The sequence below is a fragment of the Ochlerotatus camptorhynchus genome, unplaced genomic scaffold, assembly GCF_037179485.1.
Source record: "Ochlerotatus camptorhynchus isolate MF236.1 unplaced genomic scaffold, CSIRO-AGI_Acam_v1.1 ptg000319l, whole genome shotgun sequence".
NCBI classification, from domain to species: domain Eukaryota; kingdom Metazoa; phylum Arthropoda; class Insecta; order Diptera; family Culicidae; genus Ochlerotatus; species Ochlerotatus camptorhynchus.
In genome coordinates, this window is record NW_027040807.1 from 1,559,285 (window position 1) to 1,631,373 (window position 72,089).

The 72,089-nt window shown below is 40.9% G+C and overlaps 5 protein-coding genes across 9 annotated transcripts; 1 reads left to right on the forward strand and 4 right to left on the reverse strand.

The window, feature by feature from the left end:
• Positions 1-7,788: 7,788 nt before the first annotated feature.
• Positions 7,789-32,188, reverse strand: LOC135707790 (mucin-2-like). Of its 5 annotated transcripts, none has more exons than XM_065229675.1 (7): positions 30,874-32,188; positions 23,572-23,967; positions 22,867-23,295; positions 8,584-10,965; positions 8,259-8,522; positions 8,097-8,188; positions 7,789-8,028 (listed from the first exon to the last, which is right to left on the reverse strand). In XM_065229675.1, exons 1-7 carry the CDS (start codon positions 32,119-32,121, stop codon positions 7,923-7,925), a joined length of 4,917 nt encoding a protein of 1,638 aa, XP_065085747.1. In that variant the 5' UTR covers positions 32,122-32,188; the 3' UTR covers positions 7,789-7,922. The 5 variants fall into 5 exon arrangements, with proteins under 5 accessions (XP_065085747.1, XP_065085746.1, XP_065085745.1 ...); XM_065229674.1 differs by having other exon boundaries at positions 22,867-23,301; XM_065229673.1 differs by having other exon boundaries at positions 22,867-23,301; positions 23,566-23,967.
• LOC135707794 (uncharacterized) lies at positions 26,400-28,984 on the reverse strand. The gene is made up of 2 exons (XM_065229686.1): positions 26,820-28,984; positions 26,400-26,766 (listed from the first exon to the last, which is right to left on the reverse strand). Exons 1-2 carry the CDS (start codon positions 28,682-28,684, stop codon positions 26,505-26,507), a joined length of 2,127 nt encoding a protein of 708 aa, XP_065085758.1. The 5' UTR covers positions 28,685-28,984; the 3' UTR covers positions 26,400-26,504.
• LOC135707817 (AT-rich interactive domain-containing protein 2-like) lies at positions 32,155-33,502 on the reverse strand (the record flags this gene model as incomplete). The annotated part of the gene is made up of 2 exons (XM_065229715.1): positions 33,183-33,502; positions 32,155-33,076 (listed from the first exon to the last, which is right to left on the reverse strand). Coding segments are annotated over exons 1-2 (1,122 nt in total), but the record flags the coding sequence as incomplete, so codon positions are not given.
• A 12,298-nt stretch (positions 33,503-45,800) lies between these two features.
• Nrk (Neurospecific receptor kinase) lies at positions 45,801-48,902 on the forward strand. The gene is made up of 4 exons (XM_065229687.1): positions 45,801-46,468; positions 46,538-46,817; positions 46,888-47,130; positions 47,202-48,902. The coding sequence occupies exons 1-4, from the start codon at positions 46,130-46,132 to the stop codon at positions 48,371-48,373; spliced, it is 2,034 nt and encodes a 677-aa protein (XP_065085759.1). The 5' UTR covers positions 45,801-46,129; the 3' UTR covers positions 48,374-48,902.
• Positions 48,903-49,523: 621 nt separating this feature from the next.
• Positions 49,524-50,865, reverse strand: LOC135707818 (uncharacterized). The gene is made up of 3 exons (XM_065229716.1): positions 50,399-50,865; positions 50,108-50,340; positions 49,524-49,753 (listed from the first exon to the last, which is right to left on the reverse strand). Exons 1-3 carry the CDS (start codon positions 50,863-50,865, stop codon positions 49,524-49,526), a joined length of 930 nt encoding a protein of 309 aa, XP_065085788.1.
• Positions 50,866-72,089: the final 21,224 nt, after the last annotated feature.

A 72,089-nucleotide genomic window follows, 5' to 3' on the forward strand; every position in this document is an offset into this window, starting at 1 on the left:
ACGCATAGTCATGTGAAGATTGCCGGATCCGTGACCACTCATGATAAAGCACACAAGGCTCTCAACATTAAATACATTGCACGGGTTGGGTCGCACAGAGGGTTGATAAGATGACCATTTCTTTGAAACACCCGCATGAACGATAACCATAAGGAGTGCCTTACAACCTATTCCAGTTATCATCCCAACAATATGTGGTATGGTGGCACGATTTGTGGTATCGTTCATGTATGGTGTTCCCCCCACTTTTTATTAGGGTCGCTGACGCTCATTGCACGCTCTTTCGTTCTCCGGCTGATTGAAAGGATGACGGAGTTTGACGTCACACTCCTTCAGACGTTTAGGCGGCCGGCGGGAGGACGAGAGAGATGGCTGTTCAGTACAGGGAGATAATTTTACAAATGTAGCTCTAATAGGTAACAGTTTAAAACTCACTAATAATCTCTTTCGATCTCTTTTAATTTCTTTTTCATTGACGGTGTGATGTAATCGAGGTCATTTTTCAACGATACGATAATAACTTATTCGCTTTTCATACAAAACCTACCCAACCCTTTCCTTTCTACAATCCCTGAGCAGCTGGTTTACCATAAGTATACCTCGCAGAACTTTTTTAACCCCCATGGGTAAAGATGCTGTGTTGCTCACTCCTCTCCCCTTCCCTGGTGTATTATGGATGGTGTGAATATTCACATCGGTGACATGGCCCCTGACCCCCTTGCACATCATAAAATGAAAATGAAATGAAAATGAAGAGCAAATGAAAACAAAATTTGGTATCAAATTTGTCAATTGCGTAAACTGAAATCAAATTATGATTTCAGTTTGATGTTGATATCAAAACTTGATTCCATTTTGCTGTCATTTTGATGCTGGACTTTGCGAGCAAAGCTGAAGATCAAATTGAAATCAAAATTTGCTGTTATGATGTAACTTATTTTGAATACTCCAGTTGATCTCATTTTGGTTGACTTAACGGTTAACACAGCAAAAATGAGAGCAAAATTTTACACTGTTGAAGCAAAAGGAAAACTAATCCTGCTTTCAATGAAATCAATTTGATTACTGATTTTGCATTCATAATGTTTAACTGAATACGGGCCTAGAGTAAATGGTTACCATTCATGTTTCTCAAGCTGAAAGACTTAGGCTCCAATCTCACCGTGGGCAAGTCACGAATGACCTAAAATGTGTTAAACAAATCAGATAAACGATAATCATTAGTTCAACGACAGATGAATTTCAATTAAATTTTAAACAAGACGTAAACAGCAGAACTTCAAGTTAAGTTGCTTTCATTTAAAACGTCTTGACTGCATAATGAAAGCACAATATGATATCAGACTTATGTCGCAACATTTGAAATCAAAATGAGTTTTCATTATGATAGGAACTGCACACTTTAATATCGATTTGCTTTCATTTTGTTAACCGACTTTGCTCGGGTAGAGCGCTGAACTGGGTAATTTTTAAGATTTGAGAGGAGGAGATATTACCGTATGCCCAGTCTACAAAAAGGGCGACAAGTTAGATTGCTGCAACTACCGCGCCATCACACTGCTGAGCGCCGCCTACAAGGTACTCTCCCAAATTCAATGCCGCCGCCTGTCACCATGTGCAAAAGAGTTCGTGGGGCAATACCAGGCGGGATTAATGGGTGCCCGCGCTACCACGGACCAAATTTTCGCGATTCGGTAGGTTCTGCAGAAGTGCCGCAAATACAACGTGCCCACACATCATTTGTTCATCAATTTCAAATCCGCATACGACACAATCGATCGAGATCAGCTATGGCAGATTATGCACGAGTACGGATTTCCGGATAAACTAACGCGATTGGATAAGGCGCCGATGGATCGAATGATGTGCGTTCTTCGAGTATCGGGGACACTCTCGAGTCTCTTTGGCACTCTCGATACCGAATAAATCTTTAAAGTATGTAGTTTCAAATGTCAATATTCGAAATTCGTTAATAAATGGCTAAGCTGTGATTTTTCAAATATTGCAAGTTTTCCGTTACACATTTTACCGGAGGTATCGTGTTCGGAGTGTTAATTGTTCAGCAGCGCAATCGAGCAGGTGTTGTGAAAAAAACCATATCCGATTAACCGATCCCTAACTTGCGTTGCGTTTGTAACGGAGTAATTCTGATTGCTTAAGGAAAACTATTTGGGAATGAATAGTTCTCCAATCAAAGATCAGAACAAGAAAAGCATGACAATTACCATTGCCGGCCACGTCCATAAGGAAGGAAATTGTTAGTGTAACATCTACTAAAAGAGAGGGCAGCGACTCATCGACGCCGCCATAGATGCTACGGAGTTGCATAGATTAAAGCACTCTAGTAAAAGTATGGACGACTGTCACCACAAAACTGAAAAAAAAATTGTTCCAACCGAGCAAAGCAGTGCATTTTGACAGACGTCCATACTTTTACTTATGTCGTTTTCGTTTTTGCAATACTACACCGGTGTAGTGTAACCAGCAATAAGCGCGAGTCATTGACAGCTCATCATCATTTGTATGTAAGCAAAGGTGCAACCGATAGATACACCCTGAATTGTTTCGGTATTCGGCGGTGTAGCACCGGTGTAGCTACACCGCAAAAACAAAAACGACATTAGAGGTTAGGATATATGTGTAAATGATGGGTCAGGATTCGCTTAAACAGGCGATGCGACCATAGTAATTGTTTGGTTTTGGAAGAGCTTGGGAGTTGGCCCACGATCTTCTACTCAGTAAGCAAAAGCGGCAGCCGCCAAGCTAGTCGATTTAAATTCCAATCCTGTTTAAAATAAAATCAAACAGACAAAAAGGAAGGGTCTCACCCGAATTACTCCAGCCATGTATGGTAAAAAAGGATATGCACTTACCTAGGGGGTCAACGACGGCCGATAATCGCGAAGATTAATTCGCACTCGCGACGTTTTATATCCTTCTGCTGTTAATGGGGTGTTTATATCTGTGCGGATTTGCTAGCGCTAGTGTACTCGACAACTAGCACGAATTTCAGTTGCCTATTTATTTATTTATTTATTTGTCAGACTCGATATGGTCCCAATGATGGTTTAACTTAAAATTAAAATTAAAATCATAAGTTAAAACTACAAAACATTAAAACATGATCAATGACTGTTTCCATTTCTGGAGAAGAATGAAGAGAAACGTCTCCGAAGTGTTAGTCGTGGCAGGTGAAAATCGAATACTGATGAAACTCGGTTAAATCCGGAGAACTTTGAGCTTTGGGCGTAATTGCTTTTGTAAACAAACACTTTAATCACCGACTGCTGGCGAATAAAAGCTCAATCTTGCAAACGAACTATACTAAATGATAGAGGAGTCATTCCTCTACCTGCGTGTGTTGCTAGTTTTCGAGATTGAGCTTTAATTAGCGACAAATCAGTGATTGCCGTGTTTGTTTACAAAAGCAATTACGCCCTAATCTCGAAGTTCTCCGGAATACTCGCTGCAGTCCGCCATTGCACCGTTGATTGCATAGTTTGTCCTACGTAGTGACATTCTCAGCATAACATTGTTACGAAGCATTCGGGGTTGGACGTTAATGTTTACTTGCTCGAAGATTGCCATGCAATCAATTCTGCCGCGACAAGCAGGGCTTTTGAAGTATCTCTTCTGGTGCGAAGAGGCTCCAAGTCGATCAGCTGGCAGCGACTTTCATAGCTGAGCAAATGAAACGAGTCTCTCCAAGGTAACATTCTCAACGCGTATCGCAGGTGTTGAACGGACTCGACTCTCTCAGTACGATTGTTGTAGTTCGTACTCCAAACCACAGAACAATATTCTAGAATGGAACGTACCAGGGAACAATACAGTGACTTGAGGAAATGGATGTCGGAGAAATCCTTAGCTGTTCTGAAGACAAAGCCCATTGTCCTTGACGACTTGTCGACGACGTACGAGATGTGTTGCTTATATGTAAGTTGAGAGTCCAGGATGACATCTAGATCTTTTACATGGCTAACACGTTCAATAATGGTGTCCCGGAGAGCATAGTGAAAAATAACTGGCTCTTTCTTTCGGGTAAAAGTGATGACTGAACACTTCGCAGGATTTACTGTCATTCGGTTCAAATGGCACCAGGTGGCAAACGCTTCAAACTGACGTAGGAGGAATTGACAATCATCGATCGAGCAGATCCGTAAGTAGATTTTGAGATCGTCTGCATACGATAGTCGTTGACCTTCGATAACTAAATTCACGTCATTGAAGTAGAGTAAGAAAATCAACGGTCCCAGATGACTTTCTTGAGGTATTCCTGACGTAGCTGCGAAAATGTTGGACTGGCAGTCACCATGGGCTACCACCAACTGACGATCGGCGAGGTATGAGCAAAACCATCTCAAGAGATTTCCGCTAATCCCAAGTCTATCCAATTTGGCCAACGCGATGGCGTGATTTATCTTATCGAAGGCAGCAGACAAGTCAGTGTAGATGACGTCTGTTTGTGACCTTTCAACCATACTTTGCGTGATGTACGATGTCAGACACAGTAGATTCGTGATAGTAGATCGACCAGAGGTGAAGCCATGTTGATCTTCACTTAGATACTGCTTGCAATGGGAGAGCAGAGGCTCTATGATGATTAACTCGAATAACTTCGAAATTGCGCACAACGATGTAATTCCACGATAATTATCCACGTTCCGTTTACTACCCTTTTTATACACAGGGAACATATGCGCAAATTTCCAGTTCGATGGAAAAATGCCACACGATATGGACAATCGGAACAGATGTTGTAGCGGTGACAGTAAGTTAGCGATATGCTTCTTCAGAAAGACTGAAGGGACACCATCCGGTCCAGGGTTGATAGAAGGCTTTAGTTTTAGTGCGGCAGTTGTTATAACTTCAGCGTTGACAACAATTCCACCCAGAGCTTGACCGGAAAGTGGAACGTTGCTTGCTGCTAGAGTCACGTATTCGTTGGTTAAGCTCTCGTCAGAGAAGACACTTGCAAACTTGTTGGAGAACAAGCGGCAGACTTCCTGTGGAGTGGAAGCGACTTCGCCGTTCAATATCATGGATGATGGTAGACCGGACTTTCTGCGCTGCTCCTTCACGTACTTCCAGAAAGACTTCGGGTGCGACTTAAATTTCCTTTGAATCCCTCGCAGATAATGCAAGTAGCATTGACGGCTGACTCGCTTGAACTGATAATTGAGCTTAACGTAGTGACGTTTCAGTGACATCGTTTGATATTTACAGGGCTATTCTGCGCGGCGTGTGAGGTGAAGTGACAGTGAAGTGATGGTGAAGTGACAATTGTCACCTCGGGTGAGGTGACTCTCCATTTGATTTGCACGGAGAGTCACCTCACCCGAGGTGACAATTGTCACTTCACAAGTGAGAGCGTGTCACCTCACCTCACACGCCGCGCAGAATTGGCCTGTTAGTGAATTTCCTCAACGCGGCTCTCTTGATCGATTTCAGCTTCTTCAATTCGTTCGTCTGCCAAGGGAGGTGCGATGCAATCTGGTGAACGCTCTTAGGTACGTGTCTGTCAATGACATAAGCCAAGACATGTGAAAAAGTTTGAGCAGCGGTTTCGACGTTATCAGAATCGAGTATGTTTTCCCAATCAATGCTTGACAGCACATCGGCAATGCTGGTAATCTCATGCTGGTAGACGCTGATGCCCTGTTTACATTATACTAGTGAACTTTTTTGCTAGCAGCTAGCTCATTAGCGCTAGTGAAATAGCATAAGTGTAAACACCTCATAAGAGTTATACCTAATTATCTTAAAGATAAATCGTCTAACTCAAACCTTAAGGGGTGTAAGTAAGGGGTGCGACCATAATCGTCGTCATCAGATAAAATACTAAATCAATCATGACTTTGTGACTATGGCATGACAAGACACTCCCGGTAACTAGCTCAGTAGCATGAGACCCCTGAACTGTGTCGCAGGGCCGGCATGTTACTGGGTATTCGGAGGGGCTACGCGGACAAAGTATGAAACACAGGAATATTCTCATTTTATAACACATTTATTTGCCCTATTCTGTGGCGTGTGGGTGTGGGTTTTCACATATATGTGGCGTGTATGCGAGGGTTTAAAAATTTGCACTGTACTCACTGCTGCAGCGGGATCTCCTACGGCGTCGCGACGCTAGCGTTGGCCGACACGGCTACTCCTGCACAAGTTTCCTGGCCGGAAACTTGCGGCGCGGGCTGCAGACAGTGTTGTTGCAGCTTTGGGAGAATGGCGAATCTGGCGACGTTCATCAGCCACATACGGTTCAGCAGGCGTTGCTGGCTCGTTTGGCTGGCAGGCGTCTTCCGTCGTTGACTGCATCGGCTGACCGTGGCATGGCCACCTTGGTCGAGCCGAGACGGGACCCTCCTTGGCAATTAAGGCCACTGGTCTGAGAGAATCGTCCCTGACGGACGATCGAGGATCATTTACTATTAGACTCGGAAGCCACCTTGACTTCCGAGCCGAGCCGTGTAAGACCGTTTTATTTACGGTACGAGGTGTACGAAATGTACCAAAAGCACAAGAGGACCTGAACGGAGGTAGGCTTTCCAGCCCAAACCCCACAAGGGGGGGTTAATTGTATATGCACTACACTTAACACTCAACTGGTCTACACGGACGCCTGGTTACTTCTCCAATTAGAAGGTTTTTTCTTTCACAACATGGCCACTCGCATGCCTCTTAAGAGATGAACTAGCCTATGGCTAAAAATCTCTATAATAAAGAAAAAAAAAAAAAAAAAAAACTCGCGTGCCTTTTGCCGATCATTCTCCATTTTTAGCCTCCCTTTAGTATCGTTCGAGTGTTTTTGCAGCGGTACTAACCCTCTCGCTGCTGTGTGTTGCCTTCTGTCTTTTAAATTAAAATACGTGAATTTTCCAAACAACAACAACTCATACAAACGAAAATCCACGGATTGTAACCAACTGGTTACAACTTGAACAGTATCCCACGTAAATACACATGTCTATACATATTCATAATTTCCAATCCATTTTTATATATATCAGATAGTCTAAGATTGCTATTAAATTCTTTTGAAAATTAATAAAAATTCTAAGAGAATAGTAGAATGACATCCATGAGTTCTTCCATAATACTTTAAAGATATCTCACAGTATTACAAACAGACAAATAGACGTAACTCAAAATAGGACCTCAGTAACGACATCTCTCGAGCTTCTCGCGGAAAACAAGCTCAAACAATTGCAATTGCTCTCTATGTCGCAAACTATGTTGCATGCAAGATAAACAGAATACATGAAACATCAAACTGATCCGATGCTGCGGTGAGCAGTTCGCGGAAATTATAATGTTCAAATCAATCGTTAAAGGCGTGATTGATGATTTAGAATGAAGAGGTACGTCTGTTTGTCTGTGATATTATGACGAAAATGATTAGAGAATACCAGAGAGAATCCCAAACTAATTCAGGGGAAGTCTGAAAAGTGTGTTGAGGAGAATCAAGGATAATTTAAAGAAAATTATAGAAACAAAATCTAGTGAAGATTTCCAAGGGATCTCAGACATTGCAAAAATGACGATCTGGTTTTAGAGGTTTCAGTGAGAATTGTTCCGGACCAGTCAAGGTCTAATTTTAGTTCAAATGACAACCAATTCTCTTACCTTGTAGTACCGGTTCAACACCTCTCTGAAGAATTTGGCTTTCTTTTCTTGTGCTATCAAGATTACCGTTCGTCTGAAAATATAAATTTGGAAATAACGAAAGAATGTGATAGCAGTTATTTGAAACATTTATGAAATTTGCTTTTGACAAGTGCTTTATTGGAAAAAATGTATGTGGTTTAGTAACACTTTAAAAACTGCCAATTCTGATAGGCTTAAACTTTTACAACTGAACTTAAAATACCTACAATATAGATTTTCACTTTTTGTAACATACAGTATCCCTTACATAAAAATTAGGTCGTGTCATTCATTTCGAATAATACCTGGGAGATGGTGCGACTTGATTCGACATTGTTCATTGCAACTGCAGCCAGGTGAGGCTCGTACGCCCGTAGAGCCCTAAAAGTAGCAACAATAACAAAACAAAATAGGAAAAGTGCTTTCAAGCTATCATACGAGTTTCTTACCTTCGAGCGCTACTATTGTAGACAACTAAATTTCTTAAAATCAAAGCCGACGTCAGCCGAATACTTTTCGTCACCGGTCCTTCGATGTCATCCTGTGAAAAGTATATCGTTAAATGGGTTAAGTGATGCTGCTTGAAGTGGAAATTATTTCGCAATCGTTACCTGGAATTCTTTAGCATTGATCCAATCGATCGCGTGCCTTTTGATGGCATGTAGCGCCGCGGGTCCAGCAGAGGATAGATGTCCTGGACCTTGTGGCAGCGTAGATGAACTGCTGGACGTTTCAGACGTTGTCGATGATGCTGATGAACCAGGAGTAGGAGTCCCTGCCGATTGCCGCACCAGAGTCACCGGATATGCTTGCACCGGCTGTTGGGCGATGGTTGAGGCGTTCGATATACGGCGCTGAACTGCCGTCTTGAAGGACTGTAGGAATATATGGATTGTAACTTGATTATGTTTGACGCTATGCCAGTAGCTATCTTACCTCGCTGGTGCAGTGCCGATCGAAAATGTGCGTCATTAAAGAGAAACGTTTCCGGGGTAAATTGTCGCATAGGTTGGGACCGGGACCCCACTGACAGTAAATATCGGCCGAAGATTCGATTGCTTCCGGACAGTGAACAGCGCAGGCATGGATGTACACCTCGTTAGCGGAAGCATATTTCTTCCGAGGGCACCCACGCCAATCACACACCCACGGCCAACTCGGATCGACATCTTCGTCGATTGCTTTCGATGGGTCCATTGCCGGTATCATTTGAATGGTACTGCTGGAACCGGACACGGGTATTGTTGCCGTTGGCTGAGTAATCGCTGTTGAAGTAGTGGTCGGAGCGGTGTTTGATGATGTGAATGTAGAGATTGCGGAAGCTGTAGCGGTAGTTGAAACAGAAGTGAAACCTGCCGAAGGTGGCACTATGGAGGCAATTGTAGCTGTAGTTTCAGTTGAAGCAGCAATACTCATCAAGGTAGATGTGGTTGAATAAGCTGTTGAAGTAGCTGTACTCATGCTTGCTGAAGTAGTAGTGTACCCAACGGAGGGTTGTACTTGCGGAATAGATGCCTTCGCAGGAAGTTGCGATTGCATGGCGGTCTTTTGTACAACAGTTGGTTGTGATGCAGAAGATGCAATCTTTTGCTGAACAACTTGAATTATTTGTTTCTGAGGTGTTCCTCCAACCGTGGGTTGCTGTTGGACTATGATCGTTTTGGTAGGAAGTTGGCCAACCTGTTGAGACGATCCGGTAGCCGTTTGTTTTGTGACTGTTATTGTCGCGGGGCTATGGGAAATGCTTGATGCTATAGACATCGGCTGCTTCTGCATCGTTATGATCTGCTGCTGCTGCTGCTGTTGCTGTGGTGCTTGTACAAGTTTTTGCTGAATGATTTTTTGTACGATCTGCGGCTGTTGTTGCGGTGCGGGTTGAATTATTTGCTGAGATATGATCTGCGGTTGAAGTTGTTGCGTTTGTTGTTGCTGTTGTGATGATTGTTGTTGAGATCCTTGCTGTTGAATCATAATTTGCTGTGTTGGTTGAGATTGTGTCTGTTGCTGTGGTTGTTGAATGAATTGGAATGTTTGAGAACCTCCTTGTTGAATGATTTGTTGTATCTGCTGACTGGTAGTTTGTTGATGTTGATGGTGCTGCTGGCCAAGATGCGTCTGAATTATCTGTGTCGGTTGTTGATTACTTTTCATCATTTGTTGCGAAGGTCCTTCGATGCTGATTGCTTGTCCTTGTTGGTTGGTAGTAATGTATATTGGTTTCTTCTCAACGATCTGAGTCTGATGCTGCATTTGGCGGGGTACTTGGGTCATAATTATTTGCTGGCCCTGCTGGTTGACAAACACTTTCTGCGGAGTGTGCTGTTGAGATTGTACAATTTGGTGGGTCTGCATTTGGGAATTGTTACCCTGCGTAGGTTGTTGTTGCAGAATAATGATGGTTTTCTGTGGAGTTCCAGTTTGAGAGTTCTGTGTTAGTAGAACGGTTTGTTGCATCTGGTTCTGTGGTTGCGGTTGCTGAGCTACAACGTATGTCTGCCCCTGTTGGTTCGTTGCCAGAATGTATTGTGTAGTTTGTTGAGGATTTGAAATGACGGTGGGAGTCATGACAGGGGAAGATTTTTGTATTTGAATTTGATTTTGATTGTGTTGCAGAATGACCGGCACTGTTTGATAGCCGGTATCAGTTTTGATAGTAGCTGTCGTCTGAGCAGTCAAGTGCTGTCCAGAACTACCGGGTGATAGCATCATCGATTGTGGGTTATTAGGGGCCATAATTATCTGCCGTTGCATTGGGACTGCCATGTTGATGACCTGCTGAGCTGGGGCTGGTTGTACTTTCATTTTCGGTTGCTCCTCTTTCGGTTTCATTTCAATATCTTCCATGTCTTCACCTTCTAGAATGGACCCAGCCAATTCCGCGTACAAATCAGCGGCCTTTGAAGTAACTTTCATTTCTTCTGTGTTAATCATCTTAGCTGGCGGTTCTGCAGCATCGGCATCACTCTTGCGTTTCACGGTAGTCTCCCCGATCGCAAAGACGGGTGGATCATTAGTTTTCTTGTCCAACAAATCTACCAACATCTTATTGGTTGTTAAGGGCTTAATCATACCGCCTGGCATCTGACTCAACGGCGCCAATGGTGGTGGATTCATCTCGTGAGGATTCGTTGCCGTTATCACCGTATTCGTTGGAAGGGTACCAGGTTTGATGGAGATTGTTGAATTACCAACTTTTATGTTTGTCAAATTGTTTGGATTATTCGATGTTACCACCACCGAGCTATTGGGAGATTGACCTGTCCCGGCTGCCGAAGAATTCATTTGTTTTTGCTTAAGCATTTGCTGCCGTTGAGCGACCTATAAAAGAAAGTGTGGTTAATTAATACACATTTCATGCTCAGTCGATCGATAGCATTTGCTGCGTACAGTCGCATTTGTTCGCTTTCTAGTTCTCGCGGTATAGCGTAGAGCGCTACTTCGTCGTAATCGCCCCTTTCCGTTCTAACGAGCAGAAAACATCGATAATATCAATGATTTCACCGTGCACAAATCAATAATACGCGTTAGTTCATAAGCTACAACAGAAAGCGTATTAGAGCGCATAGTATGAATATTTACACCCATTGTTCTCAAAAACTAAAGAAGCACTCCTAGCGATTCATTTTTTTTCTGCCTTCATCTGTAGGACGAAGAAAATCTAATGGCGTTTCAATGCGTTTGGACGGAATTGAAACTTGTAGGAATAATTTGGAATCAAGAAGCAATGTTCGATTCAATTGTGAACAACAATTTGTGACTCCATATCAAATCCAACAGTACCGTATGGAAAGGTAAATAAATTTAAAGGTCATCAATAGTAGAATCATTCAATGTTTTGTTCATACCCGTAAAGGACGGGTTATGCTTAGTTGGACGTAAATGAGATCAAAACCCTACCTAGAGATTATTTCGCTTACTACAATGATCGATAGGGTGTCTACTTATTTTGCTAAATAAAATTCCCAGAGTTTTCCAGGTTTTAGATATTAGTTTACCCGAAATAGCATATTTTCTAACGATTTAACGTGCCACAAACGTTTTTTTTTCCTTAGTGTAAATGCGCCTGAAAGCTGATACGAAGTTTTCGCTGGTAACACTTGAATGTCCTATGTCGCCAGTGGAGATTTTGACGTCGGCAGTCTCAACTTATAGCGAATTCGTTTATTATCGGGGTTGGAACCAGTTCCAACCCAGTGCGAAACCGAACTTTTTGTCAGTACGAACCTCAACCTGAGCTAGGTTTTAAAAACAAACAAGCAAACTGACGGTTGTCAGAAAACAAGCAGACCCAATCTTGATTATAGTCGCTATATTCATAGTCTGGCGGATAGAATCTCGGGAACCAATTGAGCTGTCATATAGCGGAACCAATCGAGCAAATCACGACCAACAACAGAAAAGTGCACATCAGCTTTGGCGAACTAAATTTCGTAATTCGTTTTCTCGTGACTCAAGGCTCGCCTACACAAACTAACACTATCTTTTGGTTGTGGAAAGTTTCCTCTATCCGATGATGCTGGTAATTTACCTTCCATTGGCGAGGAAATAATAATCAACGTTTTGTTTATAAAAGATGATAGTACCTTTTCAATTGTTGGTCTACAATATATTGAATTTGTTCCGCTTTTTGATAGACCGAAATTCTATCCGCCAGACTATGAATATAGCGACTATAATCTTGATACCCGATCCAGGTTGGAACTGAATAATAAACGAATTCGCTATTAGACTCACGAACTTCAGTTCAGTGGACTGCCCATAAAAACATATCAGTCCCATCTAGAAAAACAGCAAGCCGAGAAAAACAATGCTGAAAATGTATTTCTCCGTAGAATCTTATGCCGGTACCATAGTGAGAGCGAAGAGGCGCGCGAAGCGTGAAATTAAATGTAAGGAATAATATCAATAATAGGAATTATTTTGTATTAGGTTCTGCAGCGTGACGTCACGAATGAAATCAGTGTTAATAGGCTGAACCTTTTTGACAGTTCAGTGGTACTGTTTACAAGCACTTAGTCGTTTTTTCGAAATTAAATATTCTAAAATTACCGAACTTTAACTTGAAAATTGTCGAGGACCAGCGCGATGAAAGGATGTTGCTCGTGGACAATGCAGAAGTGTGGTTTACATCTCACTGCAGTCTGAAAAATTATCGAGAAAATCTACCCAAGAAAAAAAACGACTAAGTCCTCGTAAACAGTACCACTGAACTGTCATCAGATTGAGGTTAATCCCGACGGTGCAAAACCTAATAGAACGCTTAGCGCGCCTCTTCGCTCCCATCATGGCAACGGCCTTATTGATGGGACAACCTAGTTTTGATACTTTTTACGATATTTCTTGAACCGAAACGTTATGGTTATCGTATAGTAGGAAGGAGAGGGTTAACGTTATTTTTATAATTTAAATACCTATATTTTATAAGTTTGGAAAAGAACAAATAGGAATAGTTGCAAACAACAAAACAAAAATTAGATCTTGCTCGGATAACAGCCTTTCAAAACACAAAACATATGTAACAGAACCATTGTTAAAGGAAGACCGAATATCCGATTCAATGCTCCCAGATACAGAGAATGCTCGTTCCGAATTTACTGAAGGCGACCGAACCATTTTTAGTGCATTAAATACAAGTAACAAATTCTTTCCCAGCTGCCCTTTGTCCTCATAAAACTAAATTCAATTGGTTTAGTTCCACTATACGAAATGCGTTTGTGATTGCCGTGTGATCTAATGTAAAGTTTGGTACTGGTCGACAACTAATTAAAGGAAAGGAAATGGTTAGCCATCAGAAATCGCTACTGTTCCTTGTGGCGACATCTGTCAGAAATTACGCATAAACTGCTTTTAGTTAGTTGTTAACAGAGGACAGTGCAGTCAGTCAACAATCCTAGAAATCCCCTTCATAGACTACAAAATAGAGTATCTGATATTGCACCTCTATATATGCATTTAGATCAAAATTCGAAGTCCCTTATTTTTTGCATACTCGGCGCAAACATACTTTCTAAGCCCCACCCCTAACAAGATTTCCCGTCGTTTTTAGGAATGGGACGGGGCTTAGAAAGTATGTTTTATTTCGAGTGTGTAAAAAAGGAGGAGCTTTAAATGTTAATCTAAGTGCATAAATAAGGGTACCAACAAAGGGGCAAGTCAATCAGCACAGTGTGCCGAAAGTAGATTCGGCACAGCTTGTGCACATCCATCGGCAAACCTTCGGCACAATCTTGTAATGGGGTTGTACGAACAGTTGACGTAGGACTTGCTCACAAGGGACAGCCCTATGGGTCAAAAAATACTCTTTAACAAATTTATGGTGGTCTTGAAAAGGACCGTCTTGTCATGATGGTTGAGTAATGCAGAGCTATTAAGGTGTTCAACATAGATGAGGCTGGCGAGCTGTATGTTGTTTGGAATGAGGGTGACGCACTTGGCTTAGATGACCCACAGCGACTCACGAAGAGCTACTGATTCGGATAATGAGCGGTGCGGCTTCTTCCTCCTTCTATGGATGCTCATGTGGGCTGCAGCTCGCTTATTGCAGGTAGCCTTTCGTTGTGTACTGGAGAACAATGTTCAACGCCACTCGCCGAAAGCACTGCTGCTGCTGCTAATGCCGACGACCGGACACCACCACACACGGTGATTGGAACTGAATCCGATCAGCGGTTGAGAACACCACCACTCACCACGCGGCGATTGAATAAACACCGTTTGGTGAGACCGGATGGAATTCAACTTTGAAATCTGTGCTAGGGAAATCGCTTTTCGCAAGCAATCGGTGATAATTTTAATTATCATAGCAACAGTTGAACATTCGTGCAATTTTCAATAGTGACATTTTGAAAAATTATATAGTCTTAATTTTAGCGAATGCGTAGAAATATTTCTGATCGATTGGTGATAAAATTATTGAAATTGGTCCAGAGGCAGCTGAGTTACTAACGTTCAAAATCTTTCATAATTTCGCTACATGTTCCATTAGACTGATGCAAAATTTGACTTTTTCGCTCCACAGTGCTTAAATGGTTTCAAATCGGGTCGTGATTAGCCTCCAAAAGTTACAACTCATTTGGTTAGAAACAGACTTCGCACAAACCATTTGAAGTTTACATGTAAATTACTATGGGAAATCTCAACTTTTTGTTCATTGCCTTCTAGTCTTTTTCCATATTGAGCTGCAAAACACTTCGATAGCGATTCTTATAGAAAATTTTCTCAGCTACAACTTTGCTGAAGATTGTTTCTATGTAAAACGAGACAGGAAATAGTTATTAATTATTTAAGAGATTGGTAAACTTATGACATGATCAAGCAGCTGCTCTGTAGGCAACACTGTATTTTGCAGTGTGACATAGTAGCCATAATTTTTGTGTCCTATTCAACGCCCCAGAAACACCAATGTTGCCTGCTGAGCAGTTGATTGAGCATGATCATAGGACATCAGTGCATTGAACCATTAATAACTTTCGATCCTTGCATTTAATCAAAAAGTGGTCTTCAGCAAAGTTGTAGCTGGGAAAATATCCTACAAGTAAAGTTGAAAGCTTTTGAAGCAGACCGATATGGTAAATTATTAGATAGACGTGAACAAAAATCTTGGTTTTACCATAGTAATTCTCATACAAACTTCAAATGGTTTGTGCCATCTCAGTTTCTCACCAAATGGGTTCAAATTTTGAGAGGTTAGTCAGGATTCGATTTGGAATCGTTTAAGTATTGTGGAGCGAAAATTTCAAATTTTGCATCACTCTAATGTTCCATTTTCGGTTTTCACAAAGTGTACCCCCATATAGAAATCACAGACGTAGTCCTACGTCAAAACAAAATGGTTTGGTTCCAATATTCAACAACAACTATGACGAAGGAATGTCCTTGCATAACCGCTGATTTTAAATTTGAGACTGTACAACATTACGTTATGGACTAAACATTCTTCACTGAAATTGTATGTCATTTGGTATAATAGATAAAGCTTTTAAGCATAGCTGCCCCATTCATTAAAACAGCTAGCTGAGAAAAACGCTTTTGAAGATTGTTTTCTCAGTGGGCTCTTATGGATAGGACAACATAGTTTTGGTATTTTTCGTGACATTTTCTTAACAAAGTAAGACTTTTTTCGTGTAAATTGTAAAATGATGGTACTTGACAATTTGTTACAAGGAATAAATCATTTTCAACAAAAATGATAATGGGACTGTTATGGCACATAGGGCAGATTATTTTCCACGAATAACCCCTTTACTCTAAAAGTTCTCTATAGAACGTTCTTTGATAGACCCTGCAATTCTCATAAAATTCTTAACAATTCTCGCTGTATTACCTTTAATGAATTCTCCTGAAAATATTTCTCCACAGTATTCACTAAATAATCTTCTGAAATTTATATAGACGAATCTTCGGAGTTTCCTTTATATTCCGCTAAGAATTCTCTTGGAGTGGTTCCGTAAATTCCTTGAAATGGCCTTCTGCATTCCCTAGAATCTCTTTTTTGAGTTCTCTAAAGATGATTACTGGAACATCCTTGAAACTCTCCATAGTATTCCTTGACTTCGTTAGAAGCTTCCTTGAAACTTTCCTAAAAACTTCTTTAAAATACTCCTAAGTCTACTTTTGAAATTAACCTTACAATTTTCATTGAAACCTATTCAGAATTCAATTTCGATTCTCCTTCTTCTCTTGGTCTCCTTTAAAAGTACGGTTGCACGGTTAGTCAAAACTCTCATTTGAATTGCCTTGGAATGATCCACAGAATTGTCTTGTATATTTACTCCGAATCCTACTCAGGATTCCCTTGGAATTCTACTCAGAAATACCTTGGAATTCTCTTTACGTTTCAACTTGAATCTGGAGTTTTTTAGAATTAATTTGAAATGAATCTTCAGCTTATGCTTTCTTAAAAATTAATCCTCTGATATTTTCCTCTGAATTCTCTTGAAATTATTTCCAGAGATCCTTGAAAATTCTCATCAAATTAATTCAGTTCATAAGCTTTGAAGCTTTTACAAGGCCCTTAATTGAATTGAAATCTGGGTTCTTGAAATTTATTCTATGTCCGTAGTCTTGAATATTTATTTTCATTCCAGATTCTTGACAGTTTCTCCAAGTTTGATTTCATTAGGTCCAAGATTTCAAAACATAGTCTAAATTTAAAATCTATAGAAATCATCCATGTTCCAGAATTTCAAAAAAACACAATTCTCGCGTAATTTTTGAAAAGGGCATATGATCAAAATGTACACAAATCGTTTTTGGATACTATTCTATAGCACCGCTAAATATCTAAATATAGGAATTTTCCGCATTATCGATAAAAATCATTAAAAAATAACGGTCGATCACCAAGATTTTTCGAAATCATTAATAGGCCCCCACATGCTAAAACGGCCTAACATATATTTTCTGTTCTATTAGGTTCCATCTATAAGTCTAATGACGTAGAAGGGCCGATGATTAAAAATATTCAAATCAAAGCTAGGCCCTACCGCTTGAGGCAGTGCCGATGATTTGTTTTACATTTACTTGACATTAGGAAAAGGCTTAGCAAAGGGCCTATCACTTCAATCGACGATTTGTCTTAACTACTAACTCACCCACGCAAATAAACGCCATCGTCAGGTAGGGGAATCTTTCCCCTACTAGTTGGTGTTGTTAGTTTCTGTGAGTGAGCTAACAGTTGCCACAAATCGTCGATTGAAGTGATTTTTTACAAAATCAGATACGTCTATTTGAATAGGTCTAAAATACTTCAATTTTCTTATATATGAATTATATAGTGGCGGAAAAATTACTAATTAATTTTGTATTGCTTATACATTTTGGATATAGGTCCTTTTAAAATGTTACGAGAGAATTCAAGCCTAAGAATTTATATTGTTACTGAAGATAAATCCACTCCAGAATTATTATGTCCAAAGAGTAAGAGTAACTAACGAAGAAGATAAAGTTGGTTGTATTATGAGATATTTAAAAATTCCTGAGGAGGTTCTCTAGCGTACTTCAATATATTATATTCTTAAAAATTTGCTCGATAAAGGCAATGGACATTTCCCTGAAAATTCCAGGTTTTTTAAGGTAAAATAAAATTTCCTGAAGATTCCAGGTTTCCAGGTAGTAGACATCCTGTCTGTTCTCTTTATCAATTTTCTCTTTTGCTAATAACTCGGCTGAATTAACATTATTCTCTCGATGCGTTTCCTAATGGATCTGCTAGCCAAAACGACCTTTTACAGCACTATATTGGAAATATTTCGGAAAATCAACTGTAGTAATACAAAGAGCAAATCAATCATCACAGTTAGGCCTAATAATTCTGAACGCTAGAATGATTCCCTAGGTTTTTGGGATCGATTCGGAACAATCCGGGTAGCGTTCCAACGCGTTTCATTCAGGCTTGCTGAAACTCCTCAAACTCACTGGAGGTTTTAAAACACTCTTGTCCTGCGAGTTTAGCTAGCCCTCACCTCAAATGAGTGGCGGCAGGAATATGGAAGAAGTAAACAGTAACTTCTCGAGATACAGGGAGAGTGAAATTCACCGAGAGAATGATTTGACGTGAGGTGCGCTTTTCGAGACTCTGGATGACTTTTTTGTTCGACGCAAGGAGCTCAGAGTTCACCCTGAGTGAGAGTAAAGCTGGGTTTAGACTAGGCAAGTCAAATGATCAACTCAGTTGAATTCAATTGGCTTGAAAAGTTGAGCCTGGTTCAACTTTTTTCAATTCATGTGAGTTGATCAAGTCAGTTGAATGGCATGGTTTACACGTTCAATTCGCGTTCAAGTCAGCTGAATTCAACTGACTTGATCAATTGACTTACCCTGTCTAAACCCAGCTTAAGAGCGTGTGATACACCGAAAATAGTTTTCATGCAGCTTCCATTGGAAACGCAAATGATTTTCAACCATAAAAAAATAATGGAATTCATCTCAATTTAATGCGATAACGTTAATTTTATATGATTTTTCATATGAATTTCATCGTCCTCATAATATTCATGTGATTTTGTGGTGGAATTTTTAGCTATGTGATCACATGAAAGTTACGTGAAATTCACATGGTTTTCATGCATATGTGATAAATTTTTTGAGTGATTTTATCCCCCTTCGTTCACAAGCTCTGAAGCTCAGTGGAATGATTTAGCAGTAGGCATTCTACTCATCAGAAAAATGCTACGCTCGGCTCATTTCAAACTCGCGTGCAATAAAAAATAGAATCTAGTGTCCGATTGGACCGAAAAAGATATAGGGGAAATGGATGTTATGTCGGCCTAAATGCCCCTAATTTGGGCCCATACATAAATTCAGCAATCGACTAAATTTTCAATAGCGACCAAAAATATTCATTAGTACCGCCCTAATGACGCGTTCATCTAGATAAAATTGATGAATATATAGCATATTTTTAGCGATAGACCCAATCTTAGATCCATAGGCCAACATTAGAGCCATTGGAGTTATTCGGTATGAAACAAAAGAAAAACAACTAGGGGAAATGTTGGCTCCGGCAATACCTTAACCTATTATCGTCAGGGGGTAAAAAACGTTATTGAGAGCTCAATTTTAGCATGTGGATACATTATGTTACGATAATAGGTTAAGGTATTGCCGAAGCCAAAGTTTCCCCTACCTCCGTTGGCATTCGTTGATTGAATGTTATCCCTCGTGGCGAAAATAAGAACTATCGAAATTATGATGGTTTCAAAATTCCTTCACGATGAGGATAGAGAATTTTTTAAATGTTTGTATTTTATTACCTAAGCATTTTAATTAAATGTGGTTTTTGTTACAGGGATAAAAAAAAGTTAAAATCTATCTATCCATGCGAAAATGGAAGAAAACAAATTATGCGTCTATCGGGTAGCCCTTGGAGTTTTTCCCCCGTAGTAACAACCAAATTTAACTCAAATGCTTAGTATTTTTTTCCTGTGGAAAACCTCAAAAGTCTGTCGGAAAATGAGGAAAATTTACGAAAATTTTACTCAGTCTAGGAATAGTACCAATAGACTGAAAGAATCCAATCTTTACTTTTTTCATATTCGTAGGACTACGTCTTTAATTTCTATACTGGGGGTCACATTAAAAAAAAAATCAAAATTCAGACATGTAACGAAAAATCCCAAACACGGACGCAACGATAGAGCGCAAATCGAACAAACGACACATTGCGCATGTTCACATGAGCGAGCTCAATGCTCGGTTGATCGCTCACCATTTCACCAATCAACAGAAAGGGAGGAGAAAAGGAGCGATAGTAAAATCGCTTGCCAAAACGTTTTTTTTCGTCATTTGCTTTAGAGCAACGGACGGATACGCGTCGAACACGACGTATGAGTGGAACAGCACGCATCGTACCAATACGAAGACGACGCAGTGTTGCAACATTATTTTCAATTACAATCTGTATTTACACCGTAAAAATCGTTTTAATCTGATCGTCGTAAATATACTTTGAGTTCATTTGAAGTTCAGAAATAGTTTGTTCATATTTAGTTTAGAATCTTGAAGAATTACTTCAGTTTGCTTTCTAAAGAACTAATCTATTCAAAAGACCTCGAAATCCTGAATTTTAATTTTTTTTTTGTGATTTGTATCTTTTCTAAAAGTCTAAAAATACAAAAAAAATCAAGTCCCAGTAATGAGAGACAAACCTGAAAAAAAATAATAAAGAAACAATCACGTTTTCGTTAAATTTGATTTTTTTATGTCCGAGGTTACGAAAATCTTTGTCAGGTCATTTGTTTTTTTTTTACCCAACAATTTTAAAAATGAAAAATAAGCATTAAAATTTTATGAAGTATTATTTGTTGCTCGACGTTTCATTTTCTCAAATTCTTCTTATCAAACCAAATTTTAACTTCATGTACTGTTGCTCGAACCTCAGCATTTTTTGTGATACGCTTTGGGATGGTTTCATCTGTATTTCTCTACTTGCAATCGTGTTCATACGTTTTGTCAACTTTATTGTATTTTGTCACAACACATAACTTTTATTTGGATGTTTAGTAGAACTGATATTGTTTTAGTTCGACTCACAAACTGTAAACCAGCTTGTGGGTTGTTAAAAGGGCTTGTTTACCGAATCGACAAATCAAAAACAAATCATAGTACCTGTCGCTATATGATATGGTTTAATTAACAATTAGAATGAAAAACTAACATCCCTTCTAACGAGCAATCAGAAATCAGAACATCTGAGCAAAATCCGTTCAAAATTAACGAAGATAATAAAATAAAAAGTGAAAATTGGGATTTGGTTCGGTGCTCGTACTTACTCAAAAGGAAGAAAGGATTATTTATGGATATTAAAAATATAATCCAGAGCTAAACATTCCACTTATTTGAAAAATATGTTATATGTGACATCACTGAGACGACGACGAAAGCACTCACATCGACTGGAGGAAAGGCTTCCCGAAATAGGCAGCACGACTAGGCCGCCATCATCCGGTTGGCATCGATTTGCGCTGGTGTGGCCACCATTTGAAAAACAACCGGCCCTTTTCAGGGCCACCAATTCAAAAACAGAAAGAGTTAAGAACTAAATGATCAACATTTTTGTTCCGTCCACTAGCGGTCCTACGTCAAGCTTCCATTCGTGCCCATAGGCACAGACCCTTCTACTTTTTTTTTCTGGAAAAACATAAGGCAAATTTACTCATCGCTGAGTATCTGTGTGTAAACTAAAAATTTGGGTTGATCCCATTGGCCGTGAACTTCTCTGATTTCTTTTCCGAAATTCACATACTGTGAAAATCCATAACTCGTGCATCGTAGAAAAACACTTTTTAGCAAAATATCTCAGGAAATTTTCACGGTAGAGGCAAATTGAAAAGAAAATCAGGGAAAACCATTTTCCTAGTGATGATTTTTTTTTTCATGTAATTTCGATTACGATTATGGTAGTCACTGAAAAAGTTTTCATATAGTTTCCATTTGGAACGCACATGATATTTTTCCAATAACAAAATTAATTATTTTTACTTGAAATTCACATAACATTCATATGATCACATGAATTCTATGTGATAAATCACATAAACTTCATTGGACACATAAGGTTTATGTGATTCCGTGGTGCGATTCCCAATTATGAGATCACATGAAAGTTATGTGACATTCTAATGTATATTTTCCATCGGAAATGTGATTTATTTTTTGAGTGTACTAACCTGATGATGAATAACGCAAGTATACCGGACATTTTGATTTATGGAACTTAATACTCTTTACGGCGCCTCTTTAAATAGCCTAAGGCTGAGAGCAAATATATCATATTAACAATATGATCCAATCATGCTTTTTTTCCAAATATTGCAATGGCGACCCGCAAAATATTGCTGCACGCACCATCTAGCGTTGAAAAAGGTCAGCAACAATCATTCAATTACAATCGAGGGGTGCGAATATAGCATTTATTACAAAAGTTAGAGTCACATTATTTTCATAAATTACATTGTGTATATTACTTTAAAATTTGTCAGACATGTCACTGTGGTCATCAAATAAAATAAATGCTGAAAAACATTCATTTGAAATATTAAACAAATTTTCATTTGGTTTACCCCTCGTGACGATAAACAAATATATTGGTAGCCTTTTTGGCCACAGAGGTGCTTTCATCGGTAAAAATTTGGTTCGCCAGCTAAGCGAAAGAGTGGATCATATTGTTAATATAATATATTTGCTGAGAGTCTATAGTAAAGCCATACAAAAAAAAACAAACATTCCATGCATTGGTATGCTCGAAAGCACAATCTTGCGTTCGATATTAAGTCACCAAAAACAAAAAAACATCATGCGATAATCAAATCTTATGCACTTTGACCATTCATGTTCACATTGCACAGTTGGCCAGGAATGCAACCCTGTTGGGAAAAATTAATTACTCCGAAACGAAGCATTTTTGGCTTGGTGTCTTCGGCGAAATGTTTCATTAGGTGATGAGTCATTAGACTAAACGCCATTGGGCCGAATTTTTCACTTTTGGGATTTTTAATTGTTCCGGTTTAAGAAAATAATGAGCTCCAAAAAAGAAGGTGCTTCCCACATATAAAAATTATAATATAAATATTCAGTTGAGGGTTATTACAAACACGGACAGTTAATATTTGTTAGCGATTATTTCACAGAGGGGATTATTGGCGCACTCACACAAAATCACACACACGTTTATATTATTTGTTTCATTGAACTGTTAAATCTACGTGTTGTCATTGTTACCTGATGCACGTTAACATTCGATGCAATCAAACATTGGCTAGTTGCAGGAGTAGAAGGATTGATACTAGTGTTGCTAGTGCTAGTAGACGAAAAACTACTGGTAGCAGTAGAGGTAGACGAAACGACGATGCCGCCGGAGGTGCTGGTAGCAGCGGATTCGCTACTCGTCACCGTTGTTACCTTGTTCGCCAATAGGCTCTTGATCAACGCCGACGGGTTGGTCGTAGTGGACGAAATCGTCCCAGACTGGTTCATAATGGTGGTGGTACCGGTAGCCTGTTGGGGCGGCTGAGGAGGTTGAGCTACCGTGCCTAGCGGTTGCGGCGAAATGGTGGTTTGGTTAACCACGATAACGTTGCTTTTCGGATCGCTCGCAGAGTTCGGATTCATCACCTGATGCAAGATTTGGCCAGGTTGGCTATGGGATGCCTGTTGCTGTAAGGGATATAAAGTTGATCATTGTAATGCTTCTTTATTGGTTTTTAGAGTCAGCGAATTTTAACCACTGTATTTGACGACATTTCAGCTAAAAAATAAAATATAACCATGGTTAAAAACCGCTACTCTAGATGAGCCAATGGAAATTTAAGAAAGAATAATCAGTGTACAAACAAAGATATAATGTTAAAACATTAATTTTGACAAACAAAGATCTAGCAAATGCTACACGGTTATTAGTAAAGCAATGACAAATCTTACACTAACATTCGCAGGATTTGTGGCCGCACTCTTGCCGGCCACTTGTGTCGTATAGAGTGGTCCGCTCGTACCAGCGCCCTTGCCCGATACCATCCCTGGTCCTCCACCGGCTAGTTTGGGTTGCACGAGCGTTTTATCAGGTGGTTGCTGCTGTTGCAGCGGACTGAGTGGAACAGACGAGGTGGGTTTTTGAATTACGGAATGCGGTTTAGCTAGCGGCTGTTGATGTTGTTTGGCTAGGGATGTTGGAGTTGATTTTGTCATCATGATTGGTTTGCCATCAACAGCTGTGTTCTGACCCGAGCTTATCGATTTGTTTTCACCGTGATTGTCTGTACTAATGTTTGTATTGCTATTATTGTTGTTGGTGGTGTTATTGTGTGTGTTCTCTACAGGTGAACTCTACCAAACGAGGGTTGCGTGTGACGGTTCAAGAATATAGTTAGCATTCAAACGGAAAATGAAAAGGAAAGTTTAGTATGACATATTAAATAAATTCAGTATCTATAGCTATGTCAACCCATTTATGGCGGGAATGAAATATTTTATTTGAAACATTCTAGAGATGCCGTAGCATCAGTCGCCAAAAATGGGTTTACAATTACAAGGAGCAAGCATATCCCTGAGGGGGGTGTGGGGGTGGTTTAGAATGTGTACGGCTCATACAGAAATACACAATTGCGTACGACAAACTAGAATGTTTTTTCAGGACAGAAAAATCCAATCATATTTGACTATATTGTGGTTCCTAGTCTAAAATATTTTAAACTTTGACTCAAGGGACCACAATATACTCAAATATGGTTGAAATTTTCTGTATATTTATGCTTATGCCCTAACACGTCACGTTTTTAGTTACCGTCAAACGGGATGACTCGCAACACTTTGCCATAGATTTAATGAGTGCCCAAATAAAAAATAGTATTGATATCAGTGGCGTTTCCTTAACCTCAATCTACCTGTGCACCAACTTTCAAAACATAAAAAAAATCCAAATATTGCTTGCAATGGATAGATATCGAGTAAACTAGAAGATTAAGTGTATGTTTCAACCGATTCGAGTATAAATATGGCATTAAATCTGATTTTGAAAGTTGGTGCACCGGTAAAAACTGAGGTTACGGGACGCCACTGATTGATATACAATAAAACTTACTGTTACAGTAACACAGAATACAATTGAATGGTCTTAAATTTTATTGTCAAATTTCCAGTACAAATAACATAAAAGATATGTTTATATATTTTTCTTTGACTCCTTATCGTTCCAAATTCAAATCAATGTACATTCATGTTTTAACCTTGGTGCTACTACAGTCAGAGCTAGTAAATATCACGGCTATCACTTGACGATGAGAAAACAGGTCCTCTCACTATCACGAGACGACACTACCTATCATTAGTTTTCTTGTCATTTTTCAATGAACCAGCAGTCATGAGAATAATTCTTATGCGGTTTTGACATCTACATTTCTAACTGATTTAGATGAATTTAAGCAAACTACCGTATGTAATCGGTAGAGTGGATATATCAGTGCTAACATTTGAAAACGGCGCAAAAGCCATTTGTAAACAAATGGTTTGTGGGCCCTTTACTCGCTACCCGAAGAACGCCCACGCAATCCAACAGCATCGTCAGGAAGGGGAAAATTTCCCCTACCCGATGTTGCTGTTGTATCGCGTGGGTGTACTTCAAGTTGTGAGTAAAGGGCCCACAAACCATTTGTTTACAAATGGCTTTTGTGCCGTTTTCAAATGTTAGCACTGATATTATTAAAATTTCCTCGGCACTACAAACTTTAATAGTATTAAATGAGCTAGTAATAACGATGATCACAACACTGTCACGTTCTGTCATGACAAAAAATTCGATGAGATTTTGAAGAAAATCTCTATCATCGTTTTCTCATCCAATGATAGTGACAGAAGTATCTCTGTAAATATCGCGTGAGATCTTTCATTGAAAATGACATTTGCCAGCCCTGACTACAGTAACTTGAGAGGGCATTTGAAACCTTTACACGTTTCAGCCAAAACGCGGCATTCACCTCAACGGCCAATTTGAAGTGAAAATTTGAATTCATTAACGAAATTCATAAAAGTAGTCTAATTTTACCTGGATGATGGATCATTCTCATCATCCGTGAGCATATCAAATTGATTGCTCAAAAGATTTTCATGATAAGGGGATCAAGAGATTGCCCTTTTCTTTTGCGTTTAGGTGCCAAGCCGGCAGAATAAGCTTCTCCAAATCGACTTCCAACCAGATTACTATAAGAGTCCGAAGGATTGAAGAGGAATTTTCCAACTCGATATACAAGCCGGATTACCCAAAGGGTCCAAAAAAGGATCGAAGAGGAATAAGAATCGAACAAGATTGAAAATTTGTAGGTAATAGGGGAAATGTATGTAATGTCGGCCTAAGTGTCCCTAATTTGGGCCCATACATAAATTCAGCAATCGACTAAATTTTCAATAGCAACCAAAAATATCCATTAGTACCGTCCCAATGACGTATTCAACTAGATACAATGGATAAATAGCAGATTATTAGCGATGGGGCCAATCTTAGATTCATAGGCCAACATTAGAGCCATTTCCCCTATTCAGCACTAAGAAGTGCTGTTTAAATTTGACGTAGTTTTGGGTAGTATGCGGCAAGAGAGCACGATGCGGACTGAAATGTTGTACAGTTAACTCACCCTAATGTGTAATTTAGCTGGTTCTTGTCAATCACGAATGATCAACTACAATCTGCTTTATCAAAGTTTGTTCAGTTTGTACCGAAATTTGTTTGGGCTATAGCTTGTTAGACATAGAACAGTTGAGTCGCAGAGAAAGTGAGCAAAAGGAAGTAATCAATTGTGCATCGTAAATTTGCTGTACTGTCAACTCAAATTTATTTGATGGTTATTTTGCCGTGCTTTACAATAATGCATTCAAATCGTAGACGATGCTGCCGAAGATTGCATCTGCCTAAACGCAGTCAACAGTGTAGTGCTGGGTGACTTCATTGCCTTTACCAGTCCTGGTGCACCGGGAAATATGCTGTAGAATCCTGGAAACCATGACGGAATCGATGAGCCTTGCAGTTGTATGTAATTCTTTCGTTTAGGTTGCCCTAGTTTCAGGTCAATTTCATACATCGGATCCAACTGCTGCGGAATCGATTTAATTGTTGCTGTGGCCATTTCCTGTAAACTGTTGGCAAATGTATGGCAATTGTTAGAGGACAATAAACGTCAATTTGTTACCTGGCCTCCAAAACCTTCTTGGTGACACCTTCTGCAGGAACTGGTACTAAACTGGCTTTGAGAGCAATTTCAGCAGTGCTTCGATCCAAACTGTTGATGGTATTAATTTCTTCGGTCGGAATATTCCTTGGTATCGGAATATCTCCTACGATACTAGTGATTTGTGCCGAGGGTGCAGCTCCAGGGAATAAAGTTGCAACTGTCCTCTCCGGATCGGCTACCAACGAAAGGCCTGCTTCTTCCAATTCCATTATTTCCGCCATCTTCAAAGCATTATCGAGCTCTTCCTCTGTTGGTGCAGTGTAGGTCCATTCTTGTGCTTCCTGATATCGTCGTCTAATATCGTCCCGTTCCTCCTTAGAATATGGTCTTCTACTGGCAATGTTGCTTTTTCGTTCCTCCAATATTCGTCGATATTCCTTATCAGCCTCTTTTCGTTGTTGATATGCATCTACTCTTTCTTGTCTAGCCTGTTCAAGAACCGAACGTTGCTGTGCATCTTGAGGCGATTCACCAGGGAATTCCGCTAAACCTTGAAGCGTTTGCACTAGCTTCGGTCTTGCCTTAAGCTCGAAAGGTTGTGCCTTTGCCAATCCCTCCGCAAGCTCTCGTTTTTCCAAGATGACACGATTCCATTCGCCTGCCACTTCTAGAAGTTGTCGCATCTTTGGACTTTGTGTAATCCCATACTTTGTCCGAAATTCTTCCATGTCGAGAGACGCATTTTCTTCTTGTTTATGCCGATCGTTCATTGATTTGACTTTAGACATGATAGCGGCTTTTCTTTGCTTCAGTTCTGACATGTCAGCACCCATACTCCGAAACCGCTGCAGATCGGCATTTATTTGGTACGCAAATTCCTTTGCCGCAGCTACCGAAGGTTCGTCGGGAAATTCGTAAACCTTTCGAGTTTTCGCTTCTTGTAGTGCTCGCATGGCATCAACTACTGGCGGAGGTAATGTTGGGCCCTCGGGGCTGTCCCCAGGATTTATTGCTGCCACTGATCTGACAAAGCCTTTTGCAATTCGAGCCTTACCCGGGTGCGCAACCGGTCTCTTTACAGATTTAGGTGCTGGTTGAGTTTCTGGAGAAGGAGCCCAATCTACAAACTGTATGTCACGCCCAGCTATATGAAAAACTTCGGCATCGGAATCTTCAGTGACTAAGCGCTGTTTAGCTGCAGTTCGTGGAAGTTGCGTAGGTGGTCTTCGTGCTGGAGTTTTGGGTAGCACTCCGCTCGCCGATGCTGGAGTGGTAGGAGCTGTGCTTGGTCGCGGAGTTATTGGAGCTGATTTTGGAGGACTTTGCCATGGAGGAGAAACTTGGCGTTGAGGAGTTGTTCTAACTGTCCGAGGTGGGAGTCTAGATGGGGGCGCTATTTTAGAAATTGGCGTTTTTCCTGACCGCATGAAACATGGCTTAGGAAGTAGAGAAGTAGATACTACACGAACTGGTGCGGAAATCCTTGATAAACCGATAGGAGCGTCTGGTCGTCTTGAGGGTCTAGGAATCGATGCTAGTACACTAGAAGACCCGGGAAGGGGAATTACTTTCTCCATGCTTGGAGAAGCATGTATTGGAGTACTTCGAACCGGGGGTTGAAACGGCTTCAAACTCGAGTGTGCGTGTGGATGGAAGTCAACCGGAGCACGAAGCTGACTTCCTGGTGTTTTGAACAGATTTAGAGGTTGCTGCTTGAGCCCTGCTTGCGGAGGTGGAATCCGGCCGGAAGGATTGAAACCACCTGGTGGACGAAGTCCTCTCGATTGACTAGGAATTTGCGATCGTGGCTGCAAGCCGCTGTCCCGAATGGGACTCTGCCGAAGTTGTCTTGGCGAAACAATTTCTTGAAATTGAGGATTCATTATGGTGGTATAAAATAGAAGAAGGCAGGTGTACGAGAGATTTCAAGCGTTCGGCACTGTCAAACTTTTCAAACTGATTGATCAAAAATCAAAAAACAGTTATGGCAGCCTACTACCAGTACCGGTGTTGTATTATAAAAGGGCAGCCACTTATTTAAAAGAAGAAAAATCACGTTTTTCTCAGTTTTTCCCGGTCGGCCGATATTTGTTATTTTTATGGAAAATAATTCGACGCAACTGACAGCCACAGCATGCTTTTAAAGCTGATAATCTGGCGCCAAATGCCATTTTTTCTCTGAATTGGCAATAGTTTTTCCAGTTTAATAGAAATAACTAATAGCATGTTCAGCTAGGGGTATTCCTTGGAGTATGCAGTATTAATATTCCTCGTAAATTAAATACTTGCTTGCCACACAATATACAAACTCATATTGGATGGCAGAAAGCTCTTAATTAATCTGTAGTTGAGGATCCCTCGTTTATCGCCTTTTGTGAACACTGGAGAAACGAATGACTTTTTCCATATATTCGGGAAAGATCCGGATGAAAGAGAACGGTTGAAAGCCAATGCCAACTGGTCATTATGTCAAATTAGGTGGAGCCATGAAAAACGACTTTTTATGCAAAATGGGCTTCCCCCCAGATAATACGTTATGTCTAAAGGGAAATCGAGAACATTTCCAACCTGAATAGTTCTTGAACCCTGCCGGAAATTGAATTCGCTGCCTTCCAGACAAACAGACATAGATAAAAGAGATGGTGGTGATAGCGTTTGTGAACGATGTTTGATAATCAAAATTGCACAGTTTTATGTCCGTTTGTCTGTGCTAAAACTGCGAGAAAACGGGGCAGTTTGCAGCCAAATGTCCCAATGCCAAGAAGTCATTTTTGAAGACAAGCAGGTAAAAAGGGCTGTGCTGTATTTTTACTATTGAAGATGTAAGAACCGATGAGTGGTTTCTTGATTCCGGTGCCACCAACCACATGGCACGTTCGAATCAACCTTTCGATAACGCGAATTCCATGGACCACAACGTCGGAACAGCAAACAACAGCAACATGAAGGCCATTGCAATGGGAATGGTTTCGATGAAAACTAAAGAAGGAAACGTGGAAGTTGTTAATGTGTTGAAAATTCCGAACCTAGCAACCAACCTGCTATCGGTAAGCACCATCTGTAAGCGGTGAGCTTGTCATTACCGGAGTTGAAGAATCATGTCAATCAACCGGAAAAATCGTTTCTGGTCAACAGCATCGAACTGTGGCACAGACGTCTTGGCCATTTGAATGAAGGAAGCTTGAAGAAACTCAAGTAAGTGGCTAGTGGGATCGAGTTCACGAATGAACCACTCGCCGATTGTGTCTCACAGGCAAGAAGGCACGATTTTTGTTTCCTACCAGTGGTTCAAGAGCGAAGGAACTACTAGAGCTGGTGCACTCCGACCTGCGTGGCCCTGTGGAGGTGCCATCGTTTGGAGGAAGTAGCTATAATTTTATCTTGAACGAAGCCATCATCGTCATTACATACTCACATCTGGAAAAATAAAGCTAACTATCACTTTCTCTCTCATTCAGCATCCGAAGGCTTTCTGCTCTTACAACTGAGTCAACTCGTTGAATTGTCCGCATTCACAAAAAACGAAGCCATCTTCTCATTAAATCGTCGTTAAACACTCAAACAAACATAAAACAAAAGCTACCCAAATCTTAAGTTTTTTTTTTAATTTTCATTACGGAAATCGAATGGCTATTAAGTAGCTTCCATTATATTTTATTTCGAAAATGCAGAATAATAATTATTGTAACTTTACTTTAATAATGTAATTTAATTTATAAAAAAAAAAACAAATTAACAAAAGCCCGAATCGGGAAAGCGACAAAGTGGACCGGTGCGAGCGCGCGCGATTGCACCGATCCACTTTGTCGCTTTTCCGAGCTTTTTCGGCCTTTTCTGTGATTCGGCCTTTCGTAGTAGTCCCGTCTACAAAAGTTCGAATTTAAATTCACCACATTACAAAACCCTCTTGCTCCTTGGAAATATTGCTATTTACTGTTATTGGATGTATTACGAACGCACGCTGCACTAACGACACGCACGCGTAGCACCAACCAATGCGCATTCATCATCCAACATTCGGTTAGTATTCAAACCTACTGGATTTAAAGGGAATTACTGCATCACTACTTACCGTTGACAATACCTTCTGGGAGGAAGCAGCTGCTCCGGGTGCCGGTTTCGGTCGTAGCTTGATACCTTCGTAGAAGTAGTTGTTACCCTCGATTCCGTTGCGTTCCGTTTTGATGAGCGTAGGCCCAACAGTTCCACCGAAGACAGTTCGCATGCATCGTGGAAAGTGGATCTGAGGAACAACGGCCTTCCGGCCGATCTTCCCATTAGCCGACAGATATAGCTTGTACACTTCGGCTTGTTCGATTTTGTTCGCCAGCGATGGGGTCGTTTCGAAGGTAGCTTTCAGCCAAGCGTATGCAAACTGTTCATTCTCCTGCGATTGCTGCTGCTGTGCATGTTTTGCTGCAACTGTGATTGGACCAGCTGTCGGGGATGGTGCTGGCGCTAATGAGGAGGAAATGGATTGAGCTGAAGCTAAAGTTGCCGGGAGGGATTTCTGGGGCGTTGCTGGGTCGTTGCGGCTAATTATGTTGATCGGTATTTGCGGAGATTGAGCACCGGGTGGACGAGTTACGCTGGTGACCTGGATATTGGACAGGATTGTAGATGTGGGAGCTGGCATGGTTGTTGGGTTTGGTTGCGAAATCGGTGGGGACGATGCAGATTTAGTGGGAAGAGGAATCTTCGGAATCTCCGGAATGGTTGGAATGCTCGGCACCGGAATTGAAGGTTGTTCTTTGTTATGCACTGTTAGTTGGGCCATGGTAGGTGCTTGAGGATGGAGAATCGGACCAGCATTTTGAAAGTGATTACCTGGATAGTAGCCTGCCATGTTTCCAGGAATGGTTTCAACGACTCTCATCAGAATGCATGCGTCTGGGCCGTAGCTTTGGGCTTCGACTGTTACGAGCGATACCAGGCTGTCAATGATACCCGTCACGTGCATCATGGCGTTGCACGGTTTTTCACCAATCGATGTTAGCGAGTAAATGCACTCCAAAGTGTAGATCAGCAGCATGATATCATTGAGCGAAAGAAAAAGACTTATTTGATTGTAAACCGACTGATTCAAACATAGGCTAAGATTATCTTCGTTACTTTCTTTCTGTGCGATTTTACTCAGCACTTCCAGGCAACTAATTATAACACCACGATCGGCCCCTTCCAATCCTTCCGACAGTGTCGACACTAGACATCTGGTCACTTCATCCATTTGAGGATCATTGATTTCGATTTCGTTTGCCACATTTCCTAGCATATCCAATCCCATATGGCACAAATTTCCCCAACGACTATTTGTGCACATTATCAGGAATCTTAGAAATTGTCTGTTGCAACCCAGGGCTGGTGTGTTTTCCTCATTAAAGCTGAGATTCCTGAATATGGAAGCGATCTGCAAAACCCTCTGACCGATATAGTCATTCGTACCCAGGCCGGGTCCAAGGCTGAGGAAAGACCTCAAGGTCGCCATATTGAGCATTCCGCACTCATCGTCGTCATCGATGCTTTTATTAAGATCTGGACTGTAAATACTCTTAATCAGCTCTGTTGGATCTCTTTCAACCTTTTGGAAGTAATCCTGATACGACAGCTCCAAAACCTGTGGTTTTTCAAACAACGAATCCCTCCAGAAACGATGCAAAGAATTTTTTCTTATATTGCCATAATACTCATCAAACATGTCACGAAGCGAGTAATGGTTGAAAACTCCACCATGAGCTAGTAATACGTCGATCATCTTCGGACAATTGTCCACCTTCAAGGTATGCTTGCTCTCATTCGACATCAGTGTGCAAACATTAATAGCAAAATCCTGCTCATTGGGCAGCGGGGACAACAGAGACAAAATCAGCTTATCGTATTCAGTTGGCTTGTACAAATCGCAGGACAAATTCAACGATCCCCGCATTGCCTCCGGCACTGTATGTTGGGCATGATTGTAAGATGCTGGAACTGCATGCAGCATCCTTGCCGACCACCTCCTATTGTGCCGCTTCTCATCGTCCTCTTCCTCCGTGGGATCTTTTTCCTCTCCGTGGAAGTTAACCCTCTCATATTTATCCAGATACCGAATATAAATTTGCTTGACTGCAATCTCATTATTCACACACCGTTTCGGTAGATTCAGCTCCTCAATAACTTCATCCCAATCTTCACGGGAATTTACCTTCAACCAGCCACCTCGTGCAATCACCACCGAATAGAGCCGATGCAGATCTACATCCCGACCGCCGATTTTCGGAGGACGCAGGAACGGAGTGCTGTAAAAATAAATATTTACTTTTTAACTCTAACCCAGCTGCCTGATCCCGGCAGTGATGGCTTCATCAACAAACAAGCTTTTCTCCGCTTGATTCCAAAACTCACCTATTTTTCTCGTGAAACATGTGCAGATCCTGCCAGAAGCTGGTTCGGTCCTTCTCGTACAGCAGCTTTCCCCGTGTGCGGGTTTTTCCACCGGTTTCCCTGCCCGGAGTGCCGCTGTTGCTGTTCTGATTCGAAAACGAATCGTCTTCATCCTGGCTGCGGCGTTCACTTTTAATTTTACTCTCTCCGTCGGCAGTCATCCCGATGGTCACCGAATTGCACACGGAACGATACGGGAATTGAGTATTTTCCCGGAAAATTGGCCGAAATAGAAGCCAATTCTATTTTTCTACAAGCGCGGCGTTCTTTTTTCCGAAATGTCGTCCCGAATGTGGTTCGGTACAGTGCTGCCATGAGAATATTATGTTATATGGTTGATGTGGCTGGATTGGAATTCAAATTTAGTTTAATGTGATATATTAAAAAAAAAACCTATTACCAAACTTTGTGTTCTATGTGATTTATGATATCCATACAACCTTACAAGAGATATTATTGAGACAAACGAAGTTATCGTAGACAATAATTAAGCAACATATTAATCATCTTTTCGCAGCATCATACGATTTGGCTGCACTGAAAATACGTTCCCGACACTCACGCATACATATCCAAAGTGCAACTAGCGGCTGACATGTTGTTTTGCTCAAAATGCATGTGAGTACCCATTTGTTTACATCCACGAACATACTGAGTTCTATGAAATCAGGATCTCACTTTCGAATTGAGCTCCAAGTTAAAATCGGTCACCGTGGCGCTGCAGTCTTAGCAGTGGTCTAAGACAAGACAGGACAACTGGTTTGCTTATATTCTTCTTTGCAGGTTCTACATTCGCTCCTGCAGCCCCTATTTGTTTGTTTATTTGGTTGTACTTCAACAGACCAGGTTTAGTCCAAATGATGGATTAAGCAATACTAGGAAACACTCAAGAAGTAACAAGCTGCACAGACCGTGAAGTCCAACATAATTCCTAATTCCTAATTCTTAAAAATATATCACGGAATCTCTGACGCAGCGCCTCGCGTGCCAAGGGAAAATCAAATAAGGAAGCAACTTGCTTGAAACCCAACCCAGTGGCAGGCACGTAGGCAACATGTTATACGGTGACAGTGGGCCCAGCACAGCAAAATAAATGATTTGAGCCCGGAACATTCTGCCTACTGTCAAACACTGCTGTTGGTATAGGCCTTATCACTGGCTTGTTGAAACCCCTTTGTAACCCATTGATAGCACCATACAAACTATAGTTTGTACGACGAAAAGGTATCCTCAGCATTGCGTTGTTACGGAGTGCTCGTGGTTGAACGTTAACGTCGATTTGTTGTAGAATAGAAGGACAATCGATTCTGCCCTGTAGAATGTCTACCACATACAGGGCCCTTGTCGTAACTCTTTGACTCCACAAAGGATCCAGGTGAATAAACTTGCACCGACTTACGTAGCTTGGAAGGCGATGAGGATCCCTATAAGGCAATCGTCTAAGGGCAAACCTGATGAATCGTCGTTGAATAGACTCTACTCTTTGTACACTGTTTTGGTAATTGGGATCCTATACAGGGCAGCAGTATTCTATCACCGACCGGACAAGGGAGCAGTAAAGCGACTTAAATCAGTAGATGTCCGTGAAAATTTTAGCTATCCTGAAAATGAAGCCGAGCGTTCTGGATACCTTGTCGATCACGTACGAGATATGCTGACTTAGAGTTGACAATCTAAGATGACTTCCAGATCTTTAATGTGATTCACACGATGTACGTCAACGCCTTCTAGGATATAACTGAATGTAATTGGATGTTTCTTCCGTGAGAACGTGATTAATGAACATTTTGTTGGATATACAACCATGCGGTTCAGTTGGCACCAATTAGAAAAAGTGTTGAGTTGGAGTTGGAGAAGGTGGAAGTCAGCGATGGCTCGGATTCGGAGATAGATTTTCATGTCGTCTGTGAGCGACAGTTGTGGACCGTCGAGAATGAAATTGACGTCGTTGAAATACACAAGAAATATCAACGGGTCGAGGTGGCTACCTTGCGGAATACCCGAAGTGGCAGGGAACGAAGGAGATCGGCAGTCGTCGATTGCAACTTCTGTGAATTTCCACCTGGTTCAAAGGGGAATCCCCCAACGCTGTAGCTTGCAGCTAAATTATTACTTACCTATTGGAGCTCCTGGGAATGTGAGGCCAGGAGTCCTGGGTTGTCAAATATACGAAGCATAGACTACTTTGATTTTGTCGACTTAGAGTGTACGTCGACTTTAGTTCCGTATACATTTCTACCGAAGCATTAATACAGCTCATTTCACACTTTCTTAAGTTCATGACTGTATACCGCACATCTCCCCTCTACTCTGAGAAAAAATATTTCAGTTTATTTAAAGGCGTTTAAATTAGTAAGTATAATGTAATTAGAGATAATTCAAAATGTGAGGTACTTTGCTTTGCCGTGCGCTTTTATTCGTTCATATTTTTTTCCAGGGTGACGATGTTTCACCGTGGTTGCCACACATTATTTTCCCCGGGTGCTAACTTAAAAGTGTATGGAATTTCACCGTATACTCTTTAGAGGTAAATTCATATTTATATGGTCATTCTTATCTGCTTTCATGAACTTATGAATAAATAAGTCGAGATTTATAATTTAATTTTTCATGCATTATTTTCAGAATGAGAACCTTTTACTGAACAAAATGAAGTGATTTCATGTGTTCGCAACGTATTTACACTGTACAAGTCGCGTTATTCAACTTCACATTAGCAATGACGTCATTAGTCGTCGTTACATCTATAGTATTTTACCGTGTTTATGCACATACCTTTTTTTTGTGAATAATAATGACTGTGGGACGTACAAATTTCTTCAAAAAAAGTACACTCCGTCTCGCGTTCCGGCATTCCGTCTCGCGTGCGGACACTCCGTCTCATAGGATAATATAATTTTTGCGGACGTCCCGTCTCGCTTAAAATCTTGGTCATTCTAACTTTGATTTTTTTTTTCTTGCGGACATCCTGTCTCGCTATAGCCAACTTGAGCCTCTTCGTTAACTATCTTTTGCGGACATCCCGTCTCGCTATTACGATATTTCATTTTATTTATTTTTTTGCTGACTTTTGTTTCGTATTTTCCATGAAATTCAACTTTGCGGACATCCCGTCTCGCTGCCGGCATTTCAAAAGCGGACATCCTGTCTGGCTGCCGGTATTTCAAAGGCGGACATCCCGTCTCGCTGCCGGTATTTCAAAGGCGGACATCCTGTCTCGCTGTCATCGTTTCGGTAGCCTAGGGCCACTTTATGCTCTTTCAGAGCATGCCATCTTGATCTACAACCAAGCCTTGATGGCACGTTACCCCAAACTACTTGTATCACATACGTTTTCCTGGGGGATTCCCTTTGTTTTTTTTTTGATAGCCGAACGTTCTGAAATTTTAAAGAAAAAAATTTAAAATCTTAAACCTTTTTAATTAAAAACGACCTGGCAGGATCACCAATGTGAATTTCCACCTGGTTCAAAGGGGAATCCCCCAACGCTGTAGCTTGCAGCTAAATTATTACTTACCTATTGGAGCTCCTGGGAATGTGAGGCCAGGAGTCCTGGGTTGTCAAATATACGAAGCATAGACTACTTTGATTTTGTCGACTTAGAGTGTACGTCGACTTTAGTTCCGTATACATTTCTACCGAAGCATTAATACAGCTCATTTCACACTTTCTTAAGTTCATGACTGTATACCGCACAACTTCCAACTGACGATCAGATAGATAGGATGCGAGCCATCGTAGGAGACTGCCGTTTATACCGAGCCTATCCAGTTTGGCGATCGCTATAGGATGGTTCAACTTGTCGAAGGCGACTGATAGGTCAGTGTAGATGACATCTGTTTGCATATGGTCTGTCATACTCTCCGTAATGTACGAGGTGATACACGGAAGGTTGGAAGTAGTCGACCGCCCTGCACACTAATCCAGGCCTCCGTCGTTCGGTAAGTTTTGAACTACAGAACTTTTCGGTAAAAGTTTAAAAATCAGTGAAAAGTCCAATGTTTAATAAATTTAATCCGAGCTTGTACAGAATTTGTTCAGTTTGCTCCATTTATTCATGAAAAATAAAATTTATTCATTTTCTTGATTTCTCATGGGAAACGGTCATTGGAAAATTTTACCGACTTGTTCTGCTGTTCAAAAACCCGGTAAAATCCTACCTACTTCGGTGATCTGATTTAAGTGTGTGCCAAGAAACCATACTGGTCTTCGTTCAAGTGCTGCTGAAGTGAGAGACTAATGGTTCCATAACGACCAACTCAAACAGTTTAGATATGACACACAACGATGTGATGCTGCGACAGTTGTCGATGTTTATTTTGCATCCCTTCTAATGCACTGGAAACATCTCAGCTGATTTCCTGAAGGAAGGAAACACCCCACTGGATAGGGACATTTCAAACACGGTATAATAAATTACTCATTAATTAGTAGTGCCACTTTTATTGACAATGGGTTAACTTTAACTCATAAATAGGTGTTTGATTCTTACCGTGTACATGACAGTATACGCTAGTGTGTGTAAAATTATATTATTAGTGTAGTGTTCGTGAGATCCGGCTTGGAGAACTCAAAAGGAAGCGGAACACTTAGGGTTGATGCATATATTATGTCACGCTCTAAGCGGGAAAGGGGGTCCTCGGGGGGGTCTAATAATTTGTGACAAGCAATGCATTAGGTATAGGAAAAACGTGACGATAGGGGGACGGTGAGGGGTTGAATTTTTCCTCGATTTACACAGAAAAAAAAGTTGTTGAGTATTACATCCAAACTGTTGTGAAATATAACGTTTTAGGTACGATGTACATCGATTTTGCGAACAAAATTACATCCATTGATGTAATATTGTATCTGCTTTTTTCTATTACATCATCATTTCATTACATCATTATATTTCATTACATTGATCGATATTACATTTTTTTTTTGCTGTGTAGTGTGACTTATTCACTTTTCCTGATAAACTGATTCATCATGGATGCTCTGAAAAAGAATCATCCTAACCATCTCTAGACAACATGCTCGACAACATGTGCACTCTTGCTCTTACATTCTTCGAAGTCTTCACAATAATTCTCTTCCTCCGGCACCAAAATTAGCGTGAAAATGACATCCACCGACGCAAATTTTGACTGACAGCTCAAGCAGCTAAAACTATATGCCTTATTACCTTTGAGATAAAAATATGACTTTAGATAAGCTTGCCAAGAGATATTTTTTACAGTTGAACAATTTTCGATTCAATAATGTTTTTTAAAAATCCAAGTCAATTACAAAAAAAAAACACACTCAAACCACAGAAAAAAAAAACTTTCAACCTTTTCGCAGTAAAATCTAGCACACATACACACTTAATTTTTTTCGCAGAGATTCCAACAGCCGAGTAATTCTGCAATTTATTTTGCTGAGATTCAGTCAAACAACTGCCGAGACTCAGCTAACAAATAAAATGTTGCTGAGATATCAGCTAACAAACAGATATTTTGCAGAGATATCAGCAAAAGTGAATGCCGAAGTAATCGGCTGTTGGAGATTTTACCGAGCTAGATTAAGTGTGTACACACACAAAATAAAAATTGTTTTAGTAAAAATATCACATTTTTAAGTTGAAATTTTCCCGAATATCGTGATATTAACTACGAAAATATTCACCGCAAATGTTGTTCTTTTGGTTTAAAAGATGATCTTTCACATTCTACTTGCTATTTTTAAAAGTGTGATCTTTCAAAAGAAAAGTTGTTGTACTGTCAAAATAACCTCTGTATGTTTTCTTTCATCCGACAGTTTCGCGCCAAAATTAACTTTGTATGACATTTCTATATTTGATTTGCTCCAAGCGGTATTATCATAGAGGTAACTCTAAGACTAGTAGGTCCCGAAGAAATGTGCTCAACTTTTTGGCTCAGCTCTGGTACTATCTTCGGTCCCAAGCTAATCGATTCACCCCTCGAAACATAGGAAAAACCAATAACCCCTCATTTTATCTGTCAAACTTTCATAGCGAATCAAAACAAACATTGCGTAGCACTAGAATTTCGACTAGAATGGGGTACGTTAATCGTTTGCTTGGGACCAATAGGCTAGTCAAGTAGTGAGCCAATTTAAAATCGTTAGTTTCGTATTGATTGTTGGTATTATCATTGGATTAGAATTCGTTCAAGCTTGTCTTAATATATGATTTTGGATGATGGAGTGATACTACCCGACTCTGTTCAAACATTTGACAGAGCTCTTAAGCAGGGGCAGTTAATAAGATTATAGGTAAATCAAGTGTTAAATGGAATCTGTACTTCATCCGAGTGTGCAGAAGTTGTCATTGCCTCTCGTGAGATGGTGAAATATACCCAGCTTTTCCGTTATATACGAACGCCCAACGTTACCAAGGGACCACGAGCCTATAATGTACCCGGATTCAACCATTACAGTAAGTGTTAAGACCTCCAAATCGAAATGAAAGTAAACACCACAGCACCAACCATACAAATATGCTTTCTGCTTCTAGGTCTGCACCGTGAGGATGACGATGCGAAGATGAGGAAACCCAAAGGATGAGCTCAGTTTTCACATCACCCGGGAATGCTAATGAACATTCCATCGTTTATTCCTAGTTAATTTCAAGATAGGTTTCTGAATATTTTGATAGTACTAAAATACTAAATTCACTATAATTATTCACTTCCAAGTACGACGAATATAAGCATATTCAAAAAATAATATCATAGCACTGGCACTACGTATACGCTTGGAATATTCTATTTTGAAGGCGCAGATTGCTCCCCTTTGTACAACGCCCGGGCATCGTCAGGTCGACCACCTGCTAGGATTTCCATAATGCACAGGTTCTCTCTGCGGGAGTACTTTCTTGCTGTTCTGTTCCGACCAAAAAGGGTTTTTTCGGGATGACGACCGTCTTCGGTGCTTCCTCCTTTGTTTTTTGCTAACTAACCATGTCAAGAAATTCAACCGTGCCGCTGCCGAGAACGACAGAAACTGCTCAACTCAAATGTCGTGGGTGACGGATGTTATTTGGCCGGAGCGGAAACCCATTCCATTTCCAGAGATAATCCGCCGACGTTGACTCTCTGACTCTTACTGGCAGACAGCTCTGGAGTAGCATCATAGCATAGCTACGATATAAAATGTAAAACAACAACTAATGATGTTAATAAACATGTTTATGTACCTTTCAAACTGTTGTTTTTTTTTTGACGTAGAACTACGTCTTTGTCGACTATACTGGGGTGCAAATCAAAAAATATGTGTGGTGAAAGGGTGTTAGGTTTTGAACGCATGTAACTTTGTCATTTATAGATGAAATTAAAATCCAAATACGCCAATCGATAGGATATTACATTACGAACCTGTTGAAATAAATATTTTTCCAATTTTTCTGTAAATAAACTTTTGAAAATGTACCTGAAATAAGCCTATTTCCCAAACCCAGTCATCACAAACGAATACCACTTGGTTGCACATCATTCTGCTTGAACCTGAAAAGACATAAATCAGCGCTGCTCTCATGCCTCTGCTCATTATCGCTTCGGACGGCGTGGCACTAGGTCCTGCATCAAGCAGGACTCGGTCAGCGGCTAAAGGTGGATCACGGCGTGTCCACCACAATGAGGGATGAAACTTGAAAAAACGTGTATGTAAAACCCCCTCCCCCTCCCCCTTAACAATAACCCGAAAAAGACATGGACTTTAACGATCATTTTTTTCGGGAAATAAATTTTAAGCAAACCCTAATAATGTATAAACAATTAATTTTTTACATGCAGATCCAACATTTTCAAAAAAAAAAATATTGCTTAATAGGAGACATACACTGGATGAATAACCAACAACTGACTGTAAAACATATCTGGTGCCTCTATATATGCAATTACAGGGTGATTCAGAATAAATGTCACCGAGTTCACAAATATTCAATTATCAAGCCTGGTACGCAGCTGAAAAGTAATGACGTTTTTACGTGCTACGGGATAGGACACGGAATGCTAAAGAAATTTCTTTTAATTAGCATTTCTTGACCCAGTACGCAGTTCAAAAGAAATCGGTAAAGGAAAGATCGATTACATTAGTATCGTGATCGATATGAAGGTGGCGCATTCTGAATGCAATTTCATTTTCCTTGCGGAATAATGGTCTGACCAATTATTCCGTTAGGTAATTTTAACGTTTGTTGTAAAAATGGTGTTTTGGATGCATTTTAACAACATAAAAATTGATAATTGTTGATTTTAAAATTAGACGACACCTACCTATGATCTCAAAATTTAGCAAAAGACACCTCCCTATAGCTGTCAAATTTACTTTTGGGAATATTCCTCAAAAATTACTTTTCCGTTTTCTTTTCAGCTGCGTACCAGGCTTCAATGGGTAAAATGGGTATATGTTCAAGTATTTTTGTTTTAAATGTGTACAAATATCAGCTAGTATTGATAGTAGGCTTTGAAATTTCATTCGTTTGTGATTTCAAGCAGCCATTGACGTCATAATGAAGCATGGCATAAATCTGTAAAAAAATCGTGTGTTATCTTTTAGAAACTGAAATCTCTTCGAAAGAATGTTACATTTATTTTTGCATCATTATAGAGGTACAAAGGAACCATGCTTGGAAAATCCGTTCAATGTCAGAGCTTAAACGCATCACCAGGACTCAAAAAGTGCTGGAACTAAAGCGTGCGTGCCAGCTGTGGCTAATTTTCATGACAAATGTGGCTGGTAATTAAGGTAAAGAGAGAGAGATCTGAAATAAACTATGCTTAGTTGAAGGTTATATATGTAGAATATCTGGAATATAATGATATCAAAAATTCATGCAAGCGTTCAATCGTTATGACCATTTCTAAAAGGGACAGCTATTCCAAATCACCCTGTATATTAACATCCAAAGTTCATCCTATTTGACATATTCTGCACAAAAGAAACTTTCTGTTCCGCCCTATTCATAAAAAACTGCGGGAAATCCTATCAGGTTCTGAACCGGAAAAGATATAAAACAGCGCTGCTGTCATGCTTTTGCTCATTGTCGCTTCGGACGGCGTGGCACTTGGTCCTGCAGTAAGCAGGACCAAATCAGCGGCTAAAGATGGATCACGGCGTGACCACAATGAGGAAATGTAATGATGTAAACCCCCTCCTCCTTTCACAACAACATCTCTCCCTCCCCTTTCACAACAATCTCCCCTCTCCTAACCTCTCCTAACCAATTATCAATGACAATTATCCACGACCCATACAAATTTTAAAATTTTTATATGGACAATTGTCTACGCATGGGGAGGGTGGGTCAAGCGTACCGAAAAGCTGTCTACATAGTTAGTGAACAGCCCCTAAAATAACACTGTTATCAACAGCGACCACCAACGCTCGACCAAAACAATCTGTGGGCAGTATTGCGATATATCGTTCAAAAAAAGTTGATGTATTGTCCAATACTCATATTGTTCGTTTAACTCGTATAACTTAAATTATACACTCATAATGCTTAAAAACAAACAAATAATGTTGAAAACATAAAAGACCTATGTAACTGTCATTATTACAAAACGTCCTATATAAAATCAGTGCTAACATTTGAAAACGGCACAAAAGCCATTTGTAAACAAATGGTTTGTGGGCCCTTTACTCACTACTTGAAGTACACCCACGCGACACAACAGCAACATCGGGTAGGGGAAATTTTCCCCTTCCTGACGATGCTGTTGGTTTGCGTGGGCGTTCTTCGGGTAGCGAGTAAAGGGCCCACAAACCATTTGTTTACAAATGGCTTTTGCGCCGTTTTCAAATGTTAGCACTGAAATATCCAATGTACACCTGACAAGAGCAAAATGTCCTATGTAACATTTTTCACGTTTTCATTGAAAAAAATGTATGAAACCGGTAGATTATAATTTCAATTTCAATTTTACTATCGCATTTTACTATTAAAGGTCTTAAAAATGTCAAAAGTTGATTTGCTTTAAAATAGTATCAAAAAAGATTTTGTCAATCTTCAACCTCGTTTTTCTCGAAAAGATTGAAATGTTAGATAGGACCTTTTGAAATGTTAGGCGAGATTTCATCTCTATCAAAGGGGCAGCAAAACCTCAAAATTACCTTGAATACGGGGGGTATTCATTGGATAAAAGGGACCGTGAAAAAGGACACTAAAATAGAAAGTTTTTCTTCCGACAGTTTCATCTTAGTATTCATCTATGTGTGTACTTCTGAGTAGATTCTGTTTATGTGTAGTCAAATGAAAATCATGTGGAATTTCACATGGATATTTGTCAAGAAAAATGTGTAAATTGTTTTGAGTCAACCATAACCGAAACATTGAAATACTTGAAAATTTTAAGATAAAGTATAATAGTCAAAAATGCATGAACAACATCAATTTTGTGTGGTTCTACGTCATACCATAGAGGTAACTCTAAGACTAGAAGGTCCTGAAATAACGTGCTCAACTTTTTGGCTCAGCTCTGGTACTCTCTTCGGTCCCAAGCTAATCGATTCACCCCTCGAAACATAGGAAAAACTAATAACCCCTCATTTTATCTGTCAAACTTTCATAGCGAATCAAAACAAACATTGCGTAGTACTAGAATTTCGACTAGAATAGGGTACGTTAATCGTTTGCTTGGGACCAATAGGCTACTAAAGTGGTGAGCCAATTTAAAATCGTTAGTTTCGTATTGATTGTTGGTCATACTGCGGTCGTGTCTAGGACACAACCCTTTAATTTTTTTTTTAAATCTTTATTAAGGAGACTTTCAGCCGTTGGCTGGCTCGTCTCTGCTCAATCTGTTGTTAAAAACTTTCAAGAAATATTTAAAGGCATATAAAATCGAGTATAAAATGAAAATGGAAGCTTTAATATTAAACATACTTGTTTTTGAATTAAAATCGTTCAAGTATCACCTCGACAGTCCTACATTTTTAGTTTGACATTTCTACAATTCGGTTTAAAAGTTCCGACTTTTAAAAACATGAATAAGTGACGTTTTTGATTTAAGAACGTGGAAGCTTTTACTTTAAAATGTTTCTGCTTTCTACCAAAAAGAACCAATGCAAACTTTTAATTTTGCCAACGACTTTTTTAATTTAGCTAATAAATTTTCTTTGTTTGTATCAATAAGATATATCAATTATACAGATATGTGGCATGTAGGCAAGGGTTTAGGGAATGTAGTACTAACTCAATGCTGCAGTGGGATCACCTATGGCGTCACGACGCTAGCGTTGGCCCACACGCCTGCTTCTGCTTCGTTCTGCACTACAGTGTTGCCGGAAACTCGGCCGAAAAATGCAGTGCGAGCTGCAAACAGTGCTGCATTGGGAGAATGGCGGATATCCTCAACCATGAACGACCCAGGTTTCCACGTTTGGTTGGCAGGCGTCTTTCCTCGTTGGCGGGAATCGGCTGACCGTGGCATGGCCACATTGGTCGAGCCGAGTAGGGATCCTCCTTGACGATTAACCTGAGTGAGTCAACCTTTGAGGATGACAAAGGTTCTTTTGCAATTAGGATCGGAAGCCATCTTGACTTACGAGCTACTGTGTGAGACCGTTTATCAATACGGTAGGAGGTGTACAAGATGTACAAGAGTTCCTATTGGAAGTAAAACATTTCCATCAGGTTGGCTGATAGTGATATTTTCAAACCTATTTACTTCCACGGAGGCACAAGATGTGGGTGCCAATTAATTATATGATTTGAGTTGTAGCTATATTGAAGATCCGAGAGATGCCGCCCCTTCAGTGGTAGGAAAATCATTTTTGCAGTATGGGAGAATATCAGAAAATCCACGTTTTGTGACTAAACATGCTTTTACAGAAGGAAACAAATAAACGAGTGTTTACCTTATCACCATAGTAATGTACTCGTGCAATTTTTGTGCATCTAAAACTACCCATAAAGACGATAATGAATAAAAACTGAAAATTTTCATGCATTTCCAAATGGTTTCCTACCATTCCCATACATTCTAAGTGACTGGCCCTCTGAATGTGGATGATGTAAAAACAACAAAACACGATTAATTCTCTTTTCAGCATATGCGCATCCGCTTAAGACTTTGATTTTCCTTCCTGCACCTACTATTGATGTTCAGCAAACAAAAAGAACTCAGCCATTAATCAGTATACCGATATCCTCAATGATCTTAATTTGCAATTAAGCAAAGCTAATTTGCTGAAAGATCTTTTACCTCAACTCGAACGTACGCACTAACGCAACCATAATATAAATCTGACAGCTGTCAAGGAAAATCAAATGGGATTTACTTCAATTAGCAGCTCATTTAACGGTAATGGAAAGGATTATAATCACTGGTTGTAAATACGGTTGTAAATTAACTCATGCCAAATGTTCATTATGCCTAACGTCATTAAACCAAACGTCCATTATGCTAAACGTCCATATGCCAAAGAACCTTATGCCAAATATATACCGGTTCCAGAGCTCACTCACTCTGATAGCACACATCTCTAAAATTGAGTGACTGAGCTCTTTTTACATTTTGAGCACTTTTTTTGTTGAAGATCTGTCAAAAAACAAAAAGGTACACAAAAATTGTCAATGGACGCAAATTACAGAGCTAATTTCAAAGTGGGTCACAAATTTTGCAATTTATTAATTAATGACTGTAAAAATCGAACCAAAAACTGCGCTAACTACGTGCTTTTAGCTCTGAGTAATAAGTGAAATCAATCTTCGCAGAAATTGAGCAGAGAATGGTCTGAAAAATGAAATATTAAATGTGCGAAACTCGATGAGATTTGCTGTCGCTGTATATACGTAAGTTGTTGAAGAAAAGGGACGACCGCGAGAGGACGCAAAAGCAATCAAATACAAAGGGCATCTTCGGATTGCGGATGAAGAGTATAGCGTCGAAAGGGAGCAGCAAAATCAGAGAAAGGCCATGAATAAAACGGCAGCGGCAAAACAACAATCGTTTGCATTATTTCTGCTGGCTTTGGTCGTAATTGGAACCACACCCGGAAGAGTACAGCCAGTGTCGGCGGCTGCAGCTCGGGACGGTGCTTCTACAGTGGGAGGAGACTGGGACGATCCACTGGATGAGGAGGAAGGATACTGTGCTCCGTACAATGGGAAGGTTTGCAAATCGTTCGTCAATAGTCGGCAAGTTTGGTACAGCCGAGAGGACGGCGCTGGAGGTTGGGAGAATGAGAAGATAACCGCTGCTTTGTTTCGAGAGTTGATCAATGATCTACCGGACTACTGTAGACCTGCAGCCGAGGTGAGCAGAAATATGTTGCAGTTGACTTATGCATGACTTCTAATTTTCCCGAAATTGAATCAATTACAGAAATTGCTTTGTGCTTATGCGTTTCCCCAATGTGTCATCAAAGATGGGGTTACGGTACGACTGCCACTATGTTATGAAGACTGCGTGGCCACTCATCTACAATTTTGCTACAATGATTGGGCACTTATCGAGGAGAAGAAGGAGCGTGGCGATGTAATCAAGTCGAGAGGTCACTTCCGGTTGCCGAACTGTGAGGAACTTCCGAGGTTTAACAAAAGTGCTCGTTCCTCCACTTGCTCGCACGTTGGCCTTACCGAGTTGGTCCAAGAAGAAGTTACATGTAGGGAATAAGATTGCAATAATCATGCGGGTTCAGTTTAATTTAAGGAATATTTTACTGATGATTTTAGACGACTGCCGCATGGGAAATGGTCGCTTTTATTTGGGAAATATGAACGTTACCGTCACCGGAATAGCGTGCCAAAAATGGGACTCTCAGGAACCGCATTCCCATCATAAGCCACCGTTGGTATTCGCCGAGCTGCAGGACGCGGAAAACTATTGTCGAAACGCTGGTGGCGAAGAACCAACTCCCTGGTGTTACACGACGGATAAAACCGTCCGTTGGCAAGCGTGTGATATCCCACTCTGTCGTAAGTATTTTACCCGATCAAAAAGTGACCTTCCTGGATAAATTCAATCATGTTTTTTTTTTCTTTTGAAGCCAATTCGACCGACATTAGTGCCACCAAGAAACCTGTAAACATTGTGATGGAATCGGTATTCACTCCTTCAATGATTTTCCTACTATCTGGCATTGGATTCGTCGCAATCGTCCTGCTGCATTTGATGGTGTTCCTGTGCTACCGAATAGCTCAGCACAATCAGAACCGACGGCAGGGAGCCGCCGGATATAATACCACCTCGACGCAGGATACTCAAGGTATCGACATTAACAAACTGCCCAGCAATGTAAATTATCATAGAACCGGAGCTCAACTGAATCCTAAATTAGAAAAACTCGAGTTCCCGCGAAATAATATCATTTATATTAAGGATCTAGGTCAGGGGGCGTTTGGGCGCGTCTTCCAAGCGAAGGCTCCCGGTTTGATAGGGGGAGAAGATTTTACCCTGGTGGCGGTAAAAATGCTCAAAGACGAAGCTAGTCAAGATCTGCAGGTTGATTTCGAACGGGAGGCATGCCTACTCGCTGAATTCGATCATCCCAACATTGTAAAGCTGCTGGGGGTCTGTGCCATTGGAAGCCCAATGTGCTTGCTGTTTGAATTTATGGCACGTGGCGATTTGAATGAATTCCTCCGGCAGTGTTCGCCTTTCGCCCAGCAAAACCGCGCAGATAACATCACCACTGAGCTGTCCCACGGCGATCTGCTCAGTATAGCATCACAAATCGCATCCGGAATGGTCTATCTTTCGGAGAGGAAATTTGTTCACCGAGATCTGGCCACACGAAATTGCTTGATCGATGACAATATGGTGGTAAAGATTGCTGATTTCGGCCTGTCTCACAAAATCTATCTGCAGGACTACTACAAAGGAGACGAAAATGATGCCATCCCGATTCGCTGGATGCCTTTGGAAAGCATTCTTTATAATAAGTATACAATCGAATCGGACGTTTGGGCGTACGGTGTTTGCCTGTGGGAAATCTTCTCATTCGCCATGCAACCCTACTATGGCATGACGCACGAAGAAGTCGTCAAATTCGTCAAGGAGGGCAACATGCTCAGCTGTCCGGAAAATACGCCTTTGACGGTGTACGATCTGATGCGAAAGTGCTGGAGTCGAAAACCTGCAGATCGACCTAGCTTCTCACTTATCTACCAAAAGATACAGCAAATTAGGGCAGATTTCGACGGAAAGATGCTGATGTAGTCCCTTCAGTGAGTATGTTACGCATTTCGATTTAAAGTTATTTGAGGTCTGTCTTACTGCCATCCCCTTATCGTTTTACGTACCTATTTGCAATTTCTTATTGATTAAGACTTGAAAGACTTCTACGCCATTTTTGTTTTCTGGATTAGCAAGACTTACTTTACAGGTACACTACTGACTGATTTACTTTTAGCTTATTTTTAAAACACGTTTTGCCACAAAAGGTGCTCACCATCTGAACAGTATTGATATGGTGGATCCATCCAGAACACATCACACATATGTAGGTAACAACTACCAACCTGAACGATTCGGGAAAAAATGTCGTATTCACGGTACGTTTGGCTTTTTGATTCCATTGCATGGGTCTGTTTGAAGATAACGTTAACGCAAAAGCGGTTACCGGTGGGGTCCTTTAACCATGCGTTATTTATGGAATTGAGGCGTTTAAAAATTCCGCTTTTTAACAATTCGTTTATTAGACCTTAGTCAACGGCTTGGAAAAAGAAAACCTTACGGAGCCGAAGGACTTACCTATAATGTTATATTAGGGCCAGTTATGGCTATACGTTCCAATTATGGCCTATGGAATTCTCATAGGCCATAATTGGAACACACCATAATAGGAACGTATAGCCATAACCCTATCATTACAATTCATAATTAGAAAATTTAATCCGATGCAATGTCGGACTCCTCCATCTCTAGCTTTTGTTCCTTCGTCGAGTCCATAATTCTGAAATTGTAGTGAGCAATTCACACTGAAAACGGCCATTGTTTGTTCGAGGTTCATAAAAACATTTTTTTTGCAATTTCGAAAAATCCCTCTACAGAGATGAATCCCTCTAACTAGGGGATTCAACTCACTCAAGTATCCTGCGAAGCTTCTTCAGTGGTGCATAGAGCCAACGTGAAAGACACATTTTTGCCGACCTTCTTGATTTCTTTGTTGAAGCTCCGCCGCCATGAATCCCTGGGTTTGCGATGTTGCGATGTCCTGTTGCCGGGTTAAAATCTAGCAGATTTTGGTTTCACCCCTTTTTCGTAGTGTGTGGCTGAATCAGCTCCACTTACGTTTTCGAATTTCAGTAGATATCGGCTTCTAATGACATCGATGATGGAGCTCGGCAGTCGAGATCTAGTTCTTAGGTCATACTACTTGCTCGTCTTGAAGGTCGTGTAGAGGGTTAAGGGCCAGATTTTCCGGTGTTACGTCCTGGAGAAGCTCGGGAATGTTTGATGCCCACTTCTTGATTGGAAATCCAGCAGCACTAAGCATAGTAGTTACTTGTTGGCGAAGCTGGATGGCAGATTCTACATCGTCGGCACCAGAGAAAAAATCGTCAACGTAGAAGTAGTAGATGACTGCATCTACAGCAGCTGGAAATTCATACCCATTATCCAGAGCGATCTACTGCAGAGTCCTCGTGGCCAGGAACGGGGCAGATGCAGTACCGTAGGTGACTGTCTGCAATTCGTAGGTTGAAATCGTATCGTTGGCGTTCTTCCTGAAGGGAATTCGTAGAAACCTTCTGTCGCTGGGGACATGAAGCATTTGGCGATACATTTTCTACACGTCAGCAGTAATAGCAACGAAGCGAATGCGAAACCTCAGCACTAGTGCTTGAAGATCTTCCTGAACGACTGGACCAATCAATAACGTGCCGTTCAGTGAATATCCCGACGACGTCTTGCACTACGCGTCGAATACGACCCTGACCTTCGTTGCTGTACTCGACTCCTTGAATAAAGCGTGGTGCGGGATGTAGCAATGAGGAATGTCATCGTCTACCGGTTCGTCAAGCTTCTTCATGTGCCCTAGGTCGAGGTACTCGTCCATGAAGCGGTGGTATGCATCCTTGGTAGCAGGATCACGTTCGAGTCGCCGTTCGATGCATCTAAGACGACGATTTGCGATTTCCTGGGAGCTTCCTAGGACAACTTCGGGATTTTCGGTTCGAGGAAGACTGACGATGTACCTCCCAGGTGGATCACGAGTAGTGGTCGCGGCGTAGTGTTGCTCACAGCAATTTTCTTCGACAGATAGTTTCGATTTCGCAGAACTTAAGGAGTGCGGTTTCTAGAGGATCGTCCTTTGTCGAAAGATTGCAGATCCGAGGAATGCATTTTGACTGAATGGATGCAGTCCCAGCGACAGCCCATCCGAAGGGTTTTTCAGTCAACCATGGAAGATCCTTTCCTAATGACATCTTCCGACCAGTATGGAGTTCCCAGAAGGCTTCACTGTCGATGAGGTCTATCCTTCCTGGGACGTGGATCTGTGGATCTGCAAGTGCAACTTCCGGCAAATTCCATGACAAAATGATGATCGACATTGTCGGTAGCTCCGGCGACGAATTCTTGAGGACTAGGAACTGAAACTTCGAGGAGAATTCATGTGTTCTCGATTGAACCGTTGCTATCGATATGTTCACCTTCGAGCGAGGGTTGAATAACAGCTTCGCCAGCGGTTTCGAATTAAAGTTGGACATTGACGCTGAGTCCAGTATAAGGCCCTTTGCCTGATGTCTGCGACCGTGATTATCGACGACGTTCAGGACGACCGTTTCCAGCTAAACCATGTTACATGCAGTTTGAACTGCCATGTTAACGTTCGGTGCAGCGGAGCTCGCACCGGAAGATCTCACACTTGTGGATGGAATCGATTGTTTTACAGAAGAGGATAAAGATCCTGTAGGACTCGATTATATCTTGGATGGACCAGAATCGTGCAGCAGAGAATGATGTCGTTCGTGGCACGTTCGACACATGAACTTTGAGACACTCTTCTTCGATTGATGTCCGCTTCCCAGACAGGTCCAGCACAACCGTTTCTGCGTCACGAAATCTCGGCGATGGCGTACATCCATCCCGAGGAATACTGGGCAGTTGCGTAGGACGTGGTTGTCAGGGCAGCGGACAAGAAGCGTTCGAGCTGGAGGATGCAGCTGCGTTTGCTGCGAACTTGAACTTGGTGGGTTTCGGAACGTTGCCGGCCACCTTTGAAGATGCCGGTTGCTGCTATTGATCGTAGCCGACGGAGTTTAACACTCGAACAAGCTGGTAGAGGAACTATACCAATTTATCATTCCTGACGTCATCCTTCACAATAGTCTTCTCTTTCCAGGATCGCAAAGTGGATTGAGCCAGCTTGTATGACAACATGTTTACCAACGGAGTATCCCAATGTTCCACAGCCTCGTTCGATTTTGCGAGTGCCCGTACATGGTGCTGGAAATCGTCGACCATGCTGTGGATGCGCTTAGCATCAGTATTCCTGCTTCACCGCTGGCAAATCATAGAGCGCCCGGAACAGCTGACGTTTAAGGAAACGGCGATTATCGTACCTCAAGATGGCTTCGATATCGACGGACTCGAAGGGCTTTTTTGCCTCCCCTTCGAGTGGCTGCCAAAGGTATTGCAGCTTGGCGACCCTTGGTTTATCAGCATTGGAGTGAATCATGGATCAACCATGAATCAAACAACGTGAGAAGTCGCCATCAAAACGTGGCATGTCGATCTGCGGTAAACGTAGGGATGAAGGTGGTTGGAGAAGTGGCAAATGAGTTGTTCAGCTGTGCCTGATAAGCATCAACAGGTCGTTTCGACAGGAGGAAACCTTTCGCCGTGCAGTAACGGTACTCAAAATTCACTCTCAAGATGTTCCTCAAGATTTTCTAGTCGTTCGATAGTATCCTGAACCTCCAAATACGCATGGCTCACTCGATCTAGAGACTCGATTCTTACTTGGACTTGATATCCGTCCCGCAGTGCTTCGAAGTCTTTGATGAACTTCTCCACAGCGTTCCGGGTAGCGATCAGCGATTCACGCTGGATAATTTTTTCGGCGAGCACTTTCTCCTCCTTGGACGGCATCGTAACCGAACACACGAACGGAAAACGTACAGAAACGGTAGAAAATCGATAACGGAGCTCCTTCCCGACGCGAACTACACGTTTCTTTGCGAAACCGAACCGGCGAGGGAAACACACAAATCGATCGATTCAAATCCTTCCCGTCGCGGTGTATTGGCCTTCACGGCAAAATATACGAACGGGAAAAGGCAGTTTTATCTCGAAAACGATTACTCCTTCCCGTCACGAACAAACCCAATCCTACGCAGTGTCGCAATCAGGGGCGCGAGCGGTTTTCCACCTGAGTTGCGTACCGTCTTCCACCAATTGCCACAATGGCTATAAAAAATGCAAAAAAGCCACCCAACTTTCGTCAACCAAATGGAGTTGAATTCAATTTGGTTGGAATTATCTTTCAATTGAATTGCTACTGCTAGCAACATGCATACATATAATATGGAACGGACTCACCAGGTCTCCTTATCGGGTATCAGTTGCTTGAAGATGGTCGGATCCAGTTCCAGTAGTGATATCTGCATCACCGAAAAAAGCAAGTAGCTTGGCACCAGCAGCCTTTGTTCTGGGAGGGCGCTATGACGGCGTCGAAAATGGTTTGATGATGGCGATGTTCAGCCACCTCCTGGAATGACCACACACTGCAAAATGGCCATGAATAATCATCTCCACAACAGCACAGAGTAACATCCGCCTTGATGCACTCTCAAGCAGAAAAGGTTTTTCCACTGCAGTTCAATAACACTGTGACGATTATTATTCAATAACGGGTTAATTAATTAGCAAAAACCGTGATCGCGCACACGGCATTGGCTAATAATTCTTCCACACTATAACCTTACCATAATCCAATGTTCGAGCTGCTTGCAGAGTTTTGTGGCAACAACGACATGGTGATCGGGGGTTCGCTCTTCCCCCATCGCCCACTGCATAAAGTCACATGGGTCTCCCGTGATGGATATACAGAGAACCAAATCGACCACATCTGCATCAGCCGAAAATGGAGACGGAGCCTTCCTGATGTTCGGAATAAACGCAGCGCTGACATCGCGTCTGACCATCATCTCCTGGTCGTTGAGATCCGCATACGCATTGCGCTGGTTCAACGGCGGGAGGAGAGACTCGGACGGCAATTCAACACACGCCGACTGGAAGACCCAGCAGTGAAGAGATCGTTCGTCGAAGAACTCGAGGCTCGCGCAGCTAATATTCCGGAAGGTGGCAGCGTAGAAGAACAGTGGACGAGCATCAAGAATGCCTTTATTGAAACAAGCGAGAACAACCTGGGTGAGCTGCGCACTCAGAGGAAGGAGTGGATCACCGATGAAACCTGGAGGAAGATCGAGGAGCGGAGAGAAGCAAAAGCCGCGATAGAGCGAGCAAGGACCCGAGGAGCCAAGAACGAGGCCCCATCAGTGGTATTCGGCTCTAGAGAGGGAAGTTAAGCGCTCCTGTATACGGGACAAGCGAGCGTGGGTGGACTCCCTGGTGGATGAAGGGGAGAAAGCCGCAGCAACTGGCGATATCCGCCTCCTCTATGATGTTTCACGACTCCTGAGCAGGTCAAGGATGAGCCCAAGGATGCCTGTGAAAGACGCGACTGGACAGTTGCTCACCGACCCCACTGACCAGTTGAAACGTTGGTTCGAGCACTTTGAACAATTTCTCGGAGTTTCAACGGTCAACCAACCATCAACATCTCGGCATGATCCGTCAAGGGTGAGGCGCGTTACTCGCGTCAACACTGAAGCTCCATCATTGCAGGAGATAGCAGACCCCATGCTATCCTCACAAATGTTGCATCAACTTTTCCGGCCGACTAGATGCAGGACATCTTGGTAAAAGTCCCCAAGAAGGGGGATCCAACTGTATGCGGCAACTGGCGAGGCATCATGTTACTGTGTATTGTTCTCAAAGCTCTGTGTAAAGTTATCCTCAATCGGATACAGGAGAAGATCGACGTGACTCTCCGGCGACAGCAGGCAGGATTCCGTGCTGGAAGATCCTGTGTGGACCATATTGTCACGCTCCGCATCATCTTGGAGCAGGTCAATGAGTTCAAATTCATTGACTAAGAAAAAGCTTTCGACCGACTAAACCACGAAAACTTGTGGGGCGCTCTCAGACGCAAGGGAGTCCCTGATAAGATCGTCAACCTCATCGAAGCGCAGTACGAGGCTTTCTCATGCAAAGTGTTGCACAACAGAGCTTTGTCTGACCCGATTCGGGTAATCGCGGGTGTGAGGCAAGGATGTATATTATTACCGCTACTGTTCCTCATCGTAATCGACGAGATCATGGTTGGAGCCGTTGACCGTGTACCGAACCGAGGGTTGCTGTGGCAACCTATTACCATGGAGCATCTCAACGACTTCGATTTGGCTGATGATGTTGCGTTATTAGCACAACGGCGCTCTGGCATGCAGAGTAAGCTCGACGACCTTGTGGAACGCTCCTCTGAAGCGAGTCTAACCATCAACGTCAACAAGACCAAATCGTTGGATGTCAACACGGAAAACCTGGGCAGGCAGTGGAGAAAGTCCAAAGCTTCCAATGTCTTGACAGCCAGACGGCGTCGGACGGTGGCACCAAGAGCGACATAGGTGCACGGATTAAGAAGCCGAGGGCTGCTTTTGCCAGTTTGCGAAATGTATGGAGAGCGAATCAGACCAGTCGACGCACCAAAATCCGAATTTTTAACTCGAACGTGAAGTCTGATGCGCTGTTACACGCCAGTGAAACATGGTGTGTATCAGCGGAGAACACTCAGAAGCTGCAGGTGTTTATCAACCGATGCCTGCGGTACATAATTCGTGTCTGGTGGCCCCATAATTGGATCTCAAAGTGCCGAAACCGAACTTTTTGTCAGTACGAACCTCAACCTGAGGTAGGTTTTAAAAACAAACGATCGAACTGACGTTTGTCAGAAAACAAGCAGAGCCGATCTTGATACCCGATCCAGGTTGGAACTGAATAATAAACAAATTCGCTATAGGCAAGAGCGTCTGGTCGTAAATTCAGGTTAAGTCACTTGTCAAGCCATTGGGGGGTTTGAGTTGGATCTTCTATTCGGTATGGGCCAATGTATGTCTGTTTTACTTCCATCTCCAACAAGTAGGGGAAATGGCTCTAATGTTGGCCTATGGATCTAAGATTGGACCCATCGCTAAAAAATTGCTATTTATCATTTTTTTTCTAGATGAACGCGTCATTGGAACTGTACTAATGGATATTTTTGGTCGTTATTGAAAATTTGGTCGTTTTCTGAATTTATGTATGGGTCCAAATTAGGGGCATTTAGGCCGAAATTTCATCCATTTCCTCTATTTAATATGTTTTATTTAAGCCATGCGTCATCAAAACCATAATTTGCATCACCACAAATACACTTTTCAACAAATCTTCAACTGGAACGTACTCACCAAATCATTACACCCGGGAGCGCATTCGCGATGCTTTCACGCATATTTTTCTCTAGTCATCCACAATTCCTCCTCCAGCGGCTCCAACCACACAACAACCAAATATCACTTTTCTTCGCTTTTCTTTTTCAAGTCACTCTGTGCACAAAAGCAATGCACACCGCAAAAACCTAAAGGGCCACCCACATTAGATCTGTTTACGTTGCGTTGACGTAAATTTGACAGTTAGACAATAGATTTATCTGTCACTTTGCGGCAACGCGTTAGATCCGGATCTAATATGCATGGGCCTTAACAATTGATCAGCGCGGTTGAGTCACGACAACAAAGGGAAGCGAGAGCACACCAGGCACCTAAGCAACAGGGGGGGAAAACATCAGCACAAACCATTCCCAATCAAATTATGGCGCCCGAGACACAAAACTATTCAAAACTGAAATTAAAAACTATCACTCGCGATGCCTCAAATTTCTGGTCCGGGAGCACAAGCGAAGAAAAAAAAACAAAGAACGGAGATAACGACATCTCTTCTGATGCTTGCAAACATGATGAATCTTTTTTTTAATATTTTTTAAAATTGACTCAAAATTAAAATAACTATTTTTACATTGTTTCCATGCCTAACATCACTCAAAGCAGAAGTAAATATTGTTGGCCAGGTTTTTCCCCTTAGTTAATTCTCTGTGCAATAGTGGTAGGATGAAAGTCTCATCCTGACCAATGCTTGGTAGTCATAAGTTAGAAAGATGCATCCGTCCCACTGCCATCAGTCCAATGTATCGGTTTTCTCAGTACTATTTACCATGCAATTTCCTTCTTCATTTAGCCAACGTACCGTAACGACTGTTCCTCTAGATAGCCTCGTATAGCTTAGCAATCTCCAGCAAAGCTACTTAGAAGAAGTTGAAAAGACAACAATAGGGTTTCATTGAACTAGCAAACGACCTCACTTTATGTTGTTAGCTCAATAGCATTACTTATTTCTACGTTGACCACGGAGCAATATACACTTTTCATATCGTTGGTGTTCAGTAGGATATTATATAAATACAATAAGGTAGTTTAAATTATAGATTTTGATGCATGCAGCGCAGTCGATTCTAAATAAGGCGGTGAATATTAGGGTGCCAATGAAATGCATGGGAAATAAGTGATCATCGATTTTTTTGAACCGACCATATACAAAATGTTCCTTGACTCGGACATGATTTAAGGCGACGCAAAATCGTCTTAGTTTGAACTTTTTTTATCTTAAATATCTCCCAAAGTACATGGAATTTCGTAAATCGAAAATTTTTGTTTGGTGTGAAATGACTTAAAAATGCATGAAACGTTGACGTTTAGTGTTAACTCGAATTATTTTGTTTGGCATAAATCAACTTTCAGGAGCGTAATTGTTTTCCCAGAAAGACAACGTTCGGAAATTAGATTTTTTCAAGTTAACACTAGATTTTGACTTTTTATGCATTTTAAAGTATGGCACAAGAAAAAATCTGTTTCCAAACATTCAGGGTCCTAGAATTTTCCGGTTATAGAAAAAATTGAAACACTGTCAAATACCTTACAATATGGGTATTTCCGGAATCAGGATGACAACGTCTTGAGACCGGAGGTCAATGTCTGACGCTATCTTGAAACCCAAGATGGTGGCTTCCGGAAAACTGGTAAATATTAGCAAATACCCTTCAATATGGGTATTTTCGGAATCGGGATGACGTATATAGACCGGATATCAATGTCAGACGCCATCTTGAAATCCGATATGGCGGTTTCCGGTTGCAGAAAAACTGGGAAATTATGTCAAATATCCTTCAATATGGGTATTTTTGGAATCAGGATGACGTATATATACCGGAAATCAATGCCTGACGCAATTTTGAAATCCCAGGTGGCGGCTTCCGGTTAAAGAAAAAACTGGGAAATACTGTCAAATACCCTTCAATATGGGTTTTTTCTTAAATCGGAGTGATGTTTAGAGACCAGAGATCAATGTCTGACGCCATTTTGAAATCCAAGATGGTGGCTTCCAGTTATAGAAAAACTGGGAAATAATGTCAAAAAACCATTCATTATGGGTATTTTTGGAATCGGGATGACGTATAAAGACCGGAAATCAATGTCAGAGCCCTCTTGAAATCCAAGATGGTGGCTTCCGGTTGTAGGAAAACTGGTAAATACTAGCAAACATTGATATCAGGTCTATCTACGTTATCCCGATTCCAAAAATACCCGTATTGAAGGGTATTTGCCAGTATTTTCCAGTTTTCCTACTACCGTAAGCCACAATCTTGGATTGCGAGATGGCTTCTGACATTGATTTACGGTCATTATACGTCACCCCATTAAAAAATACCCATATTGAAAGATATTTAACAGTATTTCCCAGTTTTTCTGCAACCGGAAGCTGCCATCTGGGATTTCAAGATGACATCGGTTATCTATTTTCGGACTATACGTCATCCCGTTCCAAAAATACCCATATCTAAGTTTATCTCCAACCGAAAGCCGCCATATTGGATTTCAAGATGGTAACTGACATTGATATCCGGTCTTTATACGTCATACCGATTCCAAAAATACCCATATTGAAGGGTATTTGACAGTATTTCCCAGTTTTTATATAGCCGGAAGCCGCCATCTTGGACTTCAAAATGACGTCCGATATTGATTTCCTGTCTCTAGACATCACCCCGATCCCCGATTCCGAAAATACCCATATTGAAGGGTATTTGACAGTATTCCTCAGTTTATCTGCAACCGGAAGCCGCCATATTGGATTTCAAGAAGGTATCGGTTATCGATTTCCAGACTATAGGCGTCACCCGGAATCCAAAAATACCCATATCGAAGGGTATTTGTCAGACTTCAAAATGATTTCCAGTTCCTTCGCTACCAATATTGTCTATCAAAATATTTGACAATTGAATTAACAACTGTCGCTTGGTACAAATATTTTACTCACCTTTTTGCGAGCACTGCTATTTAATTCTTGCAAATGTTCTGAACCAAGAACGGTATACCCAGTTTTGGTTACATATAATTTAACCATGCACACGGTTCAGACCTCGTGAACCAAAACCAAAATTCGAGCATACCGGTTTTCGGTTTTCAAGCTGCGGTTCTGAACTTCAACTCGAAAACCGGCAGTCGGTTTTGATTTAGAACACACTGGTACACGAAGACTCAACCAAACCAGGGTACACGCTTACATAAACACAGGAGTATTTGTTTGAACACGAACCAGCACCGGTTGGTTCAGTTGCCCATCACTGATTTTCGGAAAACAAATTTTTTTTTCCTTTGGTTTGTTTTTTCCGTTGATCTTGTTTTCCGTGCTGAGCACCAATGCTACCGACGTGCCAGGAAGGCAGCTCCCACACCTGGACCCTACCTATCGACCCATCAACTCATGAACCGGGGACCAACGGCTTTACTTCCCCCCATCCGAAGGAAGGCGTGATCAGAGATGTTATGCCTCAGAACATCCCGGCGGCGCCGACTGGGATTGAACCCAGGCCTGCTGGGGTGAGAGGTAATCACACTTACCACTACACCACCGGCGCCGTTAAGGAAAACAAAATGTTCGAGTTAAAACTAGCCCTCCGTTTTAAGTCATTTGGCATCACACAAAAATTTCGGTTTCCGAAATTTCGTGTACCTTGGGAGATTTTTCAGATGAAAAAAGTTCAACTTTGACGATTATGCGTCACCCCAAATCATGTCCGATTGAGCCCAAATTTTGCATAGGATCTTTTTTCGAGGCAATGAACATTTTGTTTGTGGTTTGTTTAAATAATTCGATGGTCATTTTTTTTCCATACATTTAATTGGCACCCTAGTAAACATGTAACTGACATTATTTTTCCAAAGCATCAAAATAATCTCTTTAAACTTTTTCATCAAAAAATGGTACATTATGCTTACGAATTGACCACTTTGTCAAGCAGTTTTGGCGTGACTTTCTACCAGCGATTTCACAAAACTGGACCAACTAATTTCTATTTTTTTGTGAAACGCACAAATGTTGGCTACTTTTCTCGAGGTTCTAGAAGAAAAAGTCTTAAAACCAAAGTTCGAGTGGTAGTAAACGTCATTTGATCAAACAATTGAAGAGACACAAAATGCAGTTTGACAGCGTTCACTGCCAACTGATGGCAATGAATCGATCATTTCAGCGCAGCCAACATTGGAAAAAAAATCACTCCGCATCACCCAGATTGATTCAAGCCCTCTACATGGAACGAAAATGACACGTAAAAAGCATTGATTTTTATATAAAATTGCACTATTGAAAAATCCTATAAAACGTATCTTTTATTCAGGTGGCTACTGTTCTCCGAAATATGTGTCTTAAATGATGCTCATATGAAAATCATTGACGCATCACTTTGATTGGATTTTTCAAAGCGATATCTTCATTGGATTTTAAAAGAAATGAAATTTAAAGGATTTCTCCAATGGCGATAACGTGAAGTTCTGCTTCAGTGTAGTAAAAGTATGAACGACTGTCACCACAGAACTGGAAAAAGTGGTTCGAATCGAGCAAAGCAGTGCATTTTGACGGTTCGATTGGAACAACTGTTGACATACGTCAAAACTTTTACTTAGAGGACTTTTTATAGTAATATTATAGCGAATTCGTTTATTATTCAGTTCCAACCTGGATCGGGTATCAAGATTGGGTCTGCTTGTTTTCTGAAAAACGTCAGTTTGCTCGTTTGTTTTTAAAACCTAGCTCAGGTTGAGGTTCACACTGACAAAAAGTTCGGTTTCGCACTGGGTTGGAACTGGTGTTAACCCCGATAATAAACGAATTCGCTATCAGTAAAATTCGAAAATCACCCATTCGCCATAATCTCCATACGGACTTCAAACCATTTGCGCGACCTCTAAACCTTCATCACCATTTTGTGTACAGGCTTATATTTTGGCGCTATGAATCAAACTGGAGGGTAGCTGAGATAATTTCCTATAAGTATTGAGTTTAGCGAGGTGAACAGAAAGTTCACTTTTCTCATAGTAATTCCCATTTAAGCATTCAGACTGCCAATTTAGATAATTATTTTTTTTTTAAGAATTATCAGAGTCTTATTAGAGAATCGATTGTGCTGTGTGGAGCAAAATGGTTAATTTAATCCACCAGAATACAAAACATACCAACATTCGTTATGAGACGTACATGAACTGAACAATAATTTACATGAATCCTCTCTGTAATTATATGACACATTGCTATATCAGTTAGCCGTAAGCTTTTAAGGAGACTCGTAGGTTAAGTAAGTTGTGTAGAGTTTATATTGTTTTTTATTTAATTTATCTACCGCCCTAGAAATTCAATGTTCGCATTTCAATTAGTTCAAATCTATATTTATTACCAGTCCTTAAATGAACATTTTCTCAATCCAAGTTCATCTACTCAAGCATTATGATTACGGATCGATAGTGCTATAGTTACCCCATTTCTTTAGAAACGTCTACATTTCGAATTTCGATATACATTTCCAATTTTATATATTAAAAATTAATCGTAGAATGTGGTGTTTCCTGATTGAAAAAAAAAAACAAACTACAAAACCTATTAAAGCCAGAGAACGAAAAACGAGTGAATAGTGCACAAAGAAAAACTTTTCTATTTTTATATAGCTTGTAAGCGAACAGCGCCATTGCCGCTATGGGTTTTTTTTTGTAGCAGAGATGAAAAGAATGAAGTATAATAAGCCGAACGACGACAATTAGACATTCGAGCATGATTATAAGAGTGTTGAAGCGATTGAAATTACCAGTGTTTTATACCAATTAACCCACACATAATTGTCTCAACATGTAAACTTAAGCCAACTAACAAACGAAAGCATGCGCGCGCAGGCATAAATCGCCGCAACATGCAAATCCAAAGAGAGAGAGACCATTCATTAGGTTTAAGCGAGTATGAAAAACAAAGTGATGTATAAAATTATCAGAGGTGTTCTAAAAAACATAGAATATAAATGTGTTTGTCCCCAACCATGCGACCTTGCGTTCACGCGAAGTAGAATAAAAGAAAGTCCGGGTTTCGACTGTCTCGGTGGCTCTTGACGGCACCGTCGAAAAATCATCTCTTCTAGCAAAGATTAACAGTGTCTTATGGGAATTTTCGTTGGAGTGAAAGGATAGTACGAAGTCGGCCATGTTTCACGCACAGTCTTACGTTTGCTTATGGATTTTACCATACGAGTAAAGAGCTACAGAGTCGCCGTCAACGCCAATAGGTAGGATGGTCTAAAATGCACCCCTGGGGTAAAATGGCCCACGCTGTTTTTCATAGCTTTCCTATTGCCAACTCGAAAATTGAACCAGTAGCATTGCTAGTTAAGTACATAAACTAGCATTCTGGGACATACAATCCCACAATTAGTAATGAAAATGCAGCGAAAATCCGCGTGGGGCCATTTTACCCCAGTGGTGCATTATGGGCTGTTCTCCCCTAAATATATGTAGCTGTATACATGCGGTTCCATGCCGTCTAGCAAAGCATCAGGCGGCAATCTTACAGTCTGACGGTGTCAAGTGTGTTGAAATCTGGGAAAACCAACCAATGTCGAAAACGTATCGCATTGCCATCTTCGGGTAGGTACCGTAAAACGGGGGGAAGTTTGTTTACTTTTTACCGATAAACCTGAATGTTTTTTATACCATATGTTTGGCACACAAACAACAAATACCTTTCAAACCTGTACTAGCCAGTGCTTTTCTAATGTACAAATTACGTTTTTAAATTGCATGTTTGGTTTATTTTTTAGAATTTAAAAAAGGTTTAAAAATACACAAATTTAAATTCTGGGATGAAGTTGATCATGCAGGTTTTTATGTGATGGCATTTTTTAACAGATAGTATTTATACTTGATTTGTGTTCGTTGAAGAAGAATATGGTTGCCTAAATATAGGCAATTAAAAATCAAATGTTTTTTAAATATTAAATCGTTCATTTTAACTAAGTCCAATTCTAGATTAGGATTCAACGACCCACACTTAAGTAAAATAAGTAATTTGCCGATCGCAACACCAGAATAAGTGCTGATTATGATCAGATATTGAAGAAAAGTTATATATTTCATCACTTCCTTAACATTGTACATTTAGAGCGGTAGAATCGTTTGTTTAGGGTAACGTTCCAAACCTACTGTTTAAAACTACTCAATGAAATATTGAACAAATTATCTTATAACAATATCATGAAAAAGGATTGCTGAGAATCGCAAATTGAACGGTGTAGTGATCAACATCACCTCAATGACCAACTTCACCCCGTTTTACGGTACATCAATCTTTTGAGCGCACCACGGTGTGATAGAGATTACCCGAGAAGAACCAGCAAAGATCTCCATCCAAACTGATAGGAATTCGTTGTGGAAAATTTTCAAGTATACTGCATAAAGAATTCAAATTAAGTGGGTTTTTCTGAAATTAATTTTCGCATACATCTTTTCAGTTACGGATAATAAAATCCTTTCCAATCAACGTTTTCTGAGATCGAACGAAAGCGTTGTTGAAGAATGTTGATTTGATTAATTTCTACATTCCTGCAGAACTGGTGGCGTGGCTCGATATACGGTGACATGCCAGTTTTGGGTTTGTTCGCTTTCGTATTGCATTTTGTTTTCATAAAGTTTTGGGATTTATCCCATACAGCAATATGCCATGGTAAACATTGTTAAGAATAAAATAGTATTTACTTAAATACAACTCTCAATCAGTATACCCTCTCCGATCCACTATGGAGCATTTCCAGCTCAAAACGGTAAAAATAAAGCCACCTTTGTCCCGACCCTTTCAGATTTGAATGAAACTTTGCACATATGGTTGCTACCTAAGATGACATTTTCCATAAAAAGACTGTAAATTTTTCAGGATTATTTTTAATAAGGGCCCCAACAATCTCCTATTGAAGAAACGACTTCTTGCCGATTTTATTAAACTGCATGCTTAATAATAGTTGTACTATGTTCAATAATAATTAATGTTCAGGCTTTGTTCACACAAATCTGGAGAATTTATTCAATCAGGACATTGAACTACTTGGTGTTGTTTCAGGTATGTCGAGAAGCTTAAATAAAATAAAGATATCCCGGGATCCCGGGAATGTTTAAAAATTAAAAATAAACGTCAGAATTAAAATAGAGTTGGTTAGAAATGCTATCAAACATGAAACTTTAGTGTGATAATGATCTTTAGGAGAGGGTAGGTAGATAGTTCCGCTAGAGTACGGCAGTTGAAAATTGAATAGAAGTTGAAATGAGCAAAGGGCCATTAATGCGACAGCCACAGTTGCGACCTATCACAATTACGATCGTCAAACAGCTGATGGTAGTAACGCTTGGTATATTCCTATCAATTGAGTTCTCGACCACCGGTAGTATTGGTTTGGAGTTTCACTAATACATGCGTTTTACTGGTTGACAATAAAAAAAACAAACCGCTGTCAAGTCGAACACTTTGACAGCTGAAAAAAAAAACATTATTTTGAGATTTTTTCTTCTAGAACCACGAGAAAAGTAGCCAACATTTGTGCGTTTCATTAAAAAATAGAAATTAGTTGGTTCAGTTTTGTGAAATCGCTGGTAGAAAGTCACGTAAAAACATCAATATTAAACAAATCGATTTAACACGACTACACCTAGCAACGTTGTATTAGTGAGATCTTACGACGACCCAAATTTAGTTCACTTATAATCGCCAAAAGTGCAGGAACTCAGTGATGAGTAAATTTGTCTCATGATTTCCTGAGGAAAACCTAAAAAATCTGCCGGAAAATGAGGAAATTGACGAAAATTTTATTCACTCTCGGAGTAGTACCAATAGACTGAGTGAATCCAATCTTTACTTTTCTCAAATTCGGGAATTTTTCCCTGGAAAATCCTGGAAAAACCTGAGAAAACATGAGGCAAATTCACTCATCGCTGAGTTCCTGCACTTTACGTGATTTATGAGCTGACTAAACTCAAATTTGGGTCGTTCTCATTCGCCGTGTGCTTGTCGAAGCACTCTCCATGACCATCCATCAAGTTGACGAAAGAAGTAAAAAGCAACTGGGGAATGTCGTCTTCGTTGGTGATCCTTCACCGATCTAGTCATTCCCGACAATCACTACACTTATCTGTACTCGTTTTTAAGCAGTTGCTGCTTTGCTTCCTTATGTGAGTGTGTTGGTGAGTGAGCCCAACTGTAGGGACGCGCCTTTAACAACGCATACAATTACAAGCTGTAATGGAGCACACCTGAACAACATCTACAACCTTGGATCGGGCTGAACGGGGGAATGAATGTGGGTGTGGTGGATTGGGAGGGAGGTAGAAAGGACGGGCGAGTGAACGGGAGTGGAGATGATGGAGTGCGCAGAATAAAAGAAGATTTTAATCTAGAAACGATAACGAGTTATTCTTAATTGTTTTGACGGAAAACCTCTACATCTGGCGACGACGATGGAGAGAATTGTAAGTATAATAAGTATTAAAGGAAGGATCTGAAAAGAAAATCCTAACCGCTATCCTAGCACTCTGTGAAAAAGAGAGGTTATGTGACCCAAGCCATTCACGAAGAAAAATGCTATCTGATTAAATAAGATTCAATTTTGATTGTACTAGTGCACTTGCTGATTCTTGAAATGAAAGCATATAAAAAAAAAACTACTTTCCTAACTGTTCTAAGGCTACATTGATTGATTGACTTATCATTGGAACATTTTCTTAATATTTCAGGTGAAAACAGGTCCAACAACGTGGGTGTCGCCTTTGGTAGTGGTGGGCAAAGCCAACGGTGAGCCTCGTGTGTGTTTGGATTTGAGAAGGGTGAATGAGGCGGTGGTCAGAGAGCGATTCCCAATGCCGATTGTGGATGAATTATTAGCTCGAATTGGAACAGGAAAAGTACGTAGCAAGCTAGACATTCGAGAGGCATTTCTTCAAACGGAGCTTGCACCCGAATCTCGTGATATCACAACTTTCATCACAAATAAGGGCCTTTTCCGATTTAAACGACTTCCTTTCGGACTGGTTTCGGCTCCGGAAATTTTTCAGAAAGTTATGGACGAGATTTTGTCGGGATGTGAAGGAACAGTTTGCTATCTAGATGATATATACATAGAGGGAAAGGACATGGATGAACATGACAACCGCCTAAAGATAGTATTCGATCGTCTTAATAAGCGTGGTATTGTTCTGAATTTTCAGAAATGTATAATTAGAGTGTCCGAACTTCAGTTCTTAGGTCACGTAATCAGTTCGAACGGAATCCGGCCGTCTCCATCCAAGGTGGAAGCTCTGCTATCTTTTCGTGAACCGGAAAATGTAGCCGAAGTCAAGAGCTTCCTAGGTTTGGCTAATTACTTGAATAAATTCATACCAAACCTAGCTGCTGTAGATGAACCACTCAGGAGATTGTTGCATCAAACGGTGAAATTCCAATGGACACAGGAACAACAGCACGCATTCGATACCATCAAACAAGCTATGTCGAAAGAGAAAAACTTGGGATACTACAACTGCAAGGACACTACATCGGTGATTGCCGACGCAAGTCCTACGGCATTGGGAGCTGCTCTTATTCAGACGAACAACCAAGGAGAAAACCGTGTGATCTGCTTCGCTTCCAAGTCATTGACCGAGACGGAGAGGAGATATTGCCAGACAGAGAAAGAGGCGTTGGCATTAGTCTGGAGCGTTGAAAGATTTCAAATGTATCTCCTAGGGAAACCATTTAATCTAATAACGGATTGCAAGGCATTGACGTACCTTTTTACCCCTCGTTCAAAACCGTGTGCGCGAGTAGAAAGATGGGTTCTCCGACTTCAAGGGTTCCAGTATAATGTTAAGCATATATCAGGGGAACAGAACATAGTAGATGCGCTTTCCAGGTTATCTACGCTGAAACCAGTGCCTTTCGATGTTGCAGAAGAACTATTCGTGAACGAAGTTGGACGCGCAGCTGCTTCAACGGCAGCTATCCGTTGGGAAGAAATGGACCGTGCGTCTGGCCAGGACGAAGAAATATCAAAAGTTTGTGAAGCTCTCAGCAGTGGACGTTTATTTGAACTACCAATTGAATACCGCATCATAGGCAGAGAACTGTGTCGCGTTGGTAATGTGCTGATGAGAGGGGATCGAATAGTTGTACCTAGGAATCTGAGAGATCAAGTGCTTTCCCTTGCTCACGAAGGGCACCCGGGCACCCGGATGATGAAAAGTCATCTTCGGTCTTCGGTGTGGTGGCCCAAGATAGACTCCGATGTTGACTCGTATGTTAAACGCTGCAGAGGGTGCTTACTCGTGTCAGCTCCAGACGCTCCTGAACCAATGAGCCGGCGAAACCTACCTGCTAGACCGTGGGAGGACGTAGCGATTGATTTTTTAGGACCATTACCAGAAGGACAATACCTATTGGTTGTAGTCGATTACTACAGTAGGTACTACGAAGTGTGTGAAATGGCCACGATCACGGCTGAGGATACAATCGCTGAATTGATAACGATTTTCAGTCGCCACGGAATACCGGTTACACTGACTGCTGACAACGCACCACAACTAAGTGAAGAATGCGAAACGTTCTCCAAATTTTGCAAAGACTATGGTATTCTACTAATCAATACAGTGCCTTACTGGCCCCAAATGAACGGAGAAGTGGAACGCCAGAATAGAACAATACTAAAGCGTCTAAAGATCGCTCAAGAATTGGGTCAGGATTGGCGCAAAGAACTTCAGAAATTCCTTCTGATGTACCGTGCTGCTTCTCACTCTACGACTGGACGTTCGCCAGCAGAGCTACTATTTGGAAGGAGAATACGAACTAAACTTCCACACATCACGCCTACCTGTGACGATGAGGAGGTAAGGGATCACGATTCTATGATAAAGGAGAAAGGGAAGGAATACAGCGACAACCGCAGACAAGCACGAGAAAGTGAGGTGTTAGTTGGAGACCGGGTGCTGATGAAAAGATTTAAGAGAAACAACAAGCTAAGCACCGATTTTGTCAATGAAGAATTTGTTGTGCTCACAAAAACTGGGTCTGATGCAACAATAAAATCTACCGTGTCCGGGAAGGAGTACAGGAGAAATACTGCTCACCTGAAGAAGATCCTCGAAGGAACCGACAAGAGGATTGGCAGCGACAATGCATCGGACGGAACACCAACGGCAGACGCATCGGAAGGAGCCAGTGCTTCTGGCATTACTAGTTCTGTTGACACACCGGGTGACACACAAGGTGCAAATGAATGTGGGAGTAAACGACAACGCCAGGAACCATCGTGGTTCCGTAGTTATGTGCCGTATTAGATCAGGATATTTTAAGGGGGATGTAGGGACGCGCCTTTAACAACGCATACAATTACAAGCTGTAATGGAGCACACCTGAACAACATCTACAACCTTGGATCGGGCTGAACGGGGGAATGAATGTGGGTGTGGTGGATTGGGAGGGAGGTAGAAAGGACGGGCGAGTGAACGGGAGTGGAGATGATGGAGTGCGCAGAATAAAAGAAGATTTTAATCTAGAAACGATAACGAGTTATTCTTAATTGTTTTGACGGAAAACCTCTACACCAACAGCTTCCGTTTAATTGGCCAGCTTTGTTTGTAACTCACACAGTCTCGCGTGCCGAGACGAACTTGGAATGCGTAGGCATTGTTTTCATTTTCTTCTGTCGTTTCGCTTTTTCTCATCATCGTACTGCAGAAGTCTTCACTGTTTTCGTTGTGCTTTACATCATCAGCAGTGAGTGTTACGTTTTGCCTGTGAGCAGCGACCATTGCTGGTGATTGTTGTTTGTCATCGTTCTACCTCTCACTGCGTGACAAAACGTTTTGTCAGCGATAGTCGGTTGATGCGTTGACGAGTGTCGAGTGAGTGTCATGATATTTTGCATCACTGGTGACAGTACAAAATCAAACGCACACTCTTTACCTAATCCGTACGATGTACGCGTAGATTTGAAGTATGTCTTCAAATCTACAGGCAAAAAGCGTGCGCCCGTCTTTGCTCATTACTCTCTGCGGCTGTGGAATAGTTCTAGCGCCGTTTCATCACTACCTAAAGCCCCACGTTATCGAAAGCATTTCCAGTCGATGGTGTGTTATAATGCAATTCTTCTTTACCCAACTATTGTGTTGCTCCTCTCGTCATGACCAACGAGGTCATCTCAGAGAGAAAGCAGTAGGGTGGTTGTTACGTGCTGTACCATCATCAGCATTGTTGATGGCTACTGCCGCCTTGAGTTGTTACATTCAAAGTGTTTTTATGTTACTCCATATGCGAAGTTTGCGATTTTCAGAGTTGGTTGGAAATGCTATCTAACATGAAACTTTAGTGTGATCATTTATTAGAAGAGGGTAGGTAGTATTACCAAATGATCACACTAAAGTTTCATGTTAGATAGCATTTCCAACCAATTCTGAAAATCGCAAACTTCGCGTATGAAGTACCATAAAAACACTTTGAATGTAACTATAATAAAAAGAGAACAAACGATAACAATAATTAAAAATTGTAGAGTGTATATTAGTTATCGATTGGTTAAAAAAAAATACGGATTCAAAAAACAAAAAAGTTTATTTTTTTTACGGAAAGGCGTTTTAGTTGCAAATATTTGCAGACGGGAAGAAGACATATTCATTTTCAGCTGAAGTCGGTTTGATTGTCCTGAGATCATCGAACAGTTGCTGTACAAAAAGCGTAAGCTCTTCCGGCATTATTTTGCTAATTTCTATGTAGTGTCTTTGGGAAACGCTGCGTCAGCTTATGTTTTATGGTGGACGACTTATGAATATCCCTGTATCGGTAATTTGATAGATGTTTGCTCACATCAAACGAATTCAACCATGTTAATATATTCTATACAGGGCTGGTCATAAGACGTTATCCGTCTTGAAGCATACCATCATTAGTGTTTATCACGGCGTGCTTATCACATAATACGCATATAATGTTTTTCAACGGTCGGGGTTTCACAGTTCAAGTGAGTTAAATTTAATACCCATCTGATCCGGTAGTCTTGAAGCAAACAGATAATAAATTGGACGTCGACCAACATTCTCGATGTTTAAATCCGCAGTCTAAGTAAGTTTAAAACTGAATTTAATTTATTAAATCAGGTTTCATTGATTTGATGTAGCAGCACCATACATATATTATATATATTTTAGGGTAGATAGGGCTCCCAAAGTTATGAAAAAATCCCCAAGAAACATAGGGTCGGAAATGACTGCTTCAACATTCTATGTTTTTCTCATAGCCCACTCTGGTTAACTAACCATGTTTCACGCACAGTCTGACGTTTTGCTTATGGATTTACCATTGGAGTAAAGAGCTACAGAGTCGCTGTCAACGCCAATTACCAAAATCGGAACATATGGTAGGAGATGTCCACGTTTCATCCATTTATTGAATTCTGAAGCATCTTTGATTTAAACAGGCCCGATGTTTTCTTAATCATCTTACCCCTTAAATACTGCACAGTAGGCCTGGCCGTTTTGATATGTGTCACACATCTGTGAAACATATATCAAATAGACAACAAAAATGATGTAGGTATATACATCATTTTCCAGGATGCTTTCAAGAACTGGCTGTGTTAGTGATAGATTAGATTAGATTAAATTAGATTAGATACTTAAAAATTGAAAAGTATGTTGAAAGTATTAATAAAAACTAATCAAATTACGTACATTTTAATGTTTTTAAGTTGAAAATTTTCATTACTGCTAATTTATTTGTTCTAAAAAACATTCTCCATTCAGTTCCCTAGATTTGTGCTTTTGCTAATAACCTTGTAGGATTTATGGTTTCTTCGTAATTATTGATTTAAAGCACCCTATTCAATACGCTCATGGAACTGTGCTAGACAACCCACCCTTTGCCTCTATTTTTCGAGTGGATTGTTTTCACAAAATGGAATGTTTTACAGCAGATGACTTCTAAATTTATTTACCTTTACGCCGGTACGTACGCCGTAAGATTTGCTAAAGAGAAACAAATTGTTGAGATATTGTTAAAAATCTAACACTGCTTCTTGACCCTAAACTCGGCCTACGGATTCTAAATTAGGCCTAATGCATTGAAACGCCATTCAAACGCCTTTGAATTCACTTCGGCCTATCGGATGAAAATAAAAATTGATTCGGTCGGAGCGCTTCTTTTGTTTTTGAAAATAACGCATAATTGACTTGTTAACTCTGAAACAGTGGATTTATTTGATGTTTTCTGCTCGATATGCCCGAAATGGGCGATTAGGCCAGAGTAGTACTCTACCCTATTTCTCAGTTTCAATAGAACACATAACGAGAGACACCGAATTTGCGTAACCTGTGAGTGGAAGAAATAAAAGTAGGTAGTGGTTTAAGCAAGTCCCCGGCAAGGTGACAGATAACCTTAGTTTCACGTACCCACTAGCAAATAGTAGATGTCGCCACACGACGTAAACAAAGGGATTGTCCTTCACCGCCGCAACGGTATTTCTCTATGGAAAACCAACTTTTTACTTCACCATGTGTGGATTAGAGATGGTCGGGTATGGACATTTCAAAACCCGAACCTGACCCATACCCGATTCATTAAATTTTCAAGAATCTGTACCCGACTTCAAAATACATACCATTACCCGTACCCGACCCGAACCCGATAAATTGAAAACTATTTTACCCGTACCCGACCCGAACCCGATCGATTGAATTTTCTTAAACCCGTACCCGACCCGAACCCGACAAATCATAAATCTCATGTCCGTACCCGACACGAACCCGATCCAAAATATCCAGCTAAAACTGAAATTTTCGAAATGCTATTCAAAAATTAAAACTATTTAGCAACATATTTATTTTCGAGTTATTGTTTGTATTCAGTATTTTACAGAATAAATGAGTGAATACGAGAGTAAAAATTAATTACCGGTAGGCCAAAAATGCTTATTCATGTGAACGAATGTCAATGTACTCAAAGTTCCCGGTGAGAGGTTTGTTTTTCTAGCGTCTAATGTTGCTCTTGTCACTGAAAAAGTTTGCTCATCCGAAGTGGATGAAGCTGGAATAGCAAGTAACCATAAAGCAAGATTTGAGATACGCGGATTGGTTTCACTTTGCTTTTAGAATCAATATTTTTTCGACTGGTTAAGATGCAAATAATATTACCCTAACTTGACTCGTACCCGACTTGTTCGTTTGTTTTGTTACCCGTACCCTACTCGAACCCGACACATTTTTTTTAGATACCCGTACCCGACCCGTACCCGACCCGAACCCGAAAATTTATTTTTTTGAATACCCGTACCCGACCCGAACCCGTAAAAATACCCGTACCCGACCATCTCTAGTGTGGATGCCAAAACAACAGACAAGAATGCCATATGAATAGAGCTCATTTATCATTTTCGTGGTGAAATTTAATAAATCCATACAAA

Bases quoted from the DNA above. Each gene is read 5' to 3' on its own strand.
- LOC135707794 (XM_065229686.1), bottom strand. From the start codon at position 28,684: ATGAATCCTCAATTTCAAGAAATTGTTTCGCCAAGACAACTTCGGCAG. The intron at 26,767-26,819 runs GTAACAAATTGA...ATTTGCCAACAG, and splicing joins AAGAAGGTTTTGGAGGCCAG to TTTACAGGAAATGGCCACAG.
- LOC135707790 (XM_065229673.1), bottom strand. From the start codon at position 32,121: ATGTGCACAAATAGTCGTTGGGGAAATTTGTGCCATATGGGATTGGAT. The intron at 23,968-30,873 runs GTAAGTAGTGAT...CTCGTTTGGTAG, and splicing joins CCCAGAAGGTATTGTCAACG to AGTTCACCTGTAGAGAACAC. The intron at 23,302-23,565 runs GTAAGATTTGTC...TATCCCTTACAG, and splicing joins CAAATCCTGCGAATGTTAGT to CAACAGGCATCCCATAGCCA.
- Nrk (XM_065229687.1), top strand. From the start codon at position 46,130: ATGAATAAAACGGCAGCGGCAAAACAACAATCGTTTGCATTATTTCTG. The intron at 46,818-46,887 runs GTAGGGAATAAG...TGATGATTTTAG, and splicing joins GGTCCAAGAAGAAGTTACAT to ACGACTGCCGCATGGGAAAT. The intron at 47,131-47,201 runs GTAAGTATTTTA...TTTCTTTTGAAG, and splicing joins GTGTGATATCCCACTCTGTC to CCAATTCGACCGACATTAGT.
- LOC135707818 (XM_065229716.1), bottom strand. From the start codon at position 50,865: ATGTCCAACTTTAATTCGAAACCGCTGGCGAAGCTGTTATTCAACCCT. The intron at 50,341-50,398 runs GTGAGCAACACT...GTACATCGTCAG, and splicing joins ATCTGTCGAAGAAAATTGCT to TCTTCCTCGAACCGAAAATC. The intron at 49,754-50,107 runs GTACAGCAACGA...ATGAATTTCCAG, and splicing joins CGCTTTATTCAAGGAGTCGA to CTGCTGTAGATGCAGTCATC.